Genomic DNA, 72,089 nt, shown 5'->3' on the forward strand with positions numbered 1-72,089 from the left:
GTTATAAGTCTCTCACAAAATGAAACATTTGTACAAGTTCTATAAACTTGGAAAAGTTACTTTTTTAAAATTATAACTCCCATCAGCCCCAGCCAGCATGGCCACTGGATTGGGCTGATGGGAGTTGTAGTTCAAAAAAGTAACTTTTCCAAGCTCTGGTATAGACCACTTGAAATATGATATTCCGAAGTCAGCTTGTCTGCTGATGGTCTCGCCTTTTGCAAAATGATCCTTATAACTGGAGACGGGCATTAGCCCAGTGATAGAATGCATATTGTGTGTGCAAAAGGTTCCAGGTTCAATCTGGCCCTATCTCCAGGTAGGACTAGGAAAGACTCCAGGCTGAAACCCAGTCACTGGCCTTGTTTGCATTTAATGCTAAGCCATAGTTAACATTAAGCATTGCTTAAAAACCATGGTTAAAGGCAAGGCATCTCCCAGATGATCACTCAAGTGTTGGCTTGTTATGTCACAGCATAGTTTCTCTCATTGTTACTGTCACTACAGCTTCTCCGTAGCTCTAGCATGCTATACCAAAATAAGAGTATCCAGAGAACTATTTCAGGGTGTGTGTGTGTGTGTATGAATTGTTACTGCAGGCCATTGGCAACCCACTCCACCCACCATTACATTTGGAATATGGGGGGGGGAAGGACCCCCCATGTGCATCCTTGTGCTAAAGGCCTTTGCAATGCCCTTACAATGGCAATGCCTCACTACATCAGCAGCCTGCTTATTATTGGGCAGCTGGATGGATAGGGCATAGAAAACTCCAGACCCACACAGACACTTAAATTAGATGCCAGCCAGGAAAAAGAATATGCACCTTACTGGATTAGAAGTTTGAAGTTTAACCACAGATGCTGAAGAGGAGCATTCTTATTTGTCTACTTTTCCTTTTTCCTTTTCACAAACTGTAATGCATTTTTTCACACTTCTCTCAACCTAATTATTTTTTCCATTAGATGACTCCAGCATGCATTCCCTGCAAACATACCCCTATCCCATCCATATCAAAAGTATACACACATTTTCCCCGCTTTCACTCAGCTCCCAAAATGGTTGTCCAATGGTTTGATTTGGTATAACGCCTATGCACTTGTTTGGAAATTTGAAAAATATAAATAGACTGCCTTTAAGTCAATTCCAACTTATGGCAACCCTATGATTAGGGTTTTAATTGTAAGAAATATTCAGAGGTGGTTTACCATTGCCTCCCTCTGAGGCTGAGAGGCAGTGACTGGCCCAAGGTCACCCAGTGAGCTTCATGGCTGTGTAGGGATTTGAACCCTGGTCTTCCAGGTCATAGTCCAACACCTTAACCACTACACTCACACTGGCTGGTTAGAAATTTAAGTGGAACAAAGTATCTTCTCTGGCTTTCAATATATAATTCTGAATGTCTACATAATCATAATCATGGTATGGACATATCCAAACTCACAATACTGTTCCTGAGTAAGCACAGTGGCGTCACTAGGGTTGGTGTCACCTGGTGTGGTAACTCATGGTGTCACCCCCATGGACCTCCTCCCGTATCAGACCATACAGAAACCTTAGTAATGTTTTTTGTACTAATGTTACTCGTAAATCGTAATTCCCATATATCACTGAATGTAATGGCAATAGTAGTGACATAAACAACTAGCAAAATTAAAATTACACCTTTAAATTACAATATCATACGCACAGCTCAAATTCTTGCTCTTATTACTAATGGGAGTTAAGTATCTTGCATATGCCCATAGTAAATTTTCAGATACTTTCAGACCCTCAGCAATTTTCAAGTGGTCTATGTAAAAGAAAGGTTTGGGAACCCCTGGAATAAGACACCTGCTTATGTCCCTATGCTGCTCTCTCCCCTCATTTAGGTGCCTGGGATGCATGCGTGTGGACACACCTCCTTACAATTATGGAAAGTGATTCTTAATAAGTCTCCAGACACAAAGTTACATAGGTATTTATCAGTTGTTTAGTAGAAAATTCAGAGCTGCAGGGTCCCTTCATGATAGTTACAGCCACGTACACCCTTTTTTGCTCCTGGATTAAGAATGAGATCTTTGTTAATGCATTCTCTCACAACAACAAACATCTCTAGGAGCCAATCATCATGAAAGTGGAGAGCGTTAGCAACTGAGAAGAGTCTTCTCAGTGGCTGACTCACCTCCATTCACTCTGATTGGCTCCAATCTGCAGAAAAGGCAAGGAAGCATATTAGAAGACTTTTCTCAGTGACTCACTCCCTTTTCATGCTGACTGTAGGATGCTTGGAGACATAGGGACCCTGCTCCCAAAAAAGCAGAGGGACTAAGATCCCCTGGGTGACTACCCTCCTGGTGCTTATGGACATGACCGTAATATATTTTGTGACGTGCAAGTTCGACATTATTTATTAAGTGTGTTTAGGATTACACTGATGGCATTCCCAAATATGTACTTTCACACAGACTTTGGTTTTCCATAACACAATGTTCGTCCAAGCCTCCACACTTGGGGGGGGGGGACTACTTGCACACCCCTTTCATAAGCACATCAAAGTTGGATACACACCTGAACCAAGACCCAGACAAAAGGGCACTCAAAACAAAAAGGTAATTACAGTGGCTGAGTAGATCTTGTACAGTGGTTATACTGATTGGGCAGCCACTGTCCTTCACATTTTACAAAATACTTTTTCCTATACAAAGATTAAATTTCTGTGTATGAAAAAGTAATATATGAAATGGTCTCAATAGTGAGAAAAGTAAACAAGTGAATGGTGATCCAAATGTTTTTCATTCTCACGTTATGAAGCTAGCTGCCAGATGATGTATCACCTTCGCTACGCATGCAGCATAGACTGAAAAAAACAGCACCCAAGCCACCATTCAATACGTGCACGTGTTCTTTCCAACATGAATCTACAGGTCTCAAAAAGTAATGTGTGACCAAGTCCTCAAACACCTTATAACAAGCCTCAAACATGGTCTCTTGTTCTACCAGCATGCCTTCACACCATCACTTTGCCAAAACATAAGGATAGGTAAATTGCTTTTAGGGAGGTTCACAATTATTATTTCCTATTTATTTAATCTAAAAATATTTAAAATACATAAAAACAGCCAGGGGAAGATATTGGAGAAATATAAAATAAATACAAATAAAAAAGGGGGGGAGGTGAAAAGACCTTAAATGTGCTACTCACCATCTCTCAGACTATCCTCCCCTCAGGATGAAAACAACGGAGAACCATGACCACCCCCAGGAAGAAGGGCACACTTAAAATGTAAAAATCATCTACAACCATAGTGTGAAATCAAATACTTATTGGGACACAGTATGAAGAAATATTTATATAAACATGACTCTCAAATATGTTTATGAATTACACAATCTTTAAATATATTTATAGTGCAATCCGATGTTTGTTTACTCAGAAGCAAGTCCCAATGTATTCAATGGGGCTTACTCAAACTGGGAAGTGTGCAGAGAACTACAGCCTCAAGTGATAAGGAACTTGTTCTTTCAACTTGTTCTTTTAAGTTGAGACCTTATCCAACCCTACCTCACAGGGTTGTTGGAAAGACTACACACACACACTGCAGATGTATAAATACATACAGCCCATATAATAGTTTATTGTCAAACCAGTTGGTCATTGCAGAAAAATCAGTATTAGTTTTAAAAAAAATCAGTATTCGTTTCCTACAGAATAAAAACTGTAAGTAAGCCCTGCCTACTTGCTTTAAAATAGGACTGGAGGGGGGGGGGGACAGAAAGACAACACAAACACAATTCTTTTTTACATTCACTCCAAAGTCCCATTGATTTTCAGCACATTCATGTCTACTCAAAAGTAAATCCTATTGAATTCAATGGGATTTACTCTGAAGATATGGGATTAGCAATGCTTTTACCCCCACAAAAGCAAGTATTGGGAAGGTTTTGAAAACACTGCCCAGGATCTGACTCCTACACACAAGAGGGGAAAAAACTGAAATATATATACTTACCCAATTTATGAGCTTTTCAGATAAACGGGGGGGAAACCACCATTTTCTGGCCTTGCAATGAGGTTTACTAGACACTGCCACAGGTCAAACAAACACTTCACTGATTGACTGCAATCCTGAACGGGCGGGGTTAAAGCTATGAAGTGCTATACAGTAGTTTAAAAAAAGATTTAATGGGGGCGGCTGATGTTTTTATGTATATCTCGAGAACCGGACCACCTAGAAACTTTTTTTTTTTAATTAAAGCTGAGAGTCACCTCCCTCTGAGGGTGTCACCTGGTGCAGTGTGCACCCCCTGCACCCCCCTAGTAGCGCCACTGAGTAAGCAGCTAATACAAAGTATTTGTACAGTTAAAATGAATGCTTCTTAGAAACTGAACTGTGAAAAGTTTCAAGAATGGCAGAAATCTGGCAAATGTTATAGATTACAAAGTTCTAGGTCTTATTGACAAAATGAAAATGAACAAACCACTGAGTCCAGATGGCATGCATCCAAGAGTTCTTAAAGAACTCAAATGCCAAATTTCTGTTCTTCTAACAAAAATATGTAACTTGCCCCTAAGGTCAGCTTTAATATCCAAGGGCTGGAAGTGGCTAGCATAACACCAATCTGAAAAAATTGATCCAGCAGAATTACAGATCAATTAGCTTAACATCTGTTCTAGGAAACTTTCTGGAAAAAAACTAGACTGATCACTGTTGTACATGCTCTGATAACATCTTAGATTATTCAATGCACTATTTGGGGCTACCTTTGAAGATTAAACTACAATGGATTCAAAATCCAGCAGCTAGTCTGGTAACTAATTGTACAAACCATATCCTTGACAGTATGTAAAGTGGTGGTTTTGACATACAATGCCATAAACAACTTGGAACTGGAGTGTGTGATGTCCCTGTATATATACAGTAGGACCCCGCTTTGTGGCTCTCCGCTTTGCAGCGTTCCACTGATATGGCGGTTGTCAGTTGCAGAAAGGCCCTGCTCCTACGGCACTTGTTCCACTTTTACAGTGTTTTTCGGGTGTCGGGCACCATTTTAGACAATGTTAGTCAATGCGTTCAGCTTTACGGCGGATTTTGCTTTACGGCTGCGGTCCGGAATAGAACCTGCTGTATGAGTGGGGCCCTACTGTAATACTGTAAATATAGTAAGTGTGGGTTTATTAGAGTATATGTGGTAAGTAGACTGAGTGAGAGGGGGGAGTACATGGGTTGGAATGTTGAAGAATGTTGTATGATGATTGGCTGAGCAGTTGAGTGTCTGAAGGTATAAATGAGAGGATGATAAATGAGAGGGGGTCAGTTGGTTTGGTGGGGCGGTTCCTTTGTTTGGTTTTGGAGAGAGTTGTTGGGTGGATTGGATTAGGCGGGTAGTGAGGCAGGATATTGATGAGTAAGAAACGTAAAGAGTAACGCATCTTATGAAACCACACGCTTGTTGACTATACCTTTAAGTAATCTTGTTATTCCCCATGTATATAAATAAATATTTCTTGGTTTACCAAAACGCCTGATCCTTCGCTGGGTTTTCACAGACCAGAAGGGTGGGCAGGGCATATACCAAGGTTGGGAAACAGTATCAATGGTGGCAGCGGTGAAGAGATAGTGTAACATCATCAGGTATCCAGAGCAACCCAGGGCTGTAATCTTTATAGGCACAAACATACAGGGGGGTTGAGGCCTGTAAGTGCACCCAGACACAACGTAACAATAAGCCAGGAGGAGACAAAGGCACAGTCTCAAGGCAATATTGTTTACTGGGAGTGTCTGGTGGAGCTGCCTAACAGAGGGATCTTTTCTAGAGCCAGTGAGAGAACTGTTTTGAGAGCAGGACCCTGAGGTGGGACAGTGACAAGGCGGTGACAACGGGAGAGGTCCTGACAGAGTGCCCGAAAGGCTACCAGTACTTGAAAGGCCAATAATTAAGGTCTACTTGAGAGGTCCTACTTAAGAGTCCCACTGCCTTCTAAGATGAAAATGGTGATGGTGACAACAGACAGGGCCTTTTTGGTAGTGATGGCAGTGAATTTTCTGGAAAATTCTGAAATGAGGATAATTTGCATCATAATTTTTTCTGTTTCCAGTGGAAAATTTTCTGATATCCTAGAAGGGTTCTAATTTAGCATGTTTGTTTACTTGTATTTAGTAAACATAGCCAAAATCTTTGAAATTGTGAGGCACACCTAATATTCATTTGCAATTGGCATCCATTCATTGTTACTAATTATCTTATGAAATGGAAATTTTTCAAAGTCAAAATAAAGCACTGGAAAATCTGTTATAGAACGTTTTCTGTCCCACCTCACTGCTTTTTGGTAGTGGTGACTTGCCTCTGGAACCTCTTCCTTCTGGCCATTCATCAACCCCCCCCCCCAATCCATTAGAATCTTTTTGGCATGGTGAAACAGTCTGTGACAACACAGTGATGTGGCACAGAAAATTTTCCAAGTGGTTTATTTTTCTTGTTATTAGTGTTCTGCCAAAGCTTCCGGTGGCTGTTATGGGTTTTTTGTTTTTATGGTGTAATGTATTTATATTTTTAAATGTGTTGTTGTCAGTCACTTGGAGATCTTTGGGTAACAAGTTATAAGTCTAAGTAGTAGTAGTAGTAGTAGTAGTAGTAGTAGTAGTAGTAGTAATAAATATGGAAAATCTCCATTTTATAAGTTCACTATTAACAGTAAATGGATGCCAATTGCAAATGCAATATTAGACAAGTTCAGCAGTTTCAAAGTTGTATTTAATGTTTTTCAGGCGAATATCTCTAGCAAGGATATGTGTCAGTATATCATGTGGTTCTTTGCACTGCTAAAATGTATTTGTGTATCAGTGGTTTTTAATACCTTTCATTTTTCCTTAAATTTAAATAATGTAAGGGAAGTACATGCTACAAGTATTCAAATAAAAATGTATATCACATTTAAGCCACATTAAGTGTGCTCTAATTTCTTCAAATATTTCAATTCAAACACATGATGTATTAGGAGAATAAAAAAACACGGGGTCCTTGTTTTAGCTTTGTTTCCTAAATACAAGTAACATAAACATGCTAAATTAGATCCCTCTCTAGTTTCTGATGCAAATTAGACTAATTCAATTCAAACATTTCCAGAATACCCACATTACTATGACAAAACATTACTATGATAAAGGCTAATGAGTCTGCTTGAGCCCATGAACTACGTACATGGGCTGTAAGGCTTCTGCCTCACTAATCAGTGGTCCAGTTTGGCTCCAAGAAGGCCCAAGTTTGAGATTTGAGTAACTGGATCTGCGCTTGCATATGGTTCATTTTTACTAAACAGAGTTGCTTCTTCGTGCTTCTCTTTCCACTTGTCTACAACCTTTGTGGAAGCCAACATTTTTTACCACCAAGCACTGCTAAATTTGTGGCAAAAATCCAGTGACTGACTGCCATACAATGTTGTTCTACATTTGACCAATAATATGCACATTTTTGATTATGCAGTGTGATCACTCCAAAATTCTTCACCTAAGGACCTGTTTTAATTGCTGTCTTGTTGCACTTCAAAAATGAAATATATGTTTGACCCTGAGATTGCAGGTGATGAATGGAGAGACAACAGTTGTGTATACCTCTGCAAATTTTCCAAAAGTAGGCTAAGTGGCAACTTATCCTGAGCCTTCACACTACTGTTGCTACATCTCTATTTTCTGTCCTTATTTCCAGTGCAGAAGGAAACACAATCACAGCTGCTCCTTTACTCTCTCATCTTATTGTCTACCCTCCTCTGACCTGCTGTGGCAACCAAGTTGGAGGGTTTCTTCCACTTTGTATCAACATACAGTAATGAACTGGGCTGGAAAAACAACTACTAGCTTCTTGTAAAAATGTATTGTGCTCTCTAGCTACCAGATATTTCCTGGGCAACATATTGCTCAGGCACAAAATATCACAGATCTCACTCAAGTTAGCCAGGATGGAAAGTTTAGCTCAGCAGATTCAAGGTTTGCAGTGTTGAAGGAGAACTGAAAAAAGGAAGCAACAGGGAAGTGCAATTTGGAGAGCTACCATAGACAAGAAGGATTTGTGGCTCTGAGTGGAATGGAGAAGTACAGGATGGCTATGTATTTGCCCCAAATCGTATAAATAAAATGTTGGGGGTGGGGTGCACAAGTCAAACCCCTTTTATCACTGTCCCTTTGTTATTAATTTCCCTGGTTGTGTTAGTGACTTGAACTGCCTAAATTTGCCTGTAATTTTCTAATGTGCTGAATTTTATAATTTGAAAAAGGATTTAGATGGCAAATCTAAATTTGGAACAAAGTAATATTATCTTAACTGGATAGTTAATGTCAGCAGTTTCCAGGGATAGGATATAACAAATTGGGCAAAAGCCTTTGGGGCACATATGCAAAAACCACCAGTACTAAAAAATACCAGAACTTCTAATACCAGCATATCTAATTTTGAAATGGGTTTCTGAATTTCAAAATGAAAAATTTGTACCAAATATATTTTTAAACAGCTGACCTGAGAACTCATTGGGTTGTTCACATGTATTGCTAAACCATGGATTAGCACCACATGGACCATCTTCCTTGAGCCAGACCAAAGCATTGGGCTCTCACACTTATCCTCCCATGAGGCCAGGAAGAGGACTTCAGCCAAATTTACTTTCAGTTTCAAAGAATCTCAGTTTAGTGTTATGTCCAAATCTGGGAACCTGCCTAATAAGAAAGCTGCTAAACAAGCCAACTTCAAATGAGTTAAGCTGCCTTGTTTACCTAACCATTGTTTGTTGTAATCCAGTATTCCTGGTTCGCACACAACACTGAACTGAGATTCTCGGAAACAGAGTAAACTCAGCAGGTCCTCCTCCTGTCCCTGCAGAAAGAGCAGAGGGGATGGGGAGTGTTTGAGCCTGACTTTTCACTTGGGGTCACTGAGCCTCATCCATGTAGTGCTAAACCATGGTTTTAGTGTTCCATGTGAACTAGTCCATTGTCGCTTACTGGGAAACATTCTGAATTCAGCCTTTATTTTAGTGCTATGAATAGATCAAGTGATTCAGCAACTGCATCTTAATGTTGGATGGGTTCATCTTAGATACCTTTTAGGTTTGATCAGTGGCTCAGTCCTTGGGCTAATGACAGATATGTTGCAAACAAGTGCACAAAGGATACTAGGTCGCCTTCCCCCCCAATACTCAACATTTTATGACTTAACTCTTCCCCCCCACTAGCTTTTTGCATAGCTTTTCTGCCTAAAACCTAGCACTGATTTGTCCTCCCCACAGGCAGAGCAGGCAAGTGGCTATTTACAAATTTAGGTTGAACCTTTGGTGACTCAGACTGCAATCCTATACACGTTACTTTGCAGTCTCATTTTACTCGATGGGATTAACTTAGTAAATATGCATAGGGTTGCACTGCAAGAAACCACCTTCATCCATAGCAACAAAAATGATTTCTAAAAAACAAAATCAATGGATAGATCATGGTGGCAAGCATGCTAGGGGAATGTTTCCAGAGCACATTTGTTGCACATCTGAAGCTGGAAGATTGGAAACTGAATGTTTTTACACCAGGCATTGCCCTCCAGTCAACACAGTCATTGTTTTTTACCTGTAAGCACTTCTTCAGCCTCTCACTGTAGTGCAGCTGGACAAATGCAGGTGCACGGCACAGTACATTGCTAGGCTGTTATTTTTTAAAATATTAATTTCTTCATATGTTCATTCCTTTTCTTCGTTTCCAGCTGCTGTGTAACATAGTGGACCACACAGGGTGGACTATAGGAGTATATTATAAAAATGATAAAATAACTGTAAGAAACTCATTATATCTTGACCTCTCTATCTCCCTGTTCCGGCTGCAAAGCAAAGCACTAGGAATTCCCTGGTTGAGAAAGGAATACGGGTCTGAGAGTTTTATTTCACTTTTGCTGTCGTCATTCCTTCATCCAGGATTCTGAGAGATCTTCCTAGCGTTATGAGTAGCTGCAAAAGCTGGAGGCAATCTTATTAATTTCCACAGTACTTCCTTAACACAGGCACAATATCTGCTTTCTCAGACTACATGCCGCTTGTATGAGTATGTGCACGATACCTTTGCATTATCTGCAAAGAACTGTGGCTTTGGACTAGCTAAATGCTGCAGCTATAAGATCTCATAACTTCACTGACCTACTTAACTAGTCATTTACAGGGCAGCTTTAATTTATTATATACTTTTTGGCACCTAAGGCTACAACCTAGTGCATCCTTACTTGGAATTAAATAAACTTTCCTGAATGCAATGAGTCTTCAGACTAAAAATGTACAGATAGAACCAGGCTGCACAGGGCTAATATGCTCCTGTGGATGTTACTGGCACGCCTGTCTTGCTAGTCGCCATCCCATGACCGCTTTAGAATTGTACAGCATGTGAAGTAAGTCCCCTCGCCTTCAGTGAGCGCTTCTCCCAAGTTAGGTGTGCACAGGATTACTGCCTTAATAAAACATGCAGCTAAACTGGAGGGAAGCCCTGTAATTTTAGTCGGGTGGGGTGAACCTCCCTCGGCTCTCTATCTCTCCAGTCTGCGAGATGCCCAGGCACACTCTGGAGAGGGCGTAAAGGCTCTTCCAACACAGGCAGCACAGCGCGCGCCAGGAGCGTGCACGCCCGGTGAAGAGCCGGGCCCCATGAGTACCATTCGTGAGTGCCCCCTCCTGTTTCCCGCCAAACTTAAGGCGGGGCAAGGCTGGTATTCTGCAGCAACTCGCTTCGGTGATGAGGGTCCCCCGCCCCCCTTCCTCGTCTCCGCGGAGATGAGAGCTGACGTGACGTGCGCCAAAAAGGAGAACGCGCCCAAAGCGGTGCACAAGGCGCCTCCCAGGGAGGCTGGGCGGGCGCTGGCCGAGAGAGCGCCCAGCTCGAGGACCTCCTCCACGCCGCGGGTCTGCAATTGCCACCGAGAGATGTTCACCCGCGCGGTGAGCAGGCTTAGCAGGAAGCGACCTCCGTCAGGTAAGCTCTTGAATGTGCGGAACTACTTTCCCGCCAAGGGGAGCGAGTGCCGATCGCGGGACGGCCGTGGAGCAGAAATGCTGCGCGCCCGCCCTGAACTTGACAAGGGACAATCTTCTGTCGAGGGGGTGGGACGGTTAGGTTGCCGCCGCCGCTATTGGTATCCACAAGCGTCTAGCTTTTCTGTGTTTTAAGGGGGCAGTCTCACCCCACCACCACCACCACCAAGGAGCTTGACTAACCCGCAAGCTCTGCTATGGTGGCGGCTGCCTCCTCGTCTTCGCCGTTCCCTCAGGGAGCTGCAGTGCAGCTGCTGCTGCTATTTTGCTTTTCAGGACTGATAAAGAAGATAAGCAGGGCAGTTGCCTCATTTGTTCCCCGAAGCCGCAAACAAAAGAAAAAGAGAGAGGAAAAGGGGGCAAGAGGAAGTATGGAGCCGAAAGAGGAGGGCTCGCCGTTTGGTTTTGAGTTCGACTGTCTGGCTAGGGATTGCCAGACCGAAATTTTGAAGAGCAACAGGAGAGGTGGAGGGAAAGGGTCAGTCAGACACATGATTTGGAGCTGTGAAGTAAGGGAGCCTTCATTTTTCCTCCGCTTTGGTCCTGGAGCTGTGTTGTTATAGGAGGCATCTCCTTAGGAATCGTGAGGCATCTGGAAATGTGAGGTGGAGGCTCAAGCTTTGCTTCCAGATGCGTTCGTCAACCCACTCTTTTTCTTTCCTGTGAGTCAGACAGACAGGCTGGATTGCTCCTGCTGCTGTTACTTTTGCTATACCATGGAGCTTCAGAAGGAGTCCTGCACCGAGGAGAAAGGTGGTGCCAAATGCAATTAGTTTGCACGCCTCTCTAAAAAGAAAATGCATTTCGTACATTTAATAAAAAACAGTCATAAACTCCACCAGCAGCAGCTCAAGGGGCTCACGCTGAGCCATCTCCAGCTCACTTTGACTTCCAAGTTTGAAATGGAAAAACATGTCTGTACTAAAATGTTTTTAACAATACAGGTTCTTGCTAAATATTTCGACCTAACTCCCTTTCCCTTTAGAAACATGAAACACAGCATTTTAACAGCTACATAAAATTCATGCACGATAATAGATAAATATGCACCAATATTATTTTAGAATACTTCATTATCTACTGTCTTAATCTGACTGTTGAGATGAAATTATCAAAATAATAATCATTGTCTTTAGAAGGTATTGATGGTGGAAGGCTAGAATTAGTATTTCCTAACAATCTGCCATTTGACTATTCCGATTTTGCAAATATGGGTGGTATCACAACTAAGTCATTCAGTAGGTCTGCTGATTTCTGAGTACGATTAATGTTGGATATCACTCTCTATATTTTAGGTAAAAATGGCAAAGCAAAATGAAATACATAATGAAAATAAGCTATACATAGAACAACAAATTGCATTAAAATAGCTTCTGGTGAAGGATCAAGCTGTTTGTTTTGTTTAAAATGGAATGGAGTCATAGCTACTTTTGGTATTCATATTGATTATCTGACTGAAATTAAGGCAAAAAAACTTTATATCAGGACCTTCTTGTGTTTTGAATGCCTCCAAAATAACAGAATAAACTCAATCTATATTTTTTGTTTTGGATTATCAAGTGTAACAAAAATATTTTAATGATCTTACTCTTTATTTGCACTGTAGAACAGAATGATTCTGTTCTAGAGTTCCTGTTTAAGAATGCTTTTATGTATTGTTTATAATTGTATTTTACAGTTTTTGAGGATGGTGCATAGACCCCAAAGAACCTAGCTTGAATTAAAGCCCTAAGTTGTGCACAGTATTCTTTTTTAAAAAAAAAATTGAAGGAAGAAGAAGTTGTGAAAGGGTCCCAAAGGTCATCAAGTCCAACTGACTACAAGTAGAAAATCTCTTAGTTTATACATTGCTGATGGATGCTGGTCCAGCTCTTTTGAAAATCTTCCCCTGATGATGCTATGGTGTCCACTGATTTGTTGTTCTTACAATCTGGGAGGGGTTTCCCCAAATATTCAGCCTAAACTCAGCATTACAATTCAAAACACATTTGTCTGAAACTCAAGCAGAAATACGACACTTTCTGGGACTGGAATCTTAAATCCATTTTTTCTTTCCCTTCATGTTTTCCAACTTGTATACACCAGCTTTTTCAGATACAAGAAAATACATCTTCCTTATAATGTTTTCTCTAGCTTAAATTCTGTCTTCTCCAGTGTTTTCTCATATGTTCCAAATATATCCCAAATACTTTATCATTCTTCTCACTTTTCCAGTTTACTAATATGTTGAAATGTGATGACCAAGTTTAAGTCCCAATTAATTGTTCTTTTAACAATTATTGTACAAAATACATATGCTTTGGAAGTAATTGACAATAGATCATTGATGTGAAAAATTCAGAAGCTTGGATCAATTAAACTAACATAATAGTCTGTGTGGAAAAGTTGGACTACAAAATCAAGCAAAAGTTTCTAAGAGATTAGGATTGAAATGTGTAACAGAAGTGTCATCACACTTGAATTCTGTTTTGTGAGAAAACAAGTGTGGTTTAAACCTAGCTTTTTTTTGTTTTCAGACATGGTAAATGTGCCTGGTGAATGCTCCCAAATCTGCTACATGTGCAGAATGTCTTTTAAGTTTCCTTCCTTGTAGTTAAAAGTAGAAACCAATGATTCAAAAGAGGATGTTTGGGTTTGTAATTTGAGCAAACCCAGACATTCAGAGTGCATGCTACTGTAGTCCACATGTCCTTTAGAAGCAACAGCTCCTTGAAGAAAGTATGCATATGAAACTTCTCAAGTGATTCTGGTCTACATGGAAAGTAAGAGGAATGTACCTCTTTAATTGTTCAGCTAGGAATGACCCATAGTGGACCATGAGTTCTTAGTTCCAAGCTGGAATTTGAAAAGGAATGAGTATTCTTACGATTTTAGATAAATGTAATGTACGAGAAATCAAACTGATGGATAATATATCACTGCTGTTTTCTCAGCATTCTGCAGAACGCAGACATGACTGGGAACGAAGCATAAAATAAGTTGTCCTATCAAAGGTGTAATAGTTGTTAAAAGTAGTCTAATTTCCTAACATTGTTAGCAGAATTGCTATTCAAACAAAAGAAACAAAGGGATGAAGCTGTTTATAGTCATTTAACATTGTTTATAGATTTGTTTGCTTTTTAGCTCATGTTTGGTGAGGCAGAGATGTAAGTAATGAGAAGATAATCTAAGTCAGCCTTAAATGCTTAGCTAGTACAAGCTAGTAGGAGTTCTGTGACTTCCACCAGGTCCTAAATATATTATTTTGAAGAAGGAATAGCAGATATCAGTGGGACTTCTCAGTAAGTGTGCTTAATATTGCAGTCTCACTAGTACCTGTGCACTCTTACGTGGGAATAAATACCATTCAGCTCAATGGGTCTTACTTTGAAGTAGGCATGCAATTGCACTGGTAGTGTTTCAAAATTGTCTCAGTACAAGCAAAATTGTTTTGCGTTGTAGTTAGGTAAGTGAGCTCAGTTATGAATATCACTTGTTTTAAGTTGTGCCTGTTGTGCCAGGTTTTTTTTGTCCTAAGTCTTGGGTACCTATTTTCTCACCTTTAACATAAGAAACTTTATATGTGCATTGTGCATTTATGCTATTGATTAATATTTTGTAGTCAACAAGAAAGGCATCAGTGTATAAAGGCTAAGGATTTTCAGACATCATATATTTGCTGGTTGGGACCCTAATCATGCATACATACTGAACTATGATTTTTTAACCCTTTGAGTGTAATCATTACTTGCAGAGACACAGCCCAAGTATAGAGGGATCCCCATAGGGCTAAAGGAGAGCGCATATATACACATGGGTGCACATAACGTGCATGCGCAGTGGGATATTATGGGGAATGGGCAGTCTGTAGGCACCTCCCATATAAGCTCTCATGTAACTTGACCTGAACAAGGAGGAGAGGGCCCACCAGGGAGCTAGGAGGCATGCACACACTTCCCTTTGCTGGCAGTGGTCTGTTTCCCTTGAGGTTTATATAGGCAAATACAAGGTAAATCTAAAACACAGTGGCTTGATCTAGTTAAAGTTAGTCATGACTCAAACCCATTGAAATTAACAAACCTTTATTTCATTTATTTATCTAACAAAATAAACTGCTTGAATGTAAAGACCTCTAAGTAGTTTACAAAACATTAAAATTATTAATAAAACAGTTAAAAAGATTAAAGACATATTTAATTGTTTTGAATTAATTTAAAACAGCTACTAAAAGATTAAAATAAATCAGCATCTATGATCAACTTTAGCTGCTGAATGCACATGTCATGACTTTGGGCACACTTACCTGGGAATAAGTACCATTTATCTCAATGGGACTTACTTCTGAACAAACATGCATAGGTTTACACTGCACAAGTTCAAAGCGGTGAAAGTATTTTTTTTGGAGGTGGGGAGCACCACAAGAGTTAGATTTCTGAGCTGGTGGTATTACCATCACACCACAAGACAGTTTGAATTGTCTCTCTTCCTATAACCACTGAATGTTCTAGTGCAGCATTTTGTTACATAATCTGCTATCTTGTTGCATTTTCAGAGGAAGAAAATCATTTTTACAATAGTATTTAGTAGGATAAAAGCTCAATTATAAACCCAACAACTGCCATTCTAGTAAAGAACAAAACAAACAAAGACAAATCCAGCAAACTATTCATTCCAACAGCCGCTGCTGCTGGGTCAATTTTTCCGACAAATCAGCTTCCAGAAAATAAAAAAATAATCAGCTTCCTGAGATACATCAACCATAGCAAGTAAGTACTCCCACCAGAAGATCAAAAGCTAAATCTAAATGAAAATATGAAACACTTCTATATATCATTATTCTTGGCATTCAGTAACTCTTTAATAGCCAAACAAAGGAAATAATAAAATCTTCAAGGAGTACTTTGATCTATCTGTAATCTAAAATGAGAGAGACTCTTATGAAGGGTAAGCCAAAAGGAACTACGTATATTCCTGTAGTCTGCTCCTCTGACATCTAGTTTTTGTCTAGACTAGAGTTTAGGATTGCTAAATTCCTGAGAGAGCTCTGATACCTTAAAGAGTTGCCTCTTTAACATTTCAACATTGCTGTCACATTGCTGCAGTGATGGAAGAAGCTGCACTTCATTTATGATTACTATTACTTTTCTATCCCACCTTCACACCAAGTAGCTCAGGGTGGCATTACATGGTACTCCCCCTCTTCAGTTTATCCTCCCAACAACCCTGTTAAGGACAGAGAGAGAGTGTCTGGCCCAAAGTCACCCATTGAGCGTCATGACTGAATGGTGATTTGGTCTCCCAGGTCCTGGTTAGACACTCTAATCACTATGCACTGGCTCTCTCTTTCCCCCTTCCCCACTTTTTCATGTACATTTTATTTGGTTTATTTAAAAATACTTATTGTTTAAAAGGTTTTAACAAAATATCTAGCATACAAAGAAGATACTAAAAAGTGTAAGCTTACTAGACCTCACATTCACCTCATTTTACCTGCCTAGCCACTCCATTTTTGAGTAACACCATAATTCAACCAAAATACCACAAATTGTGTGCAAGCTTCTCTAAAACTCTAAATCAGACTAGTTGGTAAATGATGCAATTTGGGGGGGGAGGAGAAGATTTTTCTGGCTGATGCCAAAGTCAAGGAGTCTGCATCTGATTAGAGTCTCAAGATGGTGACCAGATAAAAACTCAAGATCTGACCAAACATTCTCCCCTCCCCATCCCATTGTTGTTTACTATCTAACCTAGTTGTTTCCAAACTTTTCTCTTGGACTACTTAAAAATTACTGATAGTTTCAGTAACTTAATCTGCTTTTTGTAGCAACTGTAATGCCCTGTGCTAGATGCTGTATGATTTTCAATTTTATTTTATTGCTTTTATTGTATTTTATTTTTATAAAACGTTGTATTTTGTTGTAAGTGAACCCTTTATTATAAGTGTTCTTCATAGACACACCATGGACCATCTGAATTAAGGTCATGGACAACAGTTTGAGAACCCTTGCCTGATGAAGAGTGCTGGAAAACTCAAAAGCTTGCACACAATTTAGTGGTAATTTGGCTGGCCTAATAAAGGTGTGGAGTAGTGGTTAGAGTGTTGGGCTACGACCTGGGAGACCAGGGTTTGAATCCCCACACAGCCTTGAAGCTCACTGGGTGACCTTGGGCCAGTCACTGCCTCTCAGCCTCAGAGGAAGGCAATGGTAAACCACTTCTGAATACCGCTTACCATGAAAACCCTATTCATGCGGTCGCCATAAGTTGGAATCAACTTGAAGGCAGTCCATTTCCAGTCCAATAAAGGTATTGCCTTACAATAGATTTTTGGAATTTTCCTACAGGCCAATATGGACTTGTTGGCATATGTCTTGCAGAATGTGACAATATTAAAGAGGAACTGAGGGGAGAAGATGGAAATATGTCTGGGTACAGCCTCCCTTCTCACACTGAGCATGTGTCTGTTAATGTAATTTTTGTTGGAATTGGCAAATATTGCATGGTCACTTCAAGGGATATTTGGGAAATATCCCATGTACCTGTTTACCATGATGTAACTTCCTAATGGGTGGGGTTTAGTTACCTGACTTCCTCCTCCTTTGTCCTGGGGGATTTTTGAATAATCTCCATTGCTGATCTTCCTACCTATTGAGAGAGGCCGCATGGTAAGATGCTCTCTGCTAAGTGCATCCATTGCTAAAGACCAAGATGGACTGAGACTTTTTTTCTTTCATCTAAGCTAGAACCTATGTTTCTGAACATATGCAGAGGTCGTAAGTAAACATATTTTTTTTTTTACCTAAAGGATTGTGTCTCTTGTTATTTATATAGAGAAAAGTGGGGCTGGTTTATTCTCATTCTGCTGCTTGTATTTTTACAACTCTGCTAAGAAATAGAACCAACCAAATTAGTTCCTATTTCTGTGTGTATTTTTTATAATACTGAAGAAGTTTTTCCTTGGCTGGAAAAAAACTGTAATGCTATAGTTCACACTCAGAAGTCCTGCACATGCAGATGTTTTTGCTAGCCTATATAAAGAGGGCAGATTGGAACTGCCACCTTTCCATGGATTGAATGGGAAAGCTTTAATAGGAAGAAAACACCCTTTGCACTTTAAAACCTTTCTTCTGTGTCATGATAAAAAGTATTAATCAGCCTCATCTATGTATGGTCCACAACAATATTCTATAGGCATTTAAAAATCAAGGACTTAAGCAATCAGCGGGACCTGACATACACACGTTGTAACTTATTTGCAGGCTCCTCATACTCAGAAAGTTCATAAAACCTTTGACCATGATGCTCTGGTTACAGTCTTTAGTCAGCTTGGTGTAGTGACTATAGTGGCAGACCAGGGCTGCGGACACCCAAGTTCACTACCCTAGTCAGCCATGAAGTTCAGTGGGTAAACATGGGCCAATTGGTGTCTCTCAGCCTAATCAACTTCACAATGCATGGTTGGAAGAGCTCTTTGGAGGAAAGGCAAGATACAAATTTAATAATTAAATATTAAAGCAATATAGGGCCAGTTGTCCTTGTGGGGCACAAGAATGAATTCAGCAAGCTGCATCAAATGCTACAAAGGATGTCCACTTGCTAAGAGTAGAGTAAAAATACAAACTACAAGGAAAAATCTGCAAGCCTGCAATTTAAAAAAAGCATGTAGTAAGCAGAAAAAGAAGGGACGGTCCAGGTTTTCCTTTCACAACTTCAGCATTTTCGTGCTACCTAATTCATGGCTTTAGGAAATTTAATGTGTGAATAAAGCCATAATGGATGACAAGGTCTGGTGAAGGGATATATGGTTTCTTCTCTAATGCCATTTGTGCCATATCCACTGCTAGATCAGTACAAAAGCTTGCTCACATACAGATTTTCTGCCAAAAAAATATATTTTGGGAATGGAGACAAGTCTCCTTTTACAAGCAGAGCACTTTGAGACAGTACTGGAGACAGTGTAGGGTAGTTTATACTGCCCAGTCTCCATATCATTGTGTATGTCACAAAGTAACCAGGATGTCACACTACTGCAATTGCTATTCTTTATTCTGTGGTGCTCTGAAAACTCAGGACACAAATAGAATTGCCGCTTTAAAAAAATGCTCCTGCTCCTTTAGCAGCAGCATGGAATGCAGAAAATTGGCATTGGAAGCCTTTCCTGGCATGGAAATAAAGTGATAGGAAAGGTTTGTCCTACTTAATTTCTCCTTGTCAGATTGCTGTAGCAGCAGGGTAAGTAAAAAAAGTTGGCCAAAGACACACACACACACACACACAAAAGGTTGTAACTCATACAGTATGAAGACAGTGGGGCAATATCTGGTGAAATTTCAGAAGCCAACATTTTTTGGTTGAATAAGATTTCCACAAGCCAGTCACCTTCATGGCGCTATGTCTTTTTACATAAGCAGAACAACAAATGAAGCTGCCTTATACCCTGATATGATCAGACCAGTGGCCAATATTTGTCTATGACTTGGGCCCTGGGCTGGGAGGAAGGGTTGGATATAAATCAAATAATAAATAAATAAATGACTGGCATTGTTTTCAGGGTCTTGGGCAGAGGTAGCTCCCCTACATGAGATGCCAGAGAGTGAATCGGAAACCTCTGGAACACAGGAAACTGCCTTATACCAGATGATATTACTTGTCCATCTCGCATAGCATTGTCTACTTTGACTAGCAGGCGGAGTCTTTCCCACCAACTACTGCCTGATCTTTTTAACTGAAGAGGTTAGCAATTAAGCATGGATTTTCTGCATGCAAAGGACTTCAGTGTTATGGTATACCACTGAGCCTATCAGACCTTTAGCCTATCAGTACTATTTTTTTCCACTGGGATTTAACAAATGTGCATATGCACTTGTGCATCTTAGTTCCTTACAAGGAAAAAAATGTGAACTAAAAACTGATGCAAATTACAACTAAGTAGTAATCTGAAAAATGTCTGGAAATCAAAACAAGAATAATGGATCTGTAATTAGATCAGGTAATTTGAATGCTCAAAATGTAGGGAGATTTTTCTGTGGCGGTTCTACGAGTTTTCTCTCTCTGTTTTATAGGGCTACTTCCTCTTTAATATTTGAAGGAAAAGAAATAAATATGTTTAGTCCTCATAGAGTGGTTCTATGCTAGGCAGCACAGTAATATAGCAGCTGAACTTTCAGGTTTATGAAAGTAATGTGGACAATTTAACACTTAGGTGATGTTAGAAAGTAATTGCTACATTCACTTTGACAAACAGGCAAGTATGCCTATTCTAATGCTAGAATCTCTAAAGGAAGCCTGTACAACACGCTGCCTGGAGACTGATTGGAGCTAATTCCCTGTCTGCAGCCTTTGGGAGGAAAATCCAAATACCCCTTGTTCATAGCCTTCTCTCACAGCATTACGAAGACATTTCAGTCCCACCCAAGTTCATCAAAAAAAAGTGGAAGTGGAGATGGGAAAGCGTCTGCATCACTATATCTACATTGTTCCTCTACCTGCATCCAGAGGCGCATGGCAGGGTAGATGCCAGTTTTTTCAACCTGTTGCAACTATCTGAGGCTCCTTCACTAGTGTGGTTGCTGGTTGAGTGAAAGCCATCTATGCTGTTGCTACCAGACTTAGTGTGAAGGAGAGAAAAGGTGAATTGAAATAGAGATGGAAGAAAGAAAAATGAGGGAACTAAAGGAAGTACAGAGGGTAGGGTTAAGCTGAATCTTATGGTTTGATATATTCAATCTCTTCAAAAATTCAGCATTATGCCATTTTCTCCTATGTAGGTACCATAATATTAGTTAAAATATTTACACAGTTCTTAAGCAGTGCTCCGACTACCTTAAAATTACAAGAAAAATGTTGTTCAGCACCATGTTCATTTATGGAACTGCATGAAAAACTTGTATGCAATTGCATTCAGCTTCCCACAAAAACAACTAGCTTCAAACATCCTTTTCCCTAACAAAGCCACGTTCCTTCTTCACACACATGTACACATGCCTACCCTGCTCTCAAGGTCTTAATTTTGGAAAGGGTGTTGGCATCTTACCAAATGTTGTCTCATACCTTTGGTGGGGATGAGCTAAAGCAGCTAGTAGCATTGACAGTTCCAGAAACCTGCTGCTACTTTTTTGCATAAGAGCTTGTACAATTTTTGTGGTATATTTGTGAAAGAATTGAACTCATTAAGACAACAGTGTTTTATTTCATTTTTTTGTAAATTACAGCAGCTTATGCATTTCAAAGATGAAGAATTGAGTTTTTGTTTTTTCCAATTTGTTGTCACCTGTACAGTGTCATTAGCTCAGCTTTCTTTGGAGAGAGACTATAGCACAGTAGCAGAACACATGTTTTGTATGAAGAAGGGCCCAGGTCCAATCCCTAGCATCTCCAGTGTTAAGGATAGCAGATGAGGGAAAAGATCGCTGTTTGAAACCCTACAGAGCTGTTGCCAGTCAGAGTAGACAATATATAATTAATCACCATCCACACACATTTCAAGGTGATGTACAAAATATAGCTGAAAACCGTTAAAAACAACACAAAATAAAAGCAGATATTTTTTTTAAAAACTACAAAGTAGACACCCATGGCTATTAATCCAGCTTGGAAAGCTTGTTGGAACAAAAATGCCTTCAGTTGTTTCCAGAAAGTGCTGATTGTGTGTGCCTGTTGTATCTCAGAAACGTTCCATAGAACAGGGACAACCACACTAAAAGCTGTGGTCTAACTTACTGTGGAGCAAGCTTTTGATATTCAGGACTTTAAGGAAAAGCTCTTCCACAGGCTGCAGTGACCTACTGGGTATATAAGAGATAGAATCACAGAATCGTAGAGTTGGAAGGGGCCTATAAGGCCATCGAGTCCAACCCCCTGCTCAATGCAGGAATCCAACTTAAAGTATACCTGACAGGCGGCTATCCAGCTGCCTCTTGAATGCCTCCAGTGTTGGAGAGCTCACCACCTCCCTAGAGGTGGAGCTGCACGTTTGGAACCACTGTTGTTGCTTCTATGGATGTAAGGGAGTGAGGTTGAAGGTAAATGGAATGCAAATAGAAAAAGAAAAACAAAGGACAGTGATGATTGCGTAAATGCAATACCATACCAACCATAACAAAATTCATAGAATAGTTGAGTTGGAAGGGGTCTTATAAGGCCATTGAGTCCAACCCCCTGCTCAATGCAGGAATCCGTATCAAAGCATTCCCGACAGGTGGCTGTCCAGCTGCCTCTTGAATGCCTCCAGTGCCATAGAGCCCACTACCTCTCTAGGTAATTGGTTGCATTGTCGCATTTCACTTTGAGCCCATTATTCCATGTCCTGCTCTCTGGGATGATCAAGAAGAGATCCTGACCTTGAAAGTACTTTCAGGTACTTCAAGTACAGTGCTATCTATCTCCCCTCAGTCTTCTCAACATGCCAAGTTCTTTCAGTCCCTCCTCATAGGGCTTTGTTTCTAATCCCTTGATCATCCTCGTTTACCTCCTCTGAACCTGTTCCAGTTTGTCTGCATTCTTAAAGTGTGGTGTCCAGAACTGGACACAGTACTCAAGATGAGGTCTAACCAGTGCCGAATAGAGGGGAATCAATACTTCATGCAAGTTGGCAATGATACTTCTGTTAATACAGCCTAAAATAGCATTTGCTGTTTTTGCAGCCACATCACACTGTTGGCTCATATTCAACTTGTGGTCAACAACAATCCCAAGGTCCTTCTCACACGTAGTATTGCTGAGCCAAGTATCCCCCATCTCGTAACTGTGCATTTGGTTTCTTTTTCCTAGGTGTAGAACATTGCACTTATCCCTGTTAAATGTCATTCTGTTGTTTCGGTCCAGTGCTCCAGCCTATCAAGATCACTTTGAATTTTGTTTCTGTTTTAGGTATTACCTATCCCTCCCAATTTTATATCATCAGCAAATCTGATAAGCATTCCCTGCACCTCCTCATCCAAGTAATTAATAAAGATGTTGAAGTGCACTGGACTCAGGATCGAACCCTGCAATACCCCTCTTGTTACTTCCCCCCAGTTTGAGAAGGAACTATTGATAAAGCACTCTTTGAGTACAATTCTGTAGCCAACTGTGGATCAACTTGATAGTTGTTCCATCCAGCCCACATTTAGCTAGCTTGCTAATCAGAATATCATGGGGCACTCTGTCACCAGTTTGCTGCAGTCAAGATATATTTTGTCCACAGTATTCCCACAGTCTACCAGGGAGGTTACCTGATCAAAAAGTGAGATAAGATTAGTCTGGCAGGATTTGTTCTTGATAAATCATGTTGGCTTCTAGTAATCACTGCATTGTTTTTAAGGTGCTTACAGATTGGCTGCTTTACAATCTGCTCCAGAATTTTCCCAGGGATTGATGTCAGGCTGACTAGTCTATAGTTCCGAGGTTCCTTCTTCTTTGCCCCTTTTGAAGATAGGGACATTAGCCCTCCTCCAGTTGTCTGGCACTTCACTCATCTTCCACAACTTCACAGAGATAATAGACAGTGGTTCTGAGAGTTCTTCAGACAGTTCCTTCAATACTCTAGGATGCAGTTCATTGGGTCCTGGAGATTTGAACTCATTCAGACTGATTCCTTGACCATTTGTCTATCAATCTTTAGCTGCAATCCTGCTCTTTCAACTTCACGTTCCCCAGGAGGGTCATAGACCTCTTTTGGGAGAAGACTGAGCCAAAGTAGGAATTGAGTGCTTCTGCCTATTCTTTGTCATCTATTATCATTTTGCCATCCTCATTGAGTAGCTGTACCACCATTTCTTTTCTCTGTATGTTATTTTGGATGTACATGAAGAAAGCTTTTTTGTTGCTTTTGGCATCTCTTGCTAAGTTCAGCTCATTCTCTGCTTCAGCCTTCCTGACACCATCCCTACAATTCCGTGCTACTTGTCTGTACTCTTCCTTTGTGGTCTGGCCTTCCTTCTTGTATGTGTCCTTTTGTTGTTGTCAGGTCATCTCTAAGCTTTCTGTGAAGCCACACTGGCTTCTTCTGCTGTCTTCCCCCTTTTTTCCTTGATGGAATTGTTGATAGACGAGGTCTCTCATGTAAAGCAGCTTTCTGTATTCTTTTGACATCACACAGCCTCTTGTAAGCCTTGGGCTAGAATGCTAAGGGGCAGTAAGAAGCCTTTGATCCTGAACACTGAGATCTGTGGGCAATTCTAGGCTAAATGACACAGCACTGAAATATATATCTACAGCATGAGCTTTCAAATGCTTTCATAGATGCAGAGTGGTTAAAAGTCTAAAGGCCTTTTCCCAGGAAGAAACACTTCAATGCTTATAAGGCATGACGGAGGTGTAAAGATAATATTAACTGTTTTATTTTTCAGAAATAAATGACGACAGCAAGCCAAGCAGCAGCCACCAAAGTTTAATTGGTACCACAAGATGGGCTACATCGCTAGAAAATTTACTGGAGGATCCAGAAGGCGTCAAGAGATTTAGGGTTGCTATCTTATCTATTATTGCCCGCATATACTGAAATACTGCTTCCAACAATATGTTGTATATGCAATATTGAATCTGATTGTATTACTTATCTAGATAATTTCTTAATCGCGTTATTTTTAAATAATCTCAAAGTGATGTACAAAAATAAGCAAGTACAATAAAACAATCTGAAAACATACAAAGTAAAGGTTCAGTACCATACAAAAGAATAACAAAATCATATACAAAAATACAAATCAACAACAAAGAAAATCAATATACAATGTAACATATAGCTTGACCCATTCCAATCTGGGTTCAGGCCTTGTTATGGGACTGAATCAGCCTTGGTCGACCTGATGGATGACCTTTATCAGGAGAATGATGGGGGAATGTGACCCTGTTATTCTTACTTGATCTCTCAGCAGCTTTTGATACTATTGACCATGGTATCCTGGGCCAACTTGGTGAGATGGGTATCAGAGGCACTGATGTACAGTGTTGCTGATCCTATCTCCAGGGTTGGTTTCAGAGAATGGCATTGGGTGATTGTCTTTGACCCCCTAGCAGTTGTGCTGTGGAGTGCTCCAGAATACCATCTTGTCCCCAATGGTGTTTAACTTTTATATGAAGCTGTTGGGAGTAGTCATTAGGAGATTTGGGGTGAGGTATCAGTAGTATGCTGATGATATCCAGCTCTATTTTTCAGTAATGTGAATAGGGAGAGACCGTGCAAGCCCTGGACCAGTGCCTGAACTCGGTAGTGGGCTGGATGAGGGCCAATAAAATGACTCTGAATCTTAGCAAGACAGAGATGCTATGGGTAAGTGGTTCCCAAGTTTGGATAATTGGGCAATTGCCTGGTTTGGATAGGATTGGACTCCCTCTGAAAGAGCAGTCTGGGGGGTGCTCTTAGATCCACTAGGTGGCCTCAGTGGCTAGGAATGCCTTTTCCCAGCTTGAGTAGGTAAGGCAGCTCTGGCTGTTTCTGGATCAGGATAGCCTGACCACTTTGTCCATGCACTGGTAACCTCCAGGCTGGATTACTGTAATGCGCTCTGTGTGGGGCTACTCTTCAGGTTGGTTCGGAAGCTGCAGCTAGCGCAAAATGCAGTGTGTGGCTGGTTACTGGGGCAGGATATTGCCATCATGTTACCCATTGCTGAAAGAATTGCACTGGCTGCCCATTAATTGCCAAGTTAAGTTCAAGGTGCTGGTTTTGGTGTCTAAAGCCCTATGCTTTCAGGATACCTGAAAGATTGTCTTGCCCCTTATATACCCAGTCAGTTACAGCACTCTGTAGGTGAGGGCCTCCTGTAGATACCATCTCATCTGGGGGTCCATTATGCATAATAAGGAAGCAGACCTTTATTGTTGTGGCACCTGCCCTTTATAATTCCCTCCCCTTAATTATTAGACAATCACCATCTCTCTTATCTTTTCGGTGCCTGCTGAAGACCTTCCTCTTTCAACAAGCCTTTTAAGTAGAGCCCTTATCCCAGTCTGCGTGTGTGTTGGAATTGCTTTTTAAGATGTTTTTAAAGCTGTTATAAAAAAAAAGACATTTTTAAATATGTTTTGTTTTAATGTGCTTTAAAGGCTTTTTGTTTTTAAGATATTTTAGAGTGTTTTTAGTGTTTTTGTTTGCTGCCCTGGGCTCCTTGTGGGAGGAACAGCAGGATATAAATTTAATAAAACAAATAAAGAAATATTTTTAATTTATTTTAAATATTTAAATATTATGTAAATATTAATAGTTTTTAAATATATTTTTTAAAAGACTTATTAAGATGTTATTAAGATGTTTTTAGTGATTTTGTTTGCCATCCTGGGCTACTTCTGGGTTGAGGGGTGGGATATAATAATAATAACAATAACAACAATAGTAATAATTTGAAGAGCGGTATGCAAACTAGGGATAAAATACAATACAGTAGGGTCCCGCTTTATAGCGCTTTGTTTACAGTGCTTCACTAATGCAGTGGTCTCAATTAGACGCATACGGCGCTTGTTCCGCCTTTACGGCGGTTTTCGGGCATCGCGCACCATTCTATTCAATGAGTTCCGCTTTGCAGCGGTTTTCGCTTTTCAGCAGAGGTCCAGAATGTAACCCGCCGTATGAGTGGGGCCCTACTGTACAAAGGTATAGAAACAATATACTAAACAAACAAAACAATAAACCAATCCCAAAACGATGTACAAAATAACAAGCACAGTACAGAAAATTAATCAAATAATTTTTTTAAAAAATAACATACTATTAAATCTATACACTTCCAAATTCCAAACTAATCACTTTGTACAACACAACTGACCAGATAACATACAGCCTTAGAACTAAAGTAAAAATAAATCAATGGTGTATTCACTCCTTCCTCACCTGATACCTGGGGTAGGGGACAGCTCTGTGCCTGTGAGACTCTCCCTCTGAACAGGAGTGAGCAACTGCTCAGGCTCTCACTCTGAGCTATAAACACTGCCCAACCACCAATCAGACCAACCAATTTTACCCCCATACGTTTCAAAACAAACAGCAAACAGAGCACAGAAGTGTGTGGGGGGGGAGAGAAATGAGGGGGAGGGAAAGGGTGGGGAAGCAAAACATCCCCAAGGCAGAAGCAAAAAACCCCAATATAGAGAATGGGAAGGGAGTAGGTGAGGAAGGGAGAGAGAGAGAGAGAATATTTCTCAAATAATTTATTCTGAGGTTGGCCTGAGTAAATTTAGTGACACTTCTTTGGAATAAATGGCTTGGGGATCATAGGCAAAATTGTTAAGGCAGTACTTCTTTCTAGACTGATTCTGTCATGTTTGACAAGAGTGCAGTCTGAAGAAGAGTGTGAAATCTTTAAAAGTTCAGCACTTAAGCACATAAGCCTTGGCTGAAAACAAAGGGTAATACCCAATGTTAATCACACTTGGAGTAGACCCACTGAAATCAATGGACTGTTGAAATCAGTGTCTATTGAAAGCCACTTCCATAGCTGCATGTTTATGGTGGCTCCTGGCACTGGCATGGAGACTCTCCACATGGTTGAGCTGGTGCATATAGTAAGGGGCTAACATATGAGACAGGGCATTCTCTGTGGCAGCACCCAGACTGGAACTCCCAAGGAAAATCAGTCGGTCCCCCTCTTTAGCTTCATTCAAAAAACATATAAAGTCTTTCTTATTTATCCAGGTTTTTGGCCAATAGTCTTACAAAATTTTTACACTGCTGTTCTTAACTGCTTTCTGAAATGCTGTTTTAAATTATTTTTATATCATCTTATTATTGTGAGCCACCCTGCCCTCTCTTTTGAGGAGGAAGTGCAGGTTATACATTTGAAATAATAGCTAGTATTATGGCCCTTGAATTGAGCTCTTCTAAGTTGCCTAATGGTTAGAGATGTAGCCTATGAAGTGGTCGTCTCTGCTTTTAGACCTTTTTATTTAATTTTTTTTATTTAGTTAGTTCTTCGTATTAGTAATGATAGCCATTGTACCAAGCTTTTAAAATGAAAACTAAAATGTAAAAATGCTGTCGTCTACAGAACTTCCATCTCTGTCACCAGGAAACGTGGTGTCAGGCCAAGGAGACAGGAAACTAGGGTTGCTGCTGGTGTACGGTCCACCCTGCTGCCTGGCAGCTTCTCTGACTGAGCTGGTGGAGGCCATCTCAGCTGTGGTGTTGGAGGAGCCCAGAACGATAGTCTTGGGTGATTTCAATGTCCATGCTGAGGCTGCCTCTGGTGTTCTGGCTCGGGACTTCATGGCTTCCATGATGACCATGGGGCTATCTCAAGTTGTCACCGGCCCGATGCATAGGACAAGGCACACCCTCGACTTGGTTTTTGCTCCAGGTGGAGGAAGGGGTGGTCTGGTGATAGGGGGGTGGATGTCACCCCATTGTCATGGTCAGACCACTTCCTGGTGAAGTTTAGACTTGTAGCTCCAATCCTTCCCTGCAGGGGTGGTGGACAGACTAAGATGGTCCGCCCCGGAGACTAATGGAATCCACTGGATTCCTGAACGCCTTGGGGGAGTTCCCAGTAGATAGAGCAGGTGACCCTGTTGAAGTCCTTGTCACGCTGTGGAACAGCGAGGTGTGTTGGGCTTGTGACTAGATTGCTCCCGAGCACCCTCTCTGGCATTGCAGAGCCCGGTTTGCACCTTGGTACACCAGTGAACCAAGGGCAATGAAACAGGCTGGATGACGACTAGAGCGCAAATGGCGAAAGACGTGCTGTGAGGCTGATCGGGCAAGAGTAAAACATAACTGTGCCTACTGTGTGGCAGTGAGGGCAGCGGAGGCCCACTTCTCTGCCTCCATCGCATCCCCAAGTAGCCATCCAGAGGAGCTTTTCCATATTGTCAGGGGTCTGTTGACATCAACTCCAGGAAATGGAGTCTTAGACTCTTCGGAGGCCCACTGTGAATTGTTTGCAAGGCACTTTGAGGGTAAAGTTGCTCGCGTCTGCAGCAGCCTTGATGCCCCATCCATACCTACTGTAGTCCCCAATGAGGTGTCCAGTGCAATGTCTGCTGCAACTTCTTGGGAACAGTTTCAGTTGATGCGGCCTGATGACATAGACGAGGTGCTTGCATTAATGTGGCCAGCAATGTGTTCTCTTGACCCTTGGCTTATTAAAGCTTGCCAAGGGGGGTTGACCGAGTGGATCCAGGGTGTGGTCAACACATCATAATGGGAGGGAGTGGTTCCAGCCTCCCTGAAAGAGGCAGTGATCTGATCGCTTCTGAAAAAGCCCACCCTGGACCCATTGGTCTGCGACAATTACCACCCGGTTGCAAATACCCCTTCTTAGGGAAGGTGATTGAGAGGGTTGTAGCACAGCACTTGCAAGTACTATTGGATGAAACAGATTATCTTGACCCGTTCCAGTCTGGGTTCAGGCCTGGTTATGGGACTGAATCAGCCTTGGTCACCCTTATGGGTGACCTTTATCGAGAGAAGGACAGGCGGAGTGTGACCCTGTTACTCAGCTTTTGATACCATTCACCATGGTATCCTCCTGGGCCGACTTGGTGAGATGGGCATCGGAGGCACTGTTTTACAGTGGTTTCAATTCTATCTCCAAGGTTGTTTTCAGAAAATAGCATTGGGTGATAGTCTTTCAGTCCCCTCACAGTTGTGCTGTGGGGTGCCACAGGGTACCATCTTGTCCCCCATGCTGTTTAACATCTATATGAAGCCGTTGGGAGTGGTCATCAGGAGATTTGGGGCGGGTGTCAGCAGTACACTGATGATGCCCACCTCTATTTCTCTGTACCATCTGAATCGGGAGAGGCCGTGCAAGCCCTGGACCAGTGCCTGGACTCAGTGGTGTGCTGGATGAGGGCCAATAAACTGAGTCTGAATCCTAGCAAGACAGAGGCGCTGTGGGTTGGTGGTTCCCAGGTTCAGATAATTGGTCAGTTGCCTGCTTTGGATGGGGTCGTACTCCCTCTGAAAGAGCAGGTCCGTAGTCTGGGGGTGCTCCTAGATCCATCTTTGTCGCTAGAGGCCCAGGTGACCTCAGTGGCTAGGAGTGCCTTTTACCAGCTTTGGCTAGTAAGACAGCTGCGGCCGTTTCTGGTCCGGGATATCCTGACCACTGTGGTCCATGCCCTGGTAACCTCCAAGCTGGATTACAGTAATGCACTCTTTGTGGGGCTAACCTTGAGGTTGGTCTGGAAGCTTCAGCTGGTGCAAAATGTGGTGGCGAGGCTGCTCACTGGGACAGGGTATTGCCAACATGTTACCCCGCTGGTGAAAGAATTGCACTGGCTGCCCATTTGCTACCGGGCCAAGTTCAAGCTTTTAGTTTTGGTGTACAAAGCTTTATACAGCTTGAGACCAGGATACCTGAAAGACTGTCTTATCCCTTATATACCCAGTCGATCACTGCACTCTTCAGTTGAGGGTCTCCTGCAGATACCATATGATCAGGAGGTCCATTTTGCACAACATAGGAAATGGACATTTAGTGTGGCTGCACCTTCCCTTTGGAACTCCCTACCCTTAAATATTATTAGACAGGCGCCATCTCTGTTATCTTTTCGGCACCTATTGAAGACCTTCCTCTTTCAACAAGCCTTTTAAGTAGAGACCTCATCCCAGTCTCCTTCTGTGTTGGAATTGCTTTTTAATATTTTTTTAACCTTTTTTTTTTTTAAGATGTCTTCAAAGCTTTTTAAAAAATGTTTTAAAGATGTTTTGTTTTAATTATTTTACAGTTTTTATGATGTTTTAAAGTGTTTTTAGCAGTTTTGTTTGCCGCCCTGGGCTCCTGCTGGGAGGAAGGGTGGGATATAAATCAAATAATAAATAAATAATAAAACGTGCTACTGGAGGAAACTGAGGTTCCTTCCTGCAAAATAACAGAAGCTCAGGTTCAGAGTTGCAAAATACAACTGTGATGTGAACTCCCCCGTAGTCCTTTGAATGATGTGACATATCAAAACTAAAAAGAAAAGGAAAAAAGGTTTAAAAAGAAAAGAAAAGAAACGAACTAAAATAAAGATTTCCATTTTCCTTATATACACAGCTTATGTTTTGGTATATCATTTAAAACTATTCTTCATGAAGAAGAATGTATTTTGTTTAAGCACTGTTCAGATAATGAAACATCCATATTTTGGTTTAACAATTTACTAGAAAGTACAGTCTGATTAAAAAAACAAATTTCTTTGTAGTGCTTTTTTTTTTTTTTTAAACCCTATGAAACACATTGGCATGACTACAGATCAGATTCTCAAGTGATCGCCAAAGCTGATAAAAGCTTGTCTTATATTATTAATTTTGATTTGATTTGAGTCTGTTGCATCTTGCTTCTCTGGTGGAGCAATCCTACATTGAGGAAGCTGGTGTAACTTACTATGTTTAGGATCCCTTGGGAGGGGAGATTGCTGGCTCAGCTGGCAGTCTTTTTCCTGGCTTAATTTATGCTGGGACTGGGGGTCACATGACCAACCTGAATGGATGTAGGATATGGTGTAAGTGCCCCTCCCCTCAGTCCTGTACTGCCATACCCCTGGAACTCCCCTGTTTTGAGACTTACCCCGGCTTAATTTACACCAGCCTTGGCTGCGCCAGGAGAGGTGGGATTTTGCCAGTTGAGCCGTGGCTGAGCCAGAATGAGGGACTTACACTGGCATAGCCCAGCTGAGCCGGGACCCAGTCACTGAGTCAGAGATCTGTCATATACTAGCTCCTTGTAGCCTGGCGTATGCCTACAGAATTATGCTCTAATTCTAGAACTTTTAAAATTGGAAGTTTTTTGTAGCATAAATTATTTTGCTCATCTATCTTAACAAGACTCAATGAAATAACAGCTTATTGCCCAGAACCCCGCCCCCAGACAAAAGCTAAGTAGTACTGCTCCAGCTATTGTAAAGCATTTAATAAGTGCCAGGTTTTTAACTCTAAGGTGGGGAACCTTTTTCAGCCTGAGGGCCACATTCCAGTGGAAAATGAGGCAACAGATGTGATTCTTACCCTATTACAGTAGATTACAGTCCAGCCAATCAAAAGTTACAGGTTTCTACATTTACTTCTCTCCATCCAAGCAAGGACACATTCCAGCCAAGCAAAAACAAAACAAAACTAGAGTAGGGCCAGCGAGGGATATGATCTTGACAGAAGAGCCGTGGCCAGAAGAGTCTCGAGATCCACATAGAGTGGCCTGGAGGGCTGCATTTGGTTCCCAGACCTGAGGTTTCCCATCTCTGCTGTAAGACCTTCCACTTAAGATGAGAGTAATAGAGGCTGATTAGGTTATGACATTTTTTATTATCTAATACAGGGGTCACCAATACCTTCAGTGGCACCCCCCACAAGTGGCCCAGAATCTGAGCTTTTACTTTTTTTTTTAAGTCTCCCACCTTCCTAGAAAGAACATTATGGAGCATAATGTGTAGGTACTCTCCTAAGCCATTTCTATGAAATGAGCCAGCCTGGCTGCTCCTACCTGTCAGTGTTATTAGCCAATGAGTAAAGTCAGAGCTGTGATTGATAAGTGAGTTGTTTGGACATCAGGCAATAGGAATCCCAGGGGTTCTTAGGATCTATTGTTTTTCTCTCCCTTGCATTTTTCTTGCTTCTATCTTTTTTCCTAGTCCTTGGAATCTCCATATTTTGCCTTTCCCCCCCCCCAGCAACCAGGATACATATTTCCTGTGCTGGGTTCACCTGAGAGCACAGGTAGTGCATAAAAATTATTTTCTGCAAATACTACTACACAATGAGTGTGGATGAATGTTAAAGAATCTCCCTTCTCCCAAAAGGCAAATGTGAAAACTTTGCAAAGAGGCTTAGACCAGACTCTTGCTCCGTAGAAGCTAAAGACTAGGGACTCATTAAGAATTCACTGTATAGTTAACTTGCAGTACAATGGTATACAGGTCTATTTAGAAGTAATTCTCTTTGTGTTTCATGGAGCTTACTTCCAGGTTTGTGGGTACAGGATGACACCCTAATTTTTGGTTTAGGGTTGGCATTGGGGAAAACAGGATTCTTGTGCCTTTAACAGCAGAACTTCAACAAGACATACCTTTTTTAATATGGAAGGACAATTATGGGGAAAGCTTCACCATAAGCATTCTCTAATTTTGTGTTATGCCACACCTGTATAGTAGCCATTTTGTGACTGGTGCCCCCAGCACTCTCTCAAAATTTGAAATGTGCCCTCTGGTCCAAAAAGGTTGGTGATCCCTGATCTTCATTCTTTTCTTCAGGAGTTTTTAAAGAAGGAATTTAGTGAAGAAAATGTTTTATTCTGGCTAGCATGTGAAGAGTTGAAGAAGATACAAGATAAGAAACAGGTATTGGCTACAAAACCAATTTGACTGAAAACTTCTACTGTAGTCTTTAGGCATATAGTTCCTACATAACCATCAGCTGTACTTCAGAAGCATGTGAATATATGTAAAAAACAATATAATCTTCTACTCTTGTATTTATAGCACAGTAATCTCATTTGGGGTGAGGGGATCAAAGAGGCCAAAACATGATGACAGATGAGGACACTGTTTATGGGTGATAAAAGTTCATGTTTTTTAAATATTGGACAAGCAAATTCAGTACTCTTGATATATGTTTAAAATGTCCATAGAGTTTCTTTTTATTGCATATTAAAATAATTTATTTCTATGATTTCCTGGCTTAACACTCATTATTCCTCTTTCCCCTCCTTTAGCTGTTGTAGCCTAGTCTAAGTGGTGGTTAGAAGAGAGAAAGTGTTACCAGAAGCTGGGAATGGAAGAGAAACTCATTTGGTTCACTTTTTGTAGTGGACCAACCAGTGGTGACTGGTATCCATTGGGACTGGTAGGGCAGAAGGCAGGGAAACCAACAGCAGGCGGAGCCAGAGTCAATGACAGACAGAGCCAACAAATTCTAGTTTTCTCCCCACCTTCCTCCACGCTGAGTTTTACAAAGACAACACTGAGGTTATGGAGGAGGAAGCTGGCAGATTATGCTACCCCGTGGACTGCTTGAAAGTAGCAAGGCAGATGGGGGGGGAACTAATGATAAACAGGTTAGTGGGCGGTGTCCCATTTTCCCTAACAGACCAGCCTTCATTAGGACCAACCCAGTTCAGTATTCCTGAACTTGCTTATGGATTGGATTATGCACAGCTCTGGATTTTGCAATGCAGTTTTGGGGTGGAATCCAACTAAAGAAATTGTTCCATCAGCACAAGGATTTTTGTTTGTGCAATGGAATGTTCTCCCCCTCTGTTCCCCATACTCCCCTAAATCTGTTCTAGTGGTTTCTCCAATCCTCTAGAGCAGATTTAGGGAAGGCATGGGTACAGGGTTGGCCCTAGGATAAATAGTGCACTGGTCAAGGAGTGCCTTTGGCATCCTCCCGCATGGTCAGCTTTGTGGGACCACCCAGAGGGTTTATGGGGTCTGGTGCAGATGTGGTGTTGGGAGCCCTGCTGCTGACCCCTACAAGGGCCCATGCATGTGTGTACAAACCTGAGGGCCACATGTGAGAATTATTGCATGGACTGACTACATATGAGAATTACTGCCTGCATCTACTCCTTGCCATGGGATCAAGGAGAATGATAAATGTGCTTAATTTTTTCTTATATGGTGATAAGGAATAGGGATCGGGTTGTGCTTCTCCTGAGTACCTCCTGCAAATTCCAAACCCTTTCTGGCAGAGCTTCTTTCTGCTTCCTGGGCTCACTCTCACAGGTTTTCTGGTTCTGGCCTGCTGCTGGCCTTCTCCACTACTCACTCGGGAAGGATTCCTCCCTTAAGGCCTGGCTTCACACCACTCCTATGCCTTTTCTTGTGGTAACTGCCACATAAAATTACTCTTCAGTGGCACCTTTCCTAGAAATCCTAGGTGGCATTCACTCACTCACTTATTAAATTCTTCCTGCAGTGGGCCTGGAGTTCTTTCTGTGACAAGAACAGGCTGCCTACACTACCACAGAAAAGCCTTCCTGTTCCTTCTCTCCTTACAACAAGTTCTGTAACTGAGGCCAATCATAAGCGTGCCTGACCAATCTTATTTTTATTGCTACCCAGGCATAAAGAAAGATTTTACCTTACTGTGATTGGTTTATACTCCCTTACTGTTGGGCTGCAGGCCTAGCTAATAAGCAGGCCCCTCCTTTCCAGTTTTCCAAGGATACATTTTACAGCCACCTTAAGCCTCAAATTGGCATCTATTCTGTTTCATACACAACTATGTAAAATATTTACTGCATCACAGCCAGGGAGAGGTCCCATTATGTCACAATTACGTGTTGAGATTCAGTGTGATCTTACACTCTAATATACCAATTCCTCTTTCTATGAAAACTTTAAACACAATATACTAAGAATTCTGGTGAGCAATGTGGCAGGGTTAGGGCAGGGCCCAGTGGTACAAACAGGAACTGAGGAAGAAGGGCCCTTGCTTTTGTGGAGGCCTAGGGAAAACGGTCCCAGTTGCCTCTCCCAGGTAGTCCTGCAGCTTTGCAGTGTAACCAAGTGATATGGACTGTGCAGGATTGCAAAACATTGCATTGTAACAGGCCCTGATACTCCCAGGTTTTTCCCCAGGAATGTCTTTGAAAAGGACTCGGAGTAAGTTACCTTGTACTTGCTGCCCTGGTTTCAGTGCATTCCTGACCGTGTACATTCATGGGGGAGGAGAAGGGGGACAGTCCTGTTGTGCAAGCAGAAATCCTTGCTCTGATGAGATGAAATTAGTTGAATACCACCCATGGTATGCAAAACATGTGCACAAAAATGTATTTTATGGTTAAAGTATGTATAAAATGTATTTTTTAAAAGAAATTATATTGAAAAGCACTGAAAAATATGTATTGGGGGAAAGTTTACAATAGTGGATATAATGTGTACAATTTAAATGAATTTTTAATGTATTCTTTTTTTAAAAGTCTGAATGGGACAGGCCTATGATTAAGTGAAGGTTAAAGTAGAATAGTAGTTCCACTGTACATTTCAGTCCTTCAGTCTGACGTAGGGTTTTTACTTGGTCAGGATGTGCTGATTTTGTCTGAATAATCATTTTCAAAAGAAATAATTGGAAGAGTTATTAGCTTTTGTCTGAACTCCTACATATCTGCCTATTTGTTTCTTTTTTTCAGTTATGATTGACAGTGAAATCCTATGCATTATTTCTCAGAAGTTCCATTGAATTCAGTTGTGCTTACTTCTGGGAGGAGTAGAAGGCACTTACTTCCAAGTATATCAAATTTTCCTTTAGTTACAGGGATAATCCAGCAAAAGTTAATTGTGACCAAGGGTGCAGTCCTCTACAAACATAACGGAGAAGCAAGTCCCATTGAACTCAGTGGGGATTAGTTTTGCGTAGGCAGATGGAGGGTTAGACTATAAGTTGATATATCTGTATGACTCTCTGGAATTCAGCTAGCATCAAATATGAAAAAAAGTTGTGAACTGAAACCTTGTTCTGTTCATTCTTGTAATGTAGAATAATAGTCAACTACATCATAGAGTAGATCTATTGATTTCAATAGGTTTGCTCTGAGTACAATTTACTATCGACCACTGTGTTTAAATTGCATGATAGTCTTAAGGAACTGGGTATCTTTTCGTTTGAGCTAAAGAAAAAAATTAAGGTGAGATGACACACAAATGATAAGAATTTCAAAAATCTATGGCTGCAAGAAATAAGAATATTTCTCTTTTCCCTAGCTGTTCAGGGGGGGAGGGGGAGAGGAAGAGTTTACAAGTTCAAGATGCAGGAGATCCAAGTTTAATATTATTATAAGTGTCTTATGAAACATTTTTGGGAAAATTCCATAGAAAAGTTGTACAGAACAGTTTAGGTATAATGAACACTAAAAAACAGGATTGCAAGCCTTCTTAACACCCTGAGCAATGGTAACTTTGGCTTCTCATGAAAGAGGAGAGCACTATTCAGATGCAGTGTTAAATGTTAACTGCATTTTCTGAATATCTGCAGTCAGTGATTGCAGTCAGTCAGATAGCCACTTAAGGAAGCATGCCTTCAAGGACTCAGTTGAATATATGCATTTGATAAGAGTATAGCTTGGATTCTAACATCCATTTTGTTTATGGAATAATTCTGTTCGTGGAATGGAACGTTCCTGCCTCACCCTTTCCTCTTCAGGCCCCTGTGCCTCCAGATTTACTTCTTGGGATTAAGGCACCTTCAAAATAAGATGGCATATGGTACCTCTCTCTCTCTCTCTCTCTCTCTCTGTGTGTGTGTGTGTGTGTGTGTGAGAGAGAGAGAGAGAGAGAGAGAGAGAGGAATTACAGAAAGGAAGGGAATCTGAAAAAGTAGTCCCTTATTGCTTGAGTGCAAATGCCTTCAACTTGGGCAAGGGCACCTTTGGATATGTATCAACAGATTTATAATATTGGAAAATAAAATGCTTGCTTAGCAAATGTGTCCTTCTGTTCACAGATGCAGACAAAGGCAAATGAAATTTACATGACTTTCCTGTCAAGTAAAGCTTCTTTCCAAGTCAACGTTGAAGGGCAATCCCGTTTGGATGAGTCAATATTGGAAGAACCTCACCCTCTAATGTTTCAGAAACTTCAAAACCAGGTACGGTTCTGAAACTTCCTTACTGGGTGGATGGCTAATTACTAACAGCAACATAGGGCTAAAAATGCAAGAATAACCTTTTCTCTCCTCCTGAAGCACATTCTTACACCAAAGCGGCTCCCAATATACGCTTCTCCAGCCTTTTCTTTATAACTGTCAGTGATGGATCTTCCCCACACAATGTGTTGCATTATCCAAGATTTCTTTACCACATTGAAAGTTTAATTGAGGAAAGGCAGAGGCTAGAGGCTTTGGGATCCAGGAATTATTTTTGTGGATGAGATTGTTATAAGTTGGAAAATTTATATTAATGACAGGTGAAAAAAATGGGAGGGGACACAGAGGGTATTGGCAAGGGGAGAGAATAATCCATTGCAAAGAAAAGGGAAAGGATATTCTGTAAGAGACTGAAGAACAGACTTTAAAGAGCAGAAACACATAAAGGAGTGAAGATCATTGAGAAAAAACAAGGCTAGCATAGTTTGTGGCCTTTTACTTCCCTGCCTACCCGTAAATCCTCAAGCCAGGCTTATGAAAATAAAACTTACTTCTGAAAAAGCTAATGAAAATGTACTTACAGTAGACTTCAGGTAAGAAATCATCTCACAACAAAAGCTGGTTAAACAATTGATATGAAGAATTATAAGCTATTATAAAATGGAAGCATCTAAGCCAAACTTAATAGTGAGAGAACCACATTTGTCACAGAAGTATAATATTTTATGGTATGTAGAAGGAGGCTTTCAACTGTTACGGCAGAGAGCTTGTATCATGAAAGAGACAAATGAGAATGATTTAGAATTTACCACAAAGGCATCAGCAAATTGCCTTATTATTTAATAAACATTTAGATAGCTCTTTTGCTGTGCCTTGTCCTTTCACAGTTTTCAGCGGCTTCTGTATTTTCACTGCATAAAATAAAACTTAGCTGGTTTTGCTAGGAAGTGCTAGGGTCTCATTGATGGTCATGAATTATTTGCATCATTTAAAAAAAATATTTTCAAGACAATGATCTCGGATGTTTTTGTATCCATATGCATGAATCAGTAAAGGTACCTTTAAGTTGCTTTTTCTCAGGCATAATAAGGACCAGAAATTTCATGCAGTCTTTTTAAAAAAATTGAATGTGTATATTTTGTGCTAGGAAAAATTGTTCTGTGCTGTACTGCAGTATCACAGCCATACCAATTTCTGTAAACAGATTAATCATGAAAAGAGCAAAGCAAAAAGCAAATATGCTCTAACCTAAGCATATTTACTCAGAAGTAAATAAATTTCAAAGAAAATGTACTTAGGATCACAAACTTAAATGGGCTTACATGCTTTGCAATATTCATATTGTTTATCTACATAAATCTGCTTCATTTGCAGATTCTGGCAAATGGCACCTATTATAATTAAAGCAATAGAGAAATACCATTTCTGCATAGAATGTTTAAAGACAGTGTAGCTTATTGCTTTATATTTGTTATGAATAGCTCATCATCTTTTCTGTATATAGTATACTGTATCCAGTATCTGACATAAGGAATTATGAGAGTTATGAACATACTTCTCGTGAACCATTTATTAGCAGCAAAGGACCAGCACTCACTGACCGCATTTGGATAATCATATCTCAGCTTACTAAGCCACATATATAAATGAGCCTTATGACTAAGCTGCACCCTTTCACTCCTTCCTTCAGGCAAATTGGAAAACGAAGCAGAAAGTCTTCCATTAACTATAGTTTCTTGTTTTGCCTGAACCAGGAAACTGTGCTTAATAGCTTCAGAACAAGTCAGGATATTAAGCCATGGTTTGAAGATGGCTTAATATCCTGAGTTCAAAGCTGATAACCACAGTTTCCCAGTTTGAAAACTATTGTGAATGGAAAACTTTATGGTTTGTTTCCCAGCTTGCACAAAGGGAGGAACAAACAGATTACGTAAAAAATAATAAAATAGACAATTTAATAATAAATGAATGAATGAATAAAGTGACAAAAAGACTCATTCGTGTCTTTGTTTTTAAGCAAATATATGATTGTGTTTTTCTCCATCTTATTTCAACCGTGTGAGCCTTGGGCAAGGAGCTCCCCATGAGCTATGCATTTTTAGCCCTGATTAACTCTGTTTAGAAAATGAAATTTCCAGCATGTCGCAAATGAACTCATCAAGGTGATCATGATGATTGCCCTTCCCTACTCCAGTTAATGTCACTACCTGTCTCTGACTCAGGTGAATGAGCAGATAAGATGGAGCTCAGTCAGGCATTAATGTTTGTATAATATCTCAATTCTGAAAGTGCAGAGATATAGGAAGGTGACTAATCACTCAGATACAGCATTTTGGGTGGGTTTGTGGGGCAGATCAATTATCTTTGCTAGTTTGAGTTATCAGAAATACTACACTAAATACAAAGGGGATGGGGAGGGCATGCAAGCCAAGCTTGATTTCCCTGCAAGTTAGACTTGAGCAAATACTTCCAGTTCTAATATTTCAAACTTGTTAGCCTGAACTGTGATACGTGTGTGAGAGGGTGTATCTGCTTGCTTCTCTCGCCAACCCTGCCTACTGTCACCAGTGCACCCCCACAGGTTGCCAGCACACCACCTCCCTCCTCTCCATGGGTTGCCAGCACTCCCCCTCCATCCCCCTACACACAGGTTGCCAGTGCTTCCCCTCCCCCCGCGGGTCCTCAGTGCTCCTCTGCCTCCTGCCATGGGTCAGCAGCACTCTCCCCTCCCTCCCTACGCATGGGTCAGCAGCACTTTCCATCCCCCACAGGTCACCAGTGCTCCCCCCTTCCTCCCCCACAGGTCGCCAGTGCTCCCACTTCCCTCCCTGCACATGGGTCACCAGCACTCCTGTCCCTCCCCTCTATGGGTCACCACTGCTTCCCCTCCTCCATGGGTCACCAGCCTTCCCCCCCCCGGGTCACCAGCCCTCCCTCCTCATGGGTTCTTCTTCCCCCACATGTCTTCTCCTTCCTTCTCCCCTCTATGGGTCTCCCCCCTTCCTCCTACAGGTCTCCCCCCACCCCTCAACTGATTCACCAAGGGCCTGGCCAGGCCAAGCTGCTGCCAGGCGCCTCACTCACCTCCGCCCCACTCACTTGCTCACCTGCTCAACACGGGCGTCAGCTTCCAGGTGCCTCACACCACCACTTTTGGATGACCCATGCGACTCTCACAACCCTGCTGGGCAACCCAAGTGACTCATGCAGCCCTTCTGGGCAACCAACACAACTCACCCTCCACTGTCATAGCCGCCGCCACCACCACCAGGTGACCCATGCGACTCCCCTTCTTGCTGCCACCACCAGGCACATCGAGCAAGCGCCACCGCCATTGCCACTGTGTCTTGCAGCTTCACGCTATACTCCTGCGGATAAGCATGTTGGCTTGACCCTTACAAAAATATTATATAGGGAAAAAATATTTCTATCTAATAAAATGTAAGCTGTTATGACATCACATGGCATGACTTCGGTGGTGGAGGGTGGCGGCAAAAACCACTGGGCAAGTGGGCGGGCTATCTGGTGGTGGTGCAGGCTGTTGCCATGACCGTGGAGGAGGAGGTGGCAGAGGCAGAGACCATGGTGGGTGCGAGGGCTCCACTTCCTACATCTCTACTATCAGTGGCATACTATGTTGTGGAACATGCTAGATTAGGCAGTGGTCCAGAAGCAACCCAGGGGGCGCAGACTGCACACTTCTGAAGAAGAGATGGGGGGGAAAGCATGTTTCTTGGAGACAATGCATACTAACCGGCGAATGTGTATATTGCCTGGAGGGTGTATAAAATGCAGTTAAGATATGTACATTCCCCAAAGCCATTATGCATATTGGCTAGGGAATGTACAAAATTAAACTGATATATGCACATTCCCCAAGGCATGTTGGGGATTATGCATAAAGGCCAAAGTATGTACAGAATTCAGGCGATATATGCACATTCCCCAAGGCCTGTTGGAGATTATGTACGTTGACTGGGAAGTGTGCACAATTCCATCCTCATGGAAGGTTAATGTGCACATTCTCCATAAGCCTTGGTGAGCATGCACATTAACTGCTAAACTTCCCCTTAACACACAAGTTGTGTTACAGCTGGCAGATGAACCTTTCTTCAGCACATTCTCAGTATGTTTTATAACCTGATTTTATTATTAGGATTACAGTAGGGCCCCACTCATGTGGCGGGTAACGTTCCAGACCCCTGCTGAAAAGCGAAAACTGCTGAAAAGCAGAACTCATTGAATAGAATGGCATGCGATGCCCAAAATCCGCCGTAAAAGTGGAACAAGCGCCGTATGAGTGGGGCTTTAGTCTAATTGCGTCTAATTGAGACTGCTGCATTAGTGAAGTGCTGTAAAGCAGGGCCCTACTGTACTCAGTAAGTTTAGTAGAGCTTAAATCTCTGTGTTTATACGATTGTACACTTAAAAGAATGCCATGAGGAGTCAAAGGTTGCAATAAGGAATAGGTGGAAGTTACTCAGTTTCATTTATCTGTTGCTTCATCTGTTGTTATTTTATAATTGGTAACTTTTTAAACCATGTACTGCCCTGGAGTTGATTTTGATGGAGGGCAGTATATATTGAGCCAATGCCATCTCTAAGACTGATAACCCAAGTAAGATGCACCTTGGCATCTATTGTTCACTGTAACCTCGACCTTTTTAAAGATCTAGTCTAGTACCAATGCGTTTCAGCCACTCTGGACTTGGCCTTTGTCAGGGGCGAATCTAAAATGTCTATCTGGAACTGTTCTGTAGGCAAAATATACAAATAATCTTTATGCCGATTCTGTGCAATGAGAAATTAACCATGGATTTCTTAATCAAGTTATTCTCCTTTTTTGGCATCTTGAGGTGCCCCCTCCTTCCTCCTATGGTTTTGGATGCCATCCACTTTTGCTGTTTCTTCCAGTCTGTGGGCCATTGTTTAGTTTTCCATATTTCTTGACAATTTTTTTGTCAACATTTGGACAGATTCAATCTCAGTAACTTGTAGCAACTCTATTGGTATGCCATCTGTTCCTGGTGATTTGTTTCTTCCAAGTATTTTAAGAGCAGCTTTCACCTCACATTCTAAAAGTTCTGGTTCTTCATCATACGGTTCCTCCTTGAATGAATCTGTCATCCTTGTATCTCTCTTATATAGTTCTTCAGTGTGTTGCTTCCATCTTCCTTTTATTTAACCTCAGTCACTCAGTGTGTTTCCCTGTTGATTATTCAACATCCTTAATCTTGGTTTAAATTTCCCTTTAATTTCTTTGATCTTTTGGAATAGGGCTCTTGTTCTACCTTTTTTATTATCCTCTTCTATTACTATACAATAACAATTGTAATATTTCTCTTTGTCCCTACATACTAGTTGCTGTATTATTGCATTTAGGGTTCTAACCATGTTTCTATCTCCTTTTGCTTTTGTTTTCCTTCTTTCTTTAACCATTTTAAGAATTTCATCAGTCATCCATTGAGGTCTTTCTCTCTTTTTAACTAGAGGTATTGTCATTTTCCATTCTTGAATGCATTAGAAGCTAAAATGATGAAACTGAGGTTATCATACTTTGGACACATAATGAGAAGACATGATTCACTAGAAAAGACAATAATGCTGGGAAAAACAGCAGGGAGTAGAAAAAGAGGAAGGCCAAACAAGAGAGGGTTTGATTCTATAAAGGAAGCCACAGACCTGAACTTACAAGATCTGAACAGGGTGGTTTATAACAGACGCTATTGGAGGTTGCCGATTCATAGGGTCGCCCTAAGTCATAATCGACTTAAAGGCATGTAACAACAACAATATCAAATAAGTTTAAAGCCTCCAATCTGTTCCTTATTTGATCTTTATATTCTTCTGGGATGTTATTTAAATTGTAATTTGGCATTATGATTGCTTTGTTCTTCTTTAGCTTTACTTTGATTTTTGATATTACCAGTTCGTGATCTGTACCACAGTCTGCTCCTTGTCTTGTTTTCGCAGAAAGTATGGAACTTCTCCATCTTCTGCTACCAGTTGTATAATCAATTTGATTCCTATACTGACGATTTGGTGATGTCCACATATACCATTGTCTTTTCGGTTGCTCAAAAAATGTGTTTGCAAGAAACAAATTATTGGCTTCACAGAATTTGATAAGTCTTTCTCCTGATTCATCTCTATCTGCTAAGCCTCATTTCCCTACAATTTCTAGTTCTTCTTTGTTCCCTACTTTTGCATGATTATCAGAACATCTTGTTTTGGTGTGTGATCAATTTCCTCCTGTACTTCTGCTTAAATTCTCTCCAATTCCTCTTCTTCTGTGTTTGCCGTTGGAGCATAGACTTGGATGATGGGTAGGTTAATAGTTTCCCATTTAATCTCATTGATATCACTCATTCATCCCTTGCGTTACAGCTCCTAATTGCTTTTGCTACATCACGTCTCACTGTTAGAGCAACCTCGTTTCTTCTTAATTTCTCATTTCCTGCATAAAATATTTTGTAGTTGCCTGATTGAAAATGTCCCATTCCCGTCCATTTTAATTCACTCACGCCAAGTATTGTAATGTTGATGCATTCCATTTCTTGCTTGACAATGTCATTGGTTCATGCTTCTCACATTCCATGTTCCTATTGTGTACGTCGTATAACTCCGGACTCTCCTTTCGCATCTGTGAGCATCAGCCTCTGGGCTTCCATTCGGCTTTGACCCAGCTGCGTCATTAGTCACAGCGCTACTCGTACTTGTCCGTTGTTGTTCCCCAGTAGCTCGCTGAGTGCCATCTGACCTGGGTGACCCTGTTAGGAGTCTAGCCTCTTGGTCTAGACTCCTGACGGCACTACTCTCAGTTTCTTCCACACTCTCAAACCCCCTTACCACGTTAAGGTGTGCATTATATTAGTGTATATAGCAGGGCCAGTGGACACAAAGTTCATATTTATTAACTTATTTAAAAGCCATTTAATATTTAAAACTCTCTAGAAGGTACACAAAAATGCAACATAAAAATAATAAAACTGTCATAAAAATAGAGAAAAATATAGGAAACTGTTTGTCCATCCAGCCCAGTCTTGTAATGTTGATGTGTTCCATTTCTTGCTTGACAATTTCTGACTTTCCCTGGTTCATGTTTCTTACATTCCATGTTCCTATTGTGTATGTTATACAACTCAGGATTCTCCTTTCGCATCTGTGCACATCAGCCTCTGGGCTTCCATTTGGCTTTGACCCAGTGGCATTATTAGTCACAATGCTACTCGTACTTGTCCATTGTTCTTCCCCAGTAGCTTGCTGAGTGCCATCTGACCTGGGGGGGTCTTATCTTCCAGCACTATCTCATGTTGCATTTTGGATACTCTGTTCATAGGGTTGTCGTGGTAAGAGGTATTCAGAGATGGTTTACCATTGCCTTCCTCTGAGTTTGGATGTATCTTAGTCTGGTGTCTCAGCTTTGACCATTCCACCTTGGGTGTCCCTGCGAGGAGTCTAGCCTCTTGGTCTAGACTCCTGATGGCATTGCTCTCAGCTTCTTCGACACTCTCAAACCCCCTCACCATGTTAAGGTGTGTGTCTTAGAGGAGGTGTTTTAGCTTAATTACCTGTAAGTCTCCTTTCTTTTTCTTTTTCTTAAAGGTAATCCCATAGAACAATTCTCTTTCATGAAGTGTGGGTACAAACAAGTACTCAGTTGCATATAATTTAGTAAAGCATTTTTAAGAATATCAGAAAGCACAGTGGTCACAGTATTTAAAAAAAACCAAAACAAAGATATTACTTAGTGCTGTCTTCTTACATTATTTCCTCAGGTCAACAAGGCAATTAGAACTTGTAGTTACATCATCATTCCTTTTTCCAAGCTGTGTTAAAGTGTCCAAAGCCAAAACGGTGTGCATTTTAAACAGCTTTAATTATTACTAGAGAATCTTTCCCTGCCTTCAGATATTTAATGAATATTATTTGCCACTATTCACAGGTTAAGTTTCTTTTGCTTTAGATGTTACCATACCCCCTCCAGCTAGTATAGAAAAAAACCCTTGCTTTCTTATTCCAGATGCTGCCCTGTAACTAGACTGTGCTGCAATCCCACAGGTATATTTCTAGCATTCCCCAACAACCATTTCCTTCACCATCAACCTTACTCTCTGATGAAACCAGGGCTGTGGAGTCGGAGTCGTGGAGTCGGAAGCAGTTTTGGGTGGAGTCGGAGTCGGTAGAAATGTAGCGACTCCGGCTTCAAAATAAATTTTGATTGACAATTTTTTTAAAATATAAATTCAAAATGTCAAAGAAGCTTCCCATGAAGTCAACTGTAGTTGAGCATTTCACCATAACTCAAGATGGAAAACATTTTGTGTGTCAGTGTATGACACAGGACCCAGATGAAGACAAATGCTGTGATGCCAAGATCAGCGCATATTCAGGCAGTGATAAAAATGCTCCTATGAGAGCTTCCAATTTAAAAAGACATTTACAGCCCTTTCCAGGGCTGTGGAGTCAGAGTCAGACAGTAGAAAAATAGAGGAGTCGGAGTCGAAGGTTTGGCGTACCAACTCCACAGCCCTGGATGAAACTTAAAAGCTGGCAGGGAATGGGGAGTGCCCAGCCAGTTTTACCAGTACTCTGTTTGTTTTTGTTTGTTTTCTGCTATGCGTACAGCTCCTTTTGAATGGGGGAACCCCCCCAACTTTTTCCTCTGTCCTTGGAATGGCTAAGGTAATGGCACTTCAGAATTTTTTTTCATTTAAAAATGACATCAATTATATCAAGCTTCATCACAGCAACCCCAAATCACAGATATGCATGCACAGCAGTGGACTTTACAGAACTAATTATCTAGCTGAGAGGAATCTGAGTCCTGAACATCCCCAAACCCTGATGTGCTAGTTTTCTTTGTACAGGGAGTTTATTACACTAGATGAACATTGAAAAATGTGGTTTCATTGCTGAATCTGAAGCACTGTGTATACAAAAAGTATTACATTGTTGAACAATAATATAATAGTCTAGTTCCTTGATAGGATACCTTTATTTGAAAGCCACTGAATGTGGCAGATGATATGTGTTTGCTTTTGTTTAGACTAAATGAAAGCTTTGAGACATCTTCATGGTTTGAAAATGAACGGCATCACCAAGCCCCTTATCTGGTAATCATAATGTTGTAGCTGAAACACAAAAGATGCATGTTAATTGAAAAACTATTGCAAAATGTCTCAGTTTTGCTGAGTTGCTGCAGCTGTGGAGGAAAAAAAGGAAGACAAAGACTTCATCTTTTTTTAAAAAGAAAAAAAGCTTGCAGTTGCACGAGACATGTGATATGTTTTAGAAACAGACCTCATGAAACTTCCGTTTCAGTTTTCTACAGATGAGCTTTGCTCCTCTACTTGAGTTGTGAATATGAAACACTCCTCAGTAGTTTAGTGACTCTAAGTACTATACATGCAATCCATCGCAAAAACTATTCTGATTATTCTGCAGCTGGAGGATTATATAGGCTTCTGTTCCATTTCCATTACAGTTGAAACAGCTATAATTTATTGCATCTTTGAGGGGATTTATAGCATTTTATTTTATTTTTTTTAGGGGGTGGTGGGCATTAGTCCAAGTAAGCAAGACTGGAAATAATGTGTCTAATCCCTAGATATGAGAATCATTTTTTTAAAGTGCATGCTATTTGTCTAATTCCCAAAACAAGATAGTTCTTGTTCAAGTCTATGTTAAAGTTTGCAGTTTGCGCCTTCTAATCTGACAAAGTAATCCCAGTTCTGAAGATAAATGCACATATTATATCTGGGGTCTGGGTTATATTCAACATGTTCACCTGAGCAGTAATGACTTTTACATTAACACGGGGTTACCTGTGGCTACACAGTAAATTCAGGTAGTAAATTTTTCATACTTACCTCTCTGTACAACTAGGTACACATTATCAACTTAAAATGCAGCAAGTTTATTTTTTCTTGTTGTGTTTAAAATCAAATACGCACTCTGCTGTACACATCAGCACAGACTGATGTGTACTGAAGTCACCTGCCTTGTTTCCACCCCTGGAAATCCTCTTCATGCTGCCGTCATTTGCGCATGCACACTGGTGTTTATTTAACATTTCAGTTTCTCAGTGCATTGAGTATGCAGAAGAATTGAAGTCAGGTCAAAGCTGGCTTGAGGGAAAGCACATTAAAACAGTATTTCAGAAGAAACTGAGATAACTGTGGTGGATGAAGAATATCAGTGTGTACAGAGATTCAAAATACAGTGGTAGGAGCATGCTGGAGCCAGAGTAAAGCATAATGTATATACAGCCTAAAGCTCAATTTGTGACACAGGGTGCCTCTATTCAGTGTGGAATTGCTATGCTTCATTAACTCTTTGAAACACATCCACTTGAAGGAATACTCGGATAATTGTCATCCTGTATTTTCCCTGTGGTTCTTCCACCTTTTCTCAGAAATGTTAAGAACATAAGAAGAGCCTGCTAGATCAAGTTAGTGGCCTATTTAGACAAGCAACCAGTTCTCACAAAGGCCAATGTGATGCCTATGAGAATCCCGCAAGCAGGACCTGAGTGCAAGAGCACTCTCACCTACTGCAGTTTCCAGCAACTATTATTCAGAAGAATGTTGCCTCTGACTGTGGAGGCAGAGCATAGCCATCATGGCTAGTAGCCATTGATTGCCTCATCCTCCATGAATTTGTCTAATCCATTTTTAAAGCCGTCCAATTTTGGTGGCCGTCACTGCCACCTGTGAGAGCAAATTATATAGCTTAACTATGCACTGTGTGAAAAGCTACTTTTTTTTGGTCTGTCTTGAATCTTCCAACATTCAGTTTCATTGGATATCCATGAGTTCAAGTATTATGAGAGAGGAAGAAGTACTGTTGCCTGGCCCCATGGTTGCTTATCTGTGGGGTCCGCAAAAATCCATTCTGTCTCCTATGCTATTCAACATCTATATGACACAGTTGAGAGCTGCCCTCTGGGGATTTGGAGGACTGAGTCATCAGTATACTGATGACGCACAGCTCTCTCTATTCCATCTGAATCAGGAGAGGCCTGAAAAAGTGTTGGACTGATGCCTGGAAGCAGTGATGGACTGGATGGGATAAACTGAGGCTGACTCATGATAAGATGGAGGTGCTATGGATGGGCAATTTCCATGTCCTGGAATTAGGTGGGTAGGAAGGGTTGCATTCCCCTGAAGGAACATGTTCAGAGTCTGAGAGTACTCCTAGATTCCATTCTGTTACTGGAGTCCCAAATGGCTTCTTTACTTATGCCCAGTTTAAACTAAACTGAGTTTGGCAGCTACGGCCATTCATCAACCAGGATAGCCTGGTATCAGTAATACATGCTCTAGTGACCTTCCATCTGGACTACTGCAATGTGCTCTACGTGGGGCTGTCCTTGAAGACTGTCCAGAAGCTGTTGCTAGTCCAGAATGCAGCTATTAGGTTGGTGAGTACAGCAGTCTGATGGGTCATTAGTCCTAAAAGCACTACACTAGCTGCCAGTAAGTAAAGGTGTTAATAAGTTCTAAATGGCTGGGAACCCATGTATGTAAGGGAGCATCTCCCTTTATATCCACCATCTTGGGTCTTACAATTGGCAGGGACTGCCCTGTAGATGATGCCATTGCTGGGTGATGCCCAGTTGGTGCTGACCTATGACAGGGCCTTCTTGATAGCATTCCCCATTTGTGGAATGCCCTATCTGATGAGAGGTGTTTGTCTCACTCATTAGTTTTAATTTAAAACAAATTTCCTGGCGACCATGAAATCTTTGAGGATATTTAATTTTTAAAAATATTTTATTTAAAAAAATTGTGCTGCTTTGTTGTTTTATTGTTTGCCAACCTGGGCTGGCAATATTTATTAATAATAAGGTTACAGCATTTGTAGTATAGTGTTATAGCACTAGAATAATAGCACTAGTGTTATAGCACTAGAATTTTTGCTATATGGTGTTATTAGAAACTGTATGGTGTTATTAAAAATGAGAAATCTTTCGGGTTTTTTTAAAAAAGCCAGAAAAATGTATTAGTGATAAATAAAAGACTGATTTAAATAAGCTTTAAATAAGTGATAAATAAAAGACTGATTTAAATAAGCTAATGAATCTCAAAAATGGCATCCACCAAAAGGGTTATAGTGAATGTGGATTGAATCTCAAATGTCCCCATCTACAATAGTAGATATGGGCAGAACATAGCAGATGTATACAAGGGGGGGGCAGTACTCCTGTTAGTGTAGAAAGTCAAATTCAATTTCAGTTGTTGCTTACACCCAAAGGGCAATGATTAGGTAGTAACCACTTGTCAAGAAACAGCCAGAGTTGGACTTACCAGTGGGTTTCAAACCTTTGTCAGTTACTCATCAGTTCTCCGCTATGGGGTGTAAGGAAGATGGTGCTAAGGTAGGACTTCCAAGGAGTAACTAGGATAGAATAACATGTGGATATGTTTGAAAGTCTTACACTTTTTTATTACTTGTTAGTAAAACAAAACTTCCAGTTATCTTCTGGATTCTCCAGTAGTTGTTATGTTGCATATGGGGATATGCTGTTCTAATGATCAAATTTCAGTAGTGTACATATGATGCAAGATTAACCATATTGTGACAGAGTGGTGTCCCATCATTTCTGACCATGACAATGGCCGAATTGGGTTACTGCAAAAAGGAACAGCAGTATAGAATACAGATGGAACAAATTGCACTGTACATAGTACTCAAGATATGTTTATTTTAAAATGCGGTATTACAGACTTTTAAGATATGTGGTCATCCTGCAGACTCTTAAACTGATCATACGGTAGGGCCCTGCTTACCAGCGCTCCACTTCCCGGCGTTCTGCTAATGCGGCGGCTTTCCTCCCCTCTTTTAAAGCCTCTTTTGCGGCATTTTCGCGCAACGTGCCCCATTAAAGTCAATGGGGTTCCGCTTTACGGCGGGGGTCCAGAACGGAACCCGCTGTATAAGCAGGGCCCTACTGTATTTTATTTGGATGGTTATTAAGAGATAATATTTCCCATAGTTTATAGCATAGTTCATACAGATTTATTCTTTTCAGTTAATATGTTGGATTATGGTCTAACCATTTGGGGGCTTGTTGAAGATCTCGTTTTTCCTGATCCTTTCTAGTTATTAGCATGTGCTTTTTAAAAAGGCTTTGTTTCATCTAAATTGTTTTTCCTTCTTTCTGCTCAGATCTTCAACCTCATGAAGTATGATAGCTACAGCCGCTTCTTAAAGTCAGATGCATTTCTTAAACTGAAGCAGACCGAAGAACAGGAAGAGAATTCACCAGATGCTCAAACTGTAGCAAAAAGAGCTTCTAGAATTTACAACACATGATCCAAACAACAACAAACAATAGATCCCACTGAGACTAATGAAAAGCAAATGAGTTCTCAGGAATAGTCTGTGAGGTTAACACAATTGCATTTCGAGCTTGAAAAATATAAGAACCCTGTTTTGCAATGCTTAACCTTTGCTTGAATGACCTGATTGTTTTTGCATAGTGGCTATCAAATCCCTTGGCCAAAACAGTTCTACTAAACTAAAAGGCTGAAGGACTCACGAGTCATCTGCAAAGAGAAGATTAGATCACCTTTATCTTCTGTTTTTTATACCTTTCCTTGTGAATCATTGGGAGGAAATGTAGCATAAAATTGTGACAAGTTTAAAAACAGAGGTAGTATAAGATAAAGGCAGTATATTTTTGAAATCCTCTTAGAGCCTGGTCTGAATAGACTTTCCACAAATACACATTTTTCAAGCTTTAACTGCTATTTAACAGGTTTGAATTTTGCATTCTTGATGTTCACCGCCCAGAGAGCTATTGCTAGTCGGGCGGTATATAAATTTAATAAATAATAATAATAAAATAATAATAATGATAAAACTGAACCAAAAGAAAAGGAGCTGAAATATTTTCCTGTTAGTGACAAGAACAGAGAAACCTCAGTTAAGGAAAGGAAAACACAAAGGCAGTGGACTACTCATTTGAGGCACTAGTTTTAAACCACACATACCTTTTTCCTAGAGCTAATCAAAATAATTGCAAAAATAATTATTTCTTCTCTTTGTAATAAAACACGCCTGCTGCTTTCAGAATGGCTTTTGTAGGCTTTTCAGTTGCTTGGTTTAAAATATATTTGTGCTGGGGAAAGATTACCAAATTTCTGCTGCTAACCATTATTTTTCATGGTTCTTGTCTTTCTTCCCTTTCTTTGTTTTGAAACTGAGATTCTCTAACAGTGACTTTCAAGAGTGTTACCAATTTTGTTTTTGGGGAAGCGAAGGCTTTCTTGACATGTTAACAGTAGGTTTTTTTATCAAACGACAAATAATAGCTAGCATTTTGCTATAACAAACCTATACCACAAATTACAGAAGATCTTTTTTTCTACACTTAAAATGCACTCACACTTGGAGATTTACAAAGATGCAGTCTCATGCAATAATCTACCCAGAAGGATGAAATGCACAGCTAGTGCCGCACCCAGCAAATGTGTTTCCAACTCAACAGCAAGCATGAACAAGCTTTTAAGCCTTCTGTTCTCATTCAAAGGAATTCTGTCTCAGTTGCCAAGACTTTTTTCTTTTCTTTTTTACAGCCATTCTAACCAGATTTTATTTTCACCTGCTTTTGTACTAAACTGATTTATATATTCTGCAGCAGGGCACTCCCTCAGCAGTCAAAACAATGCATCCCTAAGTTGTAGGCCCAGTTTGTGCATCACATTAAGTCATAGTTTAACACAAGCTATGGTTTAATGTGATTATGTTAAAAGTTCCCAAGGTGCTTCTGTCCTGGTTCTGCTGTGCCATCTGATCCTGGGCGCATAGTTTGTTTTCCAACAAACAAAACACAAGCAGTAAGCCAAGAACAAAGCTTAGTTACTGCTTGTGGTTTGTTTGGGTAGAAACAAACCATGAGCCTGGGTTCATACGACATGACTGCCATTTTTTGTCTATGGCATGGTAAGAGCAGGGAAGGAGCACCATGGAAACTTTTGAGTAGTGTGCACCAGCATGCTGTTCATTCACATTAACCGTTTGTTTTAAACTATGGTTTAATGTGGCATGTGAAAGAGCCTGCAGGTTTGATTCATATTGGATTTGACTCTTAACAATTTCTCACTAAGCCCTGTTTGGATTTGCAATTCCTGCCAAGCTTATCTGCAGTTAGAGAACAAGTATAACAAATTTTGGAGGGGTCAACTGTCGTCCCTTGGGCTGCTTAAGGAAGGGCTTTGTGGTCCTGGGGAAAGCAGAGGACAAGGAGCTTCCACTGTTTGCTCTTGAAGAAACCACCAGTCAACCTGAGAGAAGTCTGATGTGTTATACTTTACACCATTTATTTGTTTAGTATTTTAAAACTGTAAACCTCCTTGAGGACCTTGGCAAAAAGATGGTGTATAAATGCAATAAATAAATAATCCAGTGTAATATTCATTGCTCAATTGTTATAGGGTGTCCTGTTCCTTACAAATCTATAATTTGTGAATCAGTAGCTTCCTGCCTCACATCCCTGGAAGCAGAGTATCTAGCAAAGGATTTAGTATCATTCACCTGTGAGTAGTTGCATCCATGAATTTTAAGAATAATTGGCAACTCAACATTCATACAGATGTACATGAAAGGCAATGTTGCTGTACTCTGGAACCATGCTCGCCATGTTATGTGTACCTAATTGGGACAATCTCAGGAAATTGGTACTAAGTTGCAGCAGCAGTAGCTAACTAGCTGTGCGCAGAGATATTTGACTGAGACTCTGACATCAGATTCCCTGTTCCCCTTGCAGAGCAGTATAAAAATAAGGCCACATTTTTAAGCTCAGCAAATTCTGTTTGATGGTACATGCGTATGCCAAAGAAGAGTTGCTCAGGTATAAAATGCAGTGCCTTGCAAAAGTAATCAGACCCTTGACCAATGCTCTCATATTATTGAATTACAGAAGGTACATTGTAATTTCATTCTGTATATTTTATTTTGAAACACTGAAACTCAAAATCAATTATTGTAAGGTGACATTGGTTTTATGTTGGGAAATATTTGTAAGAAATATAAAAAACTGAAACATGTTGTTTGTGTAAGTATTCAACCCCTGTGTTGTGGAAGCTCCCAGTTTACACAGATGAAAGAAATTGCCCTATTGACGACACAATTACCTTACCATTGGCCTCCTTGCATTGTCAGGATAAAAACACCACTGTTGAAGGATCATTGGTCAGGCTGTGTTCTACAGAAGTGAGGGATAATGTAATACAAATGCATAGATTAGGAAAAGAATAGAAAATAATATCCAACTGTTCAGCTATCCCAGTGAGCACAGTTGGATCAATAACCAGGAAGTGGAAGCTGCATCACACCACCCAAGCACTATCGACACGTCCCACAAAACTCAGTGTTCAAACCAGGGCTGTGGAGTTGGTACGCCAGACCTTTGACTCCTCTTTTCCTACTCTCCGACTCCTTCATAAATGGCAAATTATATTAACTAGTAATAACAATTTTACTACAGTAAATTTGTTATTACTAGTTAATATACATTTGCCATTTATGAAGGAGTTGGAATCGGAGTTGGTACATTTCCACCAACTCCTACTCCACCCAAAATTGCTCACGACTCCACAACTCTGACTCCACAGCCCTGGTTCAAACAAAAAGGAGACTTGTGAGAGAAGCCACAGAGAGGCCAACAATCACTTGGTGTTACAGAGTTAAGTGGCTGATTGTTTTTGCAAGGCACTGTATGTACAAAACCCGTATTCTGGTCTAGTACACTGATGTAGCATACCCCGTAAATGAGGTGATGACTGAGGGGTTTTACTCAGTTTGTCAGTCTTGGAAATAAGTTTGTTTAAATCCATATTTCCTATGCACAATCTTCAAATGTTGGTGATGCCAACTGAATGGTGAATATATTGTTCCAGCTCATGTTCACATTTGAATTTGGTTGTGTTTGGAAACATTCCTCCTCCATGATTTAGATTTTCATCAGTTGAGGTTCACAGTGACATGTAAAGGTAAAATTTTAAAAATTACAGTAGAAAATCCTGATTTAAAACCTCATAAAAATAGCCTCCGTTTCTAGGCTGGGATTGCTTGTGGGAAGAAAAGCTTTTCTGGCACAATTCTTTAATGTGTTTACTTTTATACTCATTAGTTTGATGCCAAATGACTGCACTGCTGTTAAATATGAAGAAAGCAGATTGGCTGGCATACTTTATTTACAAGTTCTGCCATGTTATTCTGGCTCATGTTTTTATTCTTTTTCCTCTGTGTAGGCTTTATTGCCTAATTTAACTTAAATATTTGAAAATTTTGTTTATCTGCAAAGCCAGTTTTGTCATATATTATTATTCTTGGCAATATTTATACTGAGTTTTTAAGAAATATTGCCAAGAATAATAATATACAAGACACAACTGGCCTTGCAGCAAATTATACTATTTGCTAGGAGGAGGTGCACAACTAAATGTAGTCTGTTGGAGAGTAGTGCAGGCCAGTGCCTTCCCAACAACACATATCACCCACAAATGAATCAACAGTTATTGTATTCTTTTCCTCTTGATACATGCATATATGAAAATATTCTGCTGGAGCTAGCATGGCTTTCCTGTGCCCATATTCTGTTCCTTCAAGTCATCTCATGCCCAAGGGCAATGTTTCTACGAAAACTTATCACTGTCCTGCAAATACAATCACAATTCCTTCTCCAATGTATGCTATATTTTATGCTGTTACTAAGGATTTGTGCTCCCATGAGCCCTGGATTAGTTGCCATTTGTCTTAATGGTGTGCTAGAATCTGATAGGCAACAGCCGGAATGGCATTCCCACCTTAGAGTGGGGGCGAGTTTGCCTCCACCCCATATGGGTAGAGAGGGCTCGGGAGGTCTACTCCAGATTGGGTGAGGGTGAGGCCATGTCACGCCTCGGGGGGGGGAGTGGTAGTATTTAATACCGCTCCGCCTCCCTAACACTTGTCCTCGTGTTTGTTCCCGCCCTCCCTAAGGCAGTATGGGCTTTGCCGGTCGCCGATGGGGCCAAGTAGGAATTTTTTGGTTGGGCCCCGCTTTTAGGAGCCCTTCATGTTTTGCCTACTTTATACTGTGGGGACGATTCGTTTGGCCTTTAGGGGAGTGGTGTGGTGACGGCCAGTTTTGGCATTCAGTTTGGGCAGGTGAGGAATTTGGTGGAGGGAGAGGTAGGTATTCTGAGGCATTTTTGGGTAAGGATGCCCCTCAGGAATCTTGCAGGACTCCGGTTTGCAGATAACTGGCGGGTGCCCCTGGGGATTGTCATGTGCATTGGGATGAATGCATGTACAGCGGGGCCAGGATGCGCATGGCAGACCGCTCCCAAGGTTCACTGTGCAAGGAGGGAGTCTTGGCCCATATCCTTGCACCAGAGCCCACAGCTACGAGCTGTGATACATGCCCAGGAGACTGGAGGGATTCAATCCCCACCAGAATAGTGCAATTCCTCACCTGCCTGTGGGTTATAAAAGTTATTAATTACGATTGGATATGTTTGAATTTGGATTCGAATTATGTTATATTTATTAAATATAACATTTAAACCGATGCCATGTCTCACGAGTCTTCTTTGGCGGGTGTGGGGGCAATTCCTAATTCTCATGACGTTGCTTCCTTATAAATATTCACTTCTGTGCAATGATTTTGTACAAGGTCTGAACTTTTAGAATTGATTTAGGAAAAAGAATAAAAGAGCAAACACATTGAAGCTTCTTGTTCAAATTATACAGGGAAGGAAGATCACGAAGCTCTAGATGGGTGCTGTTAAGAGTGGATGGAGAACCAGCACCTATAAATACTTGGCTTGAGTATTCACCCTCCTCTAGCAGCAGTAGTTGCAACAGATATTTTTTGTGACCTTGGTGATAGCACAAATGAATGAGCTGTACAAGATTAGCTATGTTAATATAGCATATCCATTTGGAATGACTAGCCTCTCTGCTATGGTTGTTTATGGTAAGTGGTTCTACATCTGAGGAATTTATATTTAAGATTCATCCTATCAAATTGGCAAACTGGTTAGTGCAATCCTATGAACTGTCTTTCGATGGCTGTTTGTCATGGGCAGGGGTGTAGTCGTCTTAGATCCTTTACTTTTTTGGGAGCAGGGTCACAGCAGGGTACCTATGTCTTCAACATCCTATGAGGCAATCAGCAGGAAAGGGGAGTGTGTTAACCACTGAGAAGAGTCTTCCAACATGCTTCCTTGTCCTTTCCTGCAGATTAGAGCCAATCAGAGTGAAAGAAGGTGGGTCAGCCATTGAGAAGACTCTTCTCAGCAGTGAACACTCTTCCCTTCCATGCTTATTGGCTCCGAGGGAAAGCTGTTGTCGTGGGAGAAGGCATTAACAAGGATCTCATTCTCAACCCAGCAGCAAAAAAGGGTGTTTGTGGCTGTGACAAACATGAAGGGACCCTGCACTTCTGAATTTGCCGCTATACTACTGATCATGGGGTGTGTGGGAGGGTGTCTGATTGGTTTGCAAGTGTTTTTGCTAATCATGTTCAGTTTCTTGAACCAGGTATAGAAAGATGAGAGGACAGCACATGGAAAGACAAAAGACCTCAAAGGTGCGTAGAGAATGATTTATTTAGCCTAATATGTTTCAAGTCTTAAAACTCTTTTTCAGGGGTAACTGGTTTAGTTCAATGGATAACTAAACCCATTTTCCACACTAGCTCAAGAGTTTCTCAGTTGCCCCTGAGGAACAATAAGATTTGAAATAAGGTTTAATAAATAATCTTCTGTGCCCCTTTGACGTTTCAGCTCTCTTCATTTATTAAGAGTGTCCAGCAACTATCATTTGCCTTTTAGAAGTGATTAGTCATGGTCTTTAAATAAATTTGCATGTTACCATGCCTGTTTTTTTTAAAGGAAGTGTGACAGAACAGAAATCTAAAAGCTACTGTTCAAATAACTAAAAATATTTTTTTCACATTCAAGTAAAACTCCAGAATCACAATAATAATAACAAATAAATATGTATCCATAAGTTTCAACACCACCAATTATAAATTGCAATTTGCAATTAATTAACACATACTAATTGATTAAGCTGCTGATTACTTGGTATCAGTTAAAGGATAATATCAGAGAAGATCTTTATTTCAGCTAAAATTACAATGAAGCATGAAGCATGATCTTTTGAAAAATATATACATTTATGATGTTGAAATGAATGCATTCCCAAATGGAATAGCACCCTCTACTGATTACATAAAGAAATAGAAGGGCATACAATTTGACAGGTAAGAATACGGTACTAATTTCTGAATTTTAACAAAGTATATGTTACATTCCTCTTTTGCATAGGTTATAATCTATGGGAACTTTATTTATAATTGTACAAGAGCCTACTAACAAGGTTGTCCAAAGAACCATGTGCTATCTCCTTTTCAGAACCTTCTTTATTGCAAAGATCTTGGCCAAATATGTCTGCCATCTTTACCCTCCCATCTAACTGTTGCCCTTTGACATTTTCCAGCAGTCTCCGACTGCCACATCTCTCTTATTCTTACAAGTAAATTTTACAAATTAAATTGCTTTTTTGCCTTTTCTCTAAACACAGCCTGCTAACCATGTGTTATGTCCCACCACCAGATGCTTGGCAGCTCTCCTGTTTTTGAACTTCCGTGCAGCCAACAAAACCAACATGTTTATTGGCTCTTGCTGGCTATCATGCTTAGATGGTGTACTACATTCTGCTTGGTGATCACATCCATACCATATATTTAAAGCACATTTAAAGTGCATGGCTTTCTCAAAAGAACCCTGGGAACTGTAGTTTGTTAAGGGTGCTGGGAATTGTAGTTCTGTGAGAGGAAAACTACAGTTCCAAGGATTCTTTGGGCAATTCCATGTGCTTTAAATGTGCTTTAATTGTATGGTATGGATGTGACCACCAAGTAAAATGCAACACACCAGCTTATGTATGGTGGCCAGCAAGAGTCCAAAAAACAACACTTAATAGTTGTTAATCTGAAACCCCAGCAGAATATCGACACTCATTTATCTTAACCCTTAGCTGAGCATATGAATCTGAACAATAACACGCCGAACAACTGAACATCAGAAATGAACATGTAACCTCAAAAGTGGGGGAGAGGGAGGTAGAGGAGCTGGGAGGGGTCGGTGAGCGAGGAGGGAATTAGAGATTGTACTGATTTATTGTAATAATTTTCAATCCCTAATAAACTATAGATTAAAAAACTCAAAATTAAAACAAAGTCTGGATTTTTATTTTTTAAAATATTAAAGTTTGCTCAGTGGTACATGCATCTGCTAAAATTACAAAATAGATAGCATGTTTCTATTTCATAGGTTTATAAGTGAAGACAGGAATAAAAAAACGAAGAAATCCTCCTCCTCTTACTACTGAATGTGCTCCCAGATAGTTTAGAGATTAGGCTTCTTTGCCTTAGGTTGCGGTTCTTTCTCTTCCTTAAGCCATGACTTTCATTTGGGTTTTTTTGAGGGTTGTTGGTGGTACACCTGTGTTTCAATGCATCCTGTGGAATACCTGAAATGTGTGTCCCCATCTCTCTCTCTCTCTCTCTCTCTCTCTCTCTCTCTCTCTCTCTCTGTGTGTGTGTGTGTGTGTGTGACAGAGAGAGAGAGAGAGAGAGAGAGAGAATCTGAGTGCACCTGTCCTCTCTTTTATCTTGACTTCACTTATTTTTCATAAGAAATTTCTGCTAAGTTCTCTTCCAGAAGATTCTAGTCTGGAGAGAAGCTATCACTCAGTCAAAATACACATTTGAGAAAGACAGTGACCAAGACATTTACATATGAAGAAACTCGTTACCAGTGTCTCTCCTTTGAGTCTAATCCTGGAGTTTAGTGTTCTGTAAAACAGCTCCAGAGCACAAAGAAAGTAGAAACTCAAAGCTTGAAAGCAAAAAGAAGATTTCCCACAATTACTTGCAGGGTTAAATATATCTCACCACACTCAAATCATATTTCAAAGTTATCTCAGATTTCTCTTTAACAGCATGTTAGTAGAGTTTGGGATGTTACTTTCTACCTTACACATAAGCCCAGGGAAGACCTTCCACTTTCAACAAGCCTTTTAAGTAGAGAACTTACCCCAGTCTGCATCTGTGTTGAAATTGCTTTTTAAGATGTTTTTAAAGCTGTTTTTTTTAAAGACGTTTTTAAATATGTTTTGTATTAATGTTTTTTAAAGTCTTTTTGTTTGTTTTTAAGATATTTTAGAGTGTTCTTAGTGTTTTTGTTTGCTGCCCTTGGCTCCTTGTGGGAGGAAGAGCAGGATATATATTTAATAAATAAAATAAAATAATGCAGACCAGCCCTGAGATCAGGACTATGAATAATGCACAAATAAGAGTAGCAGAGTAAAAATAAAAAATAAAAAGTATGCAAGCCAAATCAAGAAAGACACTCAAACAGGGTTGCCTCTTCTGCTCCACAGCCTGACATAGGACAGAACATGATAGCAAGTGGTGGGGAAAGTTTCACCTACTAAATGTCTGTCACGTGCCATTTCTAAGTTACTTTTCAATATTAAACTCTCAGGCCTGCATACAATTGTTAATAAAATTACAATAAGAAGGTGTGCTCTTAAATAAAAAGTAAAAGAAAAGCTCAGTAAAAAGATGGCGACCCTCAACATAACAATCCTGGGGTTTTATAGAAAAGAAAGTAGCAAGCACATCACAGTGTGAAGCCAACATCTTGTTTCCAGGAGCTACCAGCAGGTCCTGGTAAATTCACAGCGATAGCGATGTTCATTGGTCTGAAGAGTATGACCTAAAAGCAAACAAACCTGTGAAGTAGGCAGAGGCTAGTTCTGCATGGGGGCCCTTTGTGTTTTGAATCCATATCCTTCTGACTTAGAGATCCTACCCACCAATTTAAAAAAAATGTGAGGGTGGGGATTCATTGGTAAGAAAACTGCATGCGGCAGCCGCTGAAGTCACATCTGTCTTCATTTCTTCCCCTGTTCCTCATCTGAACATTAGTGTTCCTAATAGCCTTCAGAGCTAAGCTCTGCTGAAAGGTCTTTTTTTTTTTTTCAGTAGGTGGGGACTGAGCCTGAGAGAAAAACAAACTAATCCAAAGCCAAACAATTAGTAGGCCACAGTGGCTTTTGAGCCCAGGTCTCTCTCTCACTTACTCAGCTAACGATTGAATCCAAAGATTCCAAAACAAAATTCCATTGTATCCAGTCAGCTGCCTTAGAAGAGGACCATTCATCAGCTGACCTTGCTCAAATAAACATGCAAACCTCGACACAAGCATACAGCAGGTGTTCTTGCAGAAGGTTGGTATAGACTTTGAGCAAGTAGCTCAAGATGCTTCATGCAAACAAGCCAAGCCACACAGTGCAAGGAAGAGCAAGAAAAATCCCACTGTTAGTCATTGTGGAAGTGATCTGGTGGGAAAAATCTTCCTTACTCCAGATTATGATCATCAGGCAGATTCTTAGTGTGAGCAAAATCCATCCACCAAAACATCACAAGGGAAATATACTGGATGCATCTCCATGCCAACCAGTATCTTATCCTTTCTGATGAAGAGTATATATGTGGGGGAGGGTCAAAAACCATCTCTTTCTGTGTATTAAAGAAGTGTGCTTCCTGATCTCACTGTCAGTCATAAATTCATCTGCTGAATCAAGTCATTGCCTTTATCCTGACAATGTTATAGGGATATTTCAGAATGTTAAAAGTATTATTTTGTTTTTGTCCTGATTTTGACAATGTTCAGCTTAGAGTAATTGGTTTCTGTGCCCACTTTCCAGTAAACCATGCTAGTCATTATGACAAGAAAAACCTCTGTTAGGTTTACCAAGGAAGTTTCTTCTCCTTAATAATTCACATTTCAAAGCACTTTTCCTACCCATAAATTGATGTTCCATTTATCTGAGATGTTCCTGCTTTCTATTTTGTGGGAAGAGAAATCAATGCACAACTGACTCTGATCTGTGTTTTTACAAAGTCCCTTGGAGCTGATAATAGACTAAGTAAATAGACTGCCTGCAAGTGACAGCACAGCAACCCTTGCAAAGAATTAAGTAGATTATTTCCATTTTAGGATTGATTTGTCTTGTTTGCTGCTTGTTGTGTTTAAAGCTTTTAAATATTTTCAATTTGTTTGGAAGAATATTTGTGTATCGTTTACAAGACATGAACAAATCTCTTTGAACGCCAGTTTTCAAACCCAAGGAATCTTGTTATTTTTGGAGTCATCATCGGGTCCTGGACAAAGGTAGAAAGGAAATGATAATTCTTTGTAGCTTGGCCAATAATACTGTAAACCTAAAAACCACACTGTCTTATTCAGAACTTTGGATAAAACAGTAATCCGAGGCCTCCCTAAAATGTACGCAGCAGTGACGCAATCTGCTGAGCATTGCATATTTTCCCCCAAAAGTTGCTTTTGTTGTTTTGATTCTTGATTTCAGATTTCTAAAAATCTATTTTAATGTAAAAACTGAGCAAGGGCTTCAAATAACTAGGAAGCATCACAGTTGAAGCAAGTCATTTCAGAACATCTCTCTGGAATAACGTTTTATAATTTCAAGTCTGATATAAACGGCTGAAGCCTGTTGAATGTCTGCCTCCACTCCTTCTCTTTTATGCTTCTCTCCCTTTTGGAAAAGTAAGTCTCTTAAAGGACCAACCTTCTGGCTTGCAGATGCACACTTCTCCTGCAAGCCATAGCCTCCACCTAGTACACTCCCTACACCAGTGGAGTGGTGAGGTAAAGCACCTAGTTTCTCAGGCACAGGGGAAGACAACTGTGAGGCTCTTCTGGTTCTACAGGCCCTGGTACTGTGAGATCTGGTTCAGCATGCTCCTGTCTGCCACCCTTGGGTTCAATGGTCCCCCAATTACCAGCAACAGGATCAGAACCAGGAATCTGATCTGATCCTCAGCCAGTGACACTATAGTATTCAACCCTCTGTCCTGGTCAACTACTTGACTTCAGGGTCATGCTGAAATCAAGTTAGTCATTATTCCACCTCTGTATTGGGTTCTTGTGCAGAGAGGGTGATCTCAGCACAAGAGACTACAGACTCAGAGTGAGTCAGATAATTTAAAGGTGGGCAAGACATAATTAAGATAGGAAGCCCCTGTCCTGGGTAGTCTGACTTTCCACATTTAAGTTGCAACAGCAACCTCCATGTGAATCTATGTATGTGTATACTAGACTAGAGCCACAAAGCACAACTTTGGTCCCCAAAGGAGGAGATAATTGGACATTTTTGAGTGTGTAGGGTTGATAGCAAGAAATAGTCAGCAGGTGGCACTCCTGTTCCATGCCGTTGTTATAGATCTGAATAATGTCAGCATGGTGTGTGTATGCCTGTGAGTGTGTATATGCATGGGGGAGAGCAGGGTAGGCACATTTATCTCTATTTGCAGTGTGTTGATGCTGACTCATTCTCAACAATACACAGTCAGGGGCAGAAATATTCTGTTGGGACTGGCAGTGTATTTTTTTCTTTTTCTGTTTCTTTTAAAAGTTGCGATTTCTCTTTTATATTTTACAATTTAACAAATATGACATCTGTTGCTGTTATTTTATTATTTATTTTTGTAATAAGTATTCTGGGTCACTATAGCTATACTCTCACTGGTCTATACAACCTGTAGGACATGCAATGCTAGTAGAATACACTGCCCTCATATGGACATTAACATTAATTTTGATAATCGGTTTGCTTCTATTCATGTTCCTTCTAATTATACAGCCACAAGAGTGGCTGTATACTATAGCCAGTGTGGATTTTTCACATTCTACAATGTTAAATTGAAAGTACCCCCCATGCCATTCTGAGGCTTCTCATAAGCTAATTTCAAAACAAAACCTTACAAAACTTATAGTCCTGGACTCAGAAACGCTTACTTAACAACCCTCTAAATTTTCATGGTGAAACACAAAACAGTCAGAGAGAATAGAGAGTTCAAAGTCTAAAAAGAGGGAGGAAAAACCCAGATCCCTTTTGTACTTTTTTGTCAGAGTTCTCGTAATCTGTTGAAATTAATTAAAAATCAGCCATGTTCACAGAGTACCTGTAATCCTATTACTGACCTAGCCCCTTTCTTTGACCTTCATTTCTGCAATTTAAAAGTTAAAAAAATGCATGGCTGATTTTTAATTAATTTAATAAATTTTGCATTGAACTGATAGTGTTGGGCATGCTCAGTAAGAACCAACTGTCAGTGTTCTAAAACCCAGACTCACAGCTGCTGGGATTGGCTAATCAGGGGGCCACACCCACACCAGACCTTTATTTCACTTTAGACAGTCATGGCTTCCCCCAAAGAATGCTGGGAAGTGTAGTTTGTGAAGGGTGCTGAGAGGAGACTCCTATTCCCCTGAGAGAGCTCCAGTGGCCAGACTGGTTTAACAGTCAGCCACTCTGATTAAAGGTCTGTGACGGGAACAGGGTGTCTCCTAACTCTCAGCACCCTTAATTAACTACACTTTCCAGGATTCTTTGAGAGAAGCCATGACTGTCCAAAGTGAAATAAAGGCCTGGTGTGAATGTGGGTAGGGACAGTTTTTGTTTAAGTTTGGGTGAGAGGCTACATGTGCCTGCTGTAGAATAAAAAGGTGGGGGAAATGCTGAAAAGCAATGATACTGTTCACAATGTTGTCCTTTTGGAAAGGAAAGGGTCTTCCCCTCTGCCCAGTGCATACCCACTAAATCTCATCCCCTCCCCTTCCTGCCCCTTGCCCGGGTCAGTGTTGGACTACGACCTGGGAGATCAGGGTTCGAATCCCCACACAGGCATGAAGCTCACTGGGTGACCTTGGGCCAGTCACTGCCTCTCAGCCTCAGAAGAAGGCAACGGTACAACCACTTCTGAATACCATTTACCATGAAAACCCGATTCATAGGGTCGCCATAAGTGGGGATCAACTTGAAGGCAGTCCATTTCCATTTTAAAACATGATTGCACAGAAATAAATCCCATTGAACTCAAAAAGTATGCAAATGATGAAACCCACCCTCCCTTCTCCTATCCCCTCCCTCTTGCCCTTGCCCTCCCCCTTCTTTTGCCCCTCCCTCTCCATCGCCATCTCCTTCCAATCCCCTCCTCCCCCTCCCCTTCCTCCATCCCATGGTCAGTTTTACCTATCCTAAGCATGATCGCATGGGAGTAAACACCATTGAACCCTATAAGCATGCAAATTATCAAACCTGCCCTCCCCCCCTTCCTTTGCCCCCTCCAAAATTTACACTAAGAAAACTCCAAAAATAATTGTGGAATAATGGCACTGATTTTTCTGCAGAATAATCTCCAGTGGACATCAGGAACATCTCAGTTTGCACAAGATAAAACAGTGGGAGGTGAAATATATTCTAGTAAAATGCTAGGTGTGCTTTATGTTATTAATTGACCGTGCCCAACTTGCCTTACATGAAGTGGTTTAAACATAGCAGGCTGAAAACATGCATTGTGGGCAGGCCAAGTGTTTTTCCCCCAACAGCTAGAGTCATTCCTGAAGTAGCAACATATTGCAATCAGTCTGATTTTACATCAAACTGCAGTTTCAGATTCAACTGTTAATGCACCCAAAATAGAAATAGAACATAACCTCCAATTTGAAACACAAAAGGCTGTCTTCAGCATCATATGACACTGACCAAAAAAAGGCTTTGAAATTAATAAAAATAAATTTGGCACAGGTTTCTAGGATGAATAATGAGAGAAATAAAATTTTCTAGATTAGATTGTCTGTAGAAACAATCATTCATTCATTGGCGATCACTCGTGGCTGAGTAAGATTGTCTTCCATGATAAGGTCTTTAACAGTGGGTCCGTAAGTGACTGTGGAGGCCAATTCTGGATCCACACAGCCTCCCACAGTGAGGACATTGGTTTCCAGATGGAAGATGGTCACAATGAGGATTTGCTTGACGTGCCTTCTGCTTAGCTAGTTTTTCCCTTTCGCCCTGTACTCGTGCTTGTTCAAAGTCCATAGCACCTTTGATAATGGCCGACCTCCAATTGGAACACTCATGGGCCAAAGCTTCCCAGTTCTCGACGCTTATGTTACATTTTTTTAGATTAGCCTTGAGAACATATTTAAACCTCTTTTGCTGTCCACCGATATTTCGTTTTCCATCCTTAAGTTGGGAGTAAAGTAGCTGCTTTGGAAGACGGTGATCAGGCATTCGAACAACATGGCCAGTCCAGCGAAGTTGGAGGATTTCAACACTGGTGGTCTTTGCTTCTTCCAATATGCTAACATTAGTCCGCCTGTCTTCCCAAGTAATTTGCAGAATTTTCCGGAGGCAGCGTTGTTGGAATCTTTCAAGAAGTTGGGAGTGGCGTTTATAGATGGTCCATGTTTCAAAGGTGTACAGTAAGGTCGGTAGTACAATGGCTTGGTAAATAAGCATTTTGGTCTCCCTGTGAATATCCTGATCCTCGAATACTCTATGCTTCCTTAGGGAGAATGCGGCACTTGCAGAGCTCAGACGATGCTGAATACTCAGCGTCGATGTCAGCTTTTATAGAGAGATGGCTGCCAAGATAAGAAAAGTGATCGACATTCTCCAGCGTCGCACCATTAAGCTGGATTGATGGTGCTACAGAGGGATTGGTTTGCACTTGCTGATGAAGCACTTTGGTTTTTTTTTATGTTAAGCGAGAGGCCAAGCTTTTCATATGCTTCTGCAAAGACATTTAGGATAGTTTGAAGATCTTCCTCTGAATGTGCGGAGACTACATTATCATCGGCATATTGAAGTTCTATGACAGAGGTTGTAATTACCTTACTTTTTGCTTTCAGCCTACTGAGATTAAAAAGCTTTCCATCTGTTCAATATGTGATTTCCACGCCAGCGGGAAGTTTCCCCTCAACAAGGTGTAGAATCATGGCAATGAAAATAGCAAATAAGGTCGGAGCAATGACGCATCCCGGTTTGACACCTGATCCCACTTTGAATGGATCACTTTGAGAGCCATTGTTATCCAAAATTGTTGCCATCATGTTGTCATGGAGGAGTTGCAAAATATTCACAAATTTATCAGGGCATCCAATTTTCAGAAGGATGGTCCAGAGAGCAGATCGATTTACAGTACCAAAGGCCTTAGTCAGGTCAATAAACACCATATAAAGAGGTCGGTTTTGCTCCCTGCATTTTTGTTGAAGCTGTCGTGCAGTGAAGATCATGTCCACTGTCCCCCTGGAAGGGCGGAAACCATTTTGGGATTCAGGGAGGATGTCTTCTGAGATAGGTAGGAGGCGATTTGCGAGGATCCTTGCAAGGATTTTACCTGCGGTAGCAAGAAGAGAGATGCCTCGGTAGTTCCCACAATCTGTTCTATCGCCCTTCTTGAAAAGAGTGATAATTATGGCATCCCTAAAGTCTTCCGGGATCTTCTCCCTCATCCAGATATTTTTGATGAGCTTATGAAGCTGTGTAAATTCAGGCCCACCTTCTTTAAAGACTTCAGCAGGAATGCCATCAGGTCCACTAGCTTTGTTCTTCTTCATTTGATTAATGGCTTTACTGACTTCATCCAAGTTAGGGGATACTGCAAGCTCATCTCTAATTTGTTGTTGCGGGATTTGCGAGAACACCTCATCAGCCACAATAGAGTTATGATTGAGGAGGTCATGGTAATGCTCTTTCCAACGCAGTGCAATAGACTCTTTGTCCTTTAGAAGTTTGGTACCATCCATTGAACATAAGAGATTTGTACCATAATTTGTTGGTCTGTAGATGGCCTTTGTGGCATTAAAAAAGCCCCGTGCATCATGAGCATCTGCAAAATGCTGGATTTCTTGAGCTTTCTTTATCCACCAGGCATTCTTATGTTCTCTAGTTCTTCTTTGGACCTCAGCCTTTGCACTGGCATAGATGTTTTTCTTAGCAGCACAGTTAATGTCTTTTTGCCATATCTGGCTTTCCTTTTGTTGTCAATGATATGTTCAATCTCATTATCATTCTCATCAAACCAGTCCTGATGTTTCTTAGTTTGGTATCCAATAGTTTGTTCACATGGTGCAATAATGGAAGTCTTCAGTTTATTCCAGTGTTCCTCAATGTTTTCAGGGAGTTCCGTAGGTAGATGTTTCTTGAGAGTTGTTTGAAAGCAAGCTCGCTTAATATGATCTTGAAGGGCATGGATGTTCATTTTACGCCTTGGTTTTCTTCCTTGGAGCCTACGTTGAGGAATAATATTAATGGCCATAGTGGATCGAATTAATCGGTGATCTGTCCAGCAGTCACCGGCACTCGTCATGGCCCTGGTGAGGAGTACATCACAATGATCTCTGGCATGGACAATTACGTAATCCAGCAGATGCCAGTGCTTCGACCGAGGGTGCTTCCATGATGTTTTAAATTTTTCTTTCTGGCAAAAGAGTATGTTTGTGATAGCAAGATTATGCTCTGCACATTTAGTCAGAAGTAGAATTCCATTCAGGTTGCTATTGCCAACTCCTTCTTTCCCAATGGTTTCTGGCCATAAATCAAAATCACGCCCAACTCTTGCATTGAAATCGGCCAGGAGGATAATTTTATCCTCCTTGGGTATCTCTGATAAGATGGTGTCCAGCTGGGTATAAAAAATTTTCTTGATGTCTTCATCAGCATCTAATGTTGGTGCATAAGCACTTAGAATAGTTGCCTGCTGGTTTTTGGCGAGCTTCAATCGGAGAGTTGAGAGTCATTCATTAATGCCAGTAGGAACTTCTGACAAGAGCTTCACAAGATCATTTTTAATAGCAAACTCAACTCCATGTATTCGTCGTTCTTGTTCAGGCAGTCCTTTCCAGAAGAAGGTGTAACCTCCTTTTTCTTCCTTCAATAGTCCCTCTCCTGCTCTTCGAGTTTCTTGGAGTGCTGCTATGTCAATATTAAAATGTCTCAACTCCCTTGTAATGATGGCAGTCCTGCGTTCATGACATTCACTATCTGTATTGTCCAGGAATGTCCATATGTTCCATGTTCCAAAGTTCATTTGTGTTTTGCGACCGCTAAGTGGTGACCCCACTGGACGCGGTGATCCAGTCAGGGAGAGAGATGAGGCAGACTATGTTTAGGGCACCTTTTCTAGCCCCCTCCCCATGCAGGGTGAGCAGAGTGGATCCTGAATAGGACTGCTCAGTCATGGATACAGCTGCCGAACTACTCAACTGCCTCAGTCCTTGAGCCAGGACAACTGAGCCTGTATCCACTGCCCATGTACCGGTCCATGACTAGGGGCTTCTGGATTTCACAGTCCTGCCCCCGTTGCCATTTGCCAATCGCCATGGGGCTTTTAGTTTGGTTTGGTTGGAAGACGCCTGTGCGTGAATTTGTTTTATGTGGGGAGATCGGTGCACCACGATCAACACCCAATCTTGACAGAAAAAGGCTTTGATCCAATGGCATGAATACTACAACGATTGGAAGTCTTCCCTGGTAGGTTTCTGCCAAGGATTGAAAACTTGGTTATTTCAGCGGGCATACAAGTCTCCTAGATAATTTTAGTTTACAGTGTATAGATGTAGGTTGGTGGATTATAATTGTTTTATATGTTAAAACTGTATTATATGTTGTATTTTTAATTATGTACGCTGCCTAGAGTGGCTGTTCATTCGGCCAGATAGGCGGCCTAAAATAAAATTTTATTATTATTATTATTATTATTATTATTATTATTATTATTGTTTTATCTGTTGCAGCCTTCATCTGCCTTCACAGCTGTTGTAACATACACATTGTTATCCTCCACCTGTTCTGCCGTTGAGGACTTTCTTGGATCGTTCTTTGTCTGGTTCCTCTCCCTTGACCTTACCGCCATGGGTGACCTTGCTGGGAGTACATGACTCCCGACGACATCGCTCACACTGGAACATGCAAGCCCACTCACCACTGCAAGGTGATGATCCAGCGAGGGGTGTAGAAACAATAGCAACATAGGAATGAAGCAAAGTAAGAACACCAACAAACATACAAAAATGTAATTCTCCATCTCTGGAGATGGCAGGTATTGCCACCACTCACCCTATGCTCAGAGGCACATGTTACCAAATTCTTCCAAGCTACACAGGAAGTGGACTGGATTGTGAAAAAACAACCCAAATTGTGTTCGCATTTTGACAAATTTATAGGGCAGTACAATATCTCAGAGAGGAGTTCAGGTCTCCTGCTCCCCTGGTGCATTCACTATAGCTGCCCAATTTCCCTGCTTTTTAAAGTTTGATAGAAATATCTGTGGGCTAGAGGTATGTTCTTAAACCACAAGGTTTTTTGCCTATTAGTCAACAAGTCTAAAGGTATTTATGTTAATGTATGGTCATTGTTCATGTGGGAAAGAAAATAGTAGAAAGGGATTTGTAATGCAAGTAGGCATTCTAGCCAATATGTTTTGTTTACATTTGCATTCCAAATCCCTTCTGAGCAGGAATGGCCTTAAGCTTCATATTTGAAAACAAGGCACCTTTTCAATTACCTTTCAGCCGCATTTCTACCATCCCTATTACACTCACAGAGCTACAATTCTCAAAGTTCCCTGGGAAGAGGGATTGATTGTTAAAGCATGCTGGGAACTGTAGCTCTCTGAGGGGGATAGGGGTCTTCTAACAACTCGCAGCACCCTTGACAAACTACGGTTCCTTTGGGTGAAGCCATAACTGTTAAAGTGGAATTAAATATAAGGTGGCCTTAGACCAGCTCAGGAGCAGAGATACAAAAATGAGTTGTCTGACATTATTGATTCTAAGACAGCATACTTTATACCAGCCTTCACCAACCTGGTGCCCCCCAAATGTTGTTGAACTACAACTTCCAGCTGTCTGGGGGCTGTTGGGAGTTGTAGTCCAACAACATATGGAGGGCACCAGGCCAGTGAAAGCTGCCTTACACAGAGTCTTTACTAAAATATTTGGACAGATGCTCCACAGTGTTTAAAAGAAGAAGAAAACAGAACATCTGAGCCACCTAGGGATACTAATTCTAATAAAAAGCAAAGGTTTTTGGGTTGTTGTTTTTTTGGAAGAGGCTTAAAATATTTCTGTTTCTTTTTGAATATCCTAACATATAACACTCTCTTTCCTTGCTTCTAAGCATTTGTAATTCATTTTCTCTACAACAGTACACAATCATTTCCTAGCCTAGAAACACAGAGGGGTACAAATGTAATCATAGAGGATACATGTTTCTATTTTTAAACAAGTGATTACACTGTAGGAATCTGACCCATCTGGGCTCTGATGCTCAATCAGTCATCATCCGCCACGTGAACCAGGATTCCTAAATGAGCACCATCTGTTTTGGCTGCTGAGAGCATTAGCTGTCTAATATAAGCAAAGAGATGTGTGAATGTTGGAGTGACAAGAAAAGAGACTAGGATTAAAGGCTTGGCTGCAAATTGAGATTTGTAAAACGGTAGTGAGGGGGAACAGGAATTAAATCCCCATATCCACAGATATTAATATTACACACAAATGTAAGGGGAAAGGCAGGTGACTCAAAGGCCATCTAGTCCCCCCTTTGCCAACTTGGTGCCGTCCAGATGTCCTGATATAAAGCAGGACCATTCATACCTCCTGCCCCTCTAGCCCCAACATACACACAGATTAGCCCCAGAAGCACAAAGTAGATTGGATGTGGGAAACTCTGATTAAAGCTCTTTTCTCTGTCACAAGATCTGCTGCAAGATCATCAGAGAAGAGGGGGAAATGTCTCAGCAGAGAGGCAGACTTGTGTTTCTTGCAAAAAGGGTGCATGCATTTTGCAATTACATGAAGGTAATTTTCAGGAAGCAATTGTATGTTGAAGTTTAAGGCTTTACATAGCTGTAAGGCAGGACTTGCAGTTCAATTATGTATTAACATTATTTGCGATCTCCTGCTGGGATTACTGAGTTCTTTTTGAATAGTCAAGATGACTAAACATTTTGTTTTGTTTTAGCAAACTCTGCTGAAAAAATAAGTATATGGAAAAAATGGAAGATGAAACTTACTAAGAGTGAAATGCATGCCTCTGTTTCTATGGGAAATAGTTTTGTGTGTATGATGCTTGTGTCTCTCTGTGTACTCAGGTATGTGTTTGTATGTGCACCTGTCATCACCAATTTTGGGGCTAGCACACTAGCCACCTACTACTGGAATGCAGCCCCCAACTGGCAATAAAGAACCTAAACTGATAAATACTTCTTGAAGAAGCCACAATTTTGAGAGATGTTAGCTTGGCTCTGCAAACGCCCAGATTGGTGGTATATTGTTATGAGCATGGGGTTGGGATGGATGATTCCTGTGGGTCCCCTTCCAACCTGTGATTTGGAATCCTATGCCTTGGGGACAGAAACTCACTCTGCTGGTCAGATGAGTCTCTCCTTTGTTAACCAAATAGATTGGCCAGGTAAGATAATGGGCCTATCAGTTGCCCAGCAACGGTGGATGGGCCAGGAAGACCTTTTTGTCATTGAAACTCTTCCGGAGAGCATCCCCCCCCCTTCCTGGAGCCCAGCAGAGGCTTGTAGTTTTGAGTTGTGTCTAGAGAATTGCTGGGAACTGGAAGGCAGGCAGAGAGACTGGCTCTTTGTACCATGGCCTTTGGGGTGCCTCCTGCAATCCAGATGGAAAAGCTGGATATTGGACTGCTGATGCATTG

General features: G+C 40.9%; 1 protein-coding gene across 2 annotated transcripts; it reads left to right on the forward strand.

Annotated features, from left to right (window-relative positions):
- The first annotated feature begins 10,479 nt into the window (after positions 1-10,479).
- Positions 10,480-52,903, forward strand: RGS10 (regulator of G protein signaling 10). 2 transcript variants are annotated; one of them, XM_061635838.1, is made up of 5 exons: positions 10,482-10,967; positions 24,334-24,449; positions 33,149-33,235; positions 37,341-37,484; positions 50,655-52,903. In XM_061635838.1, exons 1-5 carry the CDS (start codon positions 10,643-10,645, stop codon positions 50,799-50,801), a joined length of 819 nt encoding a protein of 272 aa, XP_061491822.1. In that variant the 5' UTR covers positions 10,482-10,642; the 3' UTR covers positions 50,802-52,903. The 2 variants fall into 2 exon arrangements, with proteins under 2 accessions (XP_061491823.1, XP_061491822.1); XM_061635839.1 differs by lacking the exon at positions 33,149-33,235 and having other exon boundaries at positions 10,480-10,967.
- Positions 52,904-72,089: the final 19,186 nt, after the last annotated feature.

The sequence above is a fragment of the Rhineura floridana genome, chromosome 7 (genome assembly GCF_030035675.1).
Source record: "Rhineura floridana isolate rRhiFlo1 chromosome 7, rRhiFlo1.hap2, whole genome shotgun sequence".
NCBI lineage: Eukaryota > Metazoa > Chordata > Lepidosauria > Squamata > Rhineuridae > Rhineura > Rhineura floridana.

Bases quoted from the DNA above. Each gene is read 5' to 3' on its own strand.
- RGS10 (XM_061635838.1), top strand. From the start codon at position 10,643: ATGAGTACCATTCGTGAGTGCCCCCTCCTGTTTCCCGCCAAACTTAAG. The intron at 10,968-24,333 runs GTAAGCTCTTGA...TTTATTTTTCAG, and splicing joins CAGGAAGCGACCTCCGTCAG to AAATAAATGACGACAGCAAG. The intron at 24,450-33,148 runs GTTGCTATCTTA...TCTTTTCTTCAG, and splicing joins AAGGCGTCAAGAGATTTAGG to GAGTTTTTAAAGAAGGAATT.